The 54,583-nt window shown below is 40.5% G+C and overlaps 1 long non-coding RNA gene across 1 annotated transcript; it reads left to right on the top strand.

The window, feature by feature from the left end:
- Positions 1 to 14,008: 14,008 nt before the first annotated feature.
- LOC131254838 (uncharacterized) lies at positions 14,009 to 33,267 on the top strand. The gene is made up of 3 exons (XR_009175947.1): positions 14,009 to 14,247; positions 15,957 to 16,108; positions 33,092 to 33,267. It is a non-coding gene; the product is annotated as an uncharacterized LOC131254838 (long non-coding RNA).
- Positions 33,268 to 54,583: the final 21,316 nt, after the last annotated feature.

Here is a 54,583-nt window from a genome sequence, read left to right as displayed (position 1 = left end):
CACTATTAATATTAGCAATGTAATCAATATTAGGTACCTGAAAATAATAATCATTATGATGACAATATTATTTTAATCTACCATTAATGGTAATATTTAAGAGTGATAAGTAGAACACTACTATATGATAATTGAAATTTTGTTTATGCTAACTAGCTCTAGCATGAATAACTTACTAATGGCTAATCACTATTAATACTAATAACCCTAACAATAACAATGACAATAATACATAAAAATGGGTCTAGTGTGGGTTTGAAGGGTCCCATGAATGAGGTTATTTAGGCCTGCACAAGAGTGGTCAGGCCCACCAAATCCTATCCAACAAAAAGGCCCCCAATTTGGGCCCAAAATTATTCCTAGCCACGGGCTGAACTGGGCCTTACTTTGGCCTAGTTGTTGGGTCCAATTCGAGCCCAAAAATGGGGCTAGGTTAGTCTATCCTTGGCCCAACAAGTGGACGGCCCAACTAAGCCCATGGGCCAGCTCATATTGAAGGCATGTTTTCCAGCCTGATTCAAAGCCTAGTTGGGGGCATTTTTAGCCCCATCCATGGCCTAATGTATAGCAAGTTTCGGCCCATTCCATGGCCCAGAACGTGGCAGTCCAGACCACAGCCCAAGTTATGGGCTACAAACGACCCACCAACTATTCAAAAATGGTGCGCCCCACTGAGTTTGTGATGCGGCCCGCTAGGTTCCATCATCGGCGCGGTTAGACGGTTACCTGGAAATGGTTCGGATTTCCGTCTAGTTCCTAGACCCCGAAGGAAGAACGTCTGTCAGGAGGCCCATGTTCATCATCAAGACTCAGCAAGACCCACCTCGGTCGTGACCCAACTAAGTCAGGATGGTGTAGCAGCACCACCCCTCTCACGCCATCACTCTTCTTTCTACTTCTGGTAAGTCCAGAGGTGACTGGACTTGTCACAGGCGCGGCCCCAAATCCATAGCTCGACTCGACTCAAGGCTCAGCCTGTCTTAACCCGGGTCGAGTTGGGTCGACATGGTGGTTGCACCACATGACCACCCTCCATCCTTCATATCCCTCCTTTTTTTCTCCTACTTCACCTCCATTCCATTTATCTCAGCTATACCCAAAAATAGCCAGCAAAATCTCACAGCCGAGTCCGGTTTTACCAAGGAAGATGAAGTGGGTGGCAATGGTAGATTCCCATCCATTGCATCTTCTTCTAATCCGATCATTGTGGATGGTATAGGTAGGCCCAGGGAAGCTCGGAGGATTGGAGAAAGGAAGCTTGGGCTGGTTTAGGTGGTGGGTTCGGACAAGGAAGAAAACGGATTGGTTTTCTCAAGCAGCTGCAAAGAGTGTAGTCGTGCCCCAATGTTTAAGTTATTCCTTCCTTATAGTAAGCCCTAGATCTCCAAGAGCCGTCGGATGAAGGATAGATGACCTGGATGTTTTCTAGGGCCTCCTCTCTTCTCTCTTAGAAAATATCTTATCGTCAGGTTGAGTAGCTGGCAACAGCTCCTTCTGTTCTCCAACGGCCAGGATTAACTCCTCGATGATGGTTAAGATAGGCGGATACGGCCTCACGCGGATCGTGCCAGCTGGCTTGCTAGAATGCTTTCCAGTTTAAAAAAGAATGGTTTTATAGGGCCTGTTGTCAGCAAGGATTGTGCAGCCGTACGTGCATGTCAACGGGTGGAACCACCCAGGGTTTGTTCGAATCTTGTTTCCTGACATGGCTAAGATCATCCATCTGGGCAGTGGAGATGGGCCCCATCTCGCTCAAACGAAAACAGTCCGTTTTAAACAGCTGCGGGCGGGAAGTCGGAAAGGGAAGGAAGGATTTTCCTTCTTTGGAATTTTCGAGTGAAGCCAATTTCACCGGGCAGGCAAGTTTGGTGCACGTACTCCACGTGTACAGCCAGTATAGTGTTGGGCCCTCTTGATTGTTTTCATGAAATTCACTCCATTCATTCCATTCTGGAGATCCCTGTCGTAGCCTTTTACCGAAGACGGGGCAGATCCAAGGTCCAGGTGGGGCCCGCAATTTGATTTACATCTTTTACATGTCGACTACATTGATTCGACGATCGGATCAATTTCAGTTCGAGCACCAACGGTCCAAAGCTCCTAATGGATCATTTTTAAGACTCTCATAACATATTACTAACCACATATTAACATTAATATTAATTTCATTATTACCAGTACCATTGTTCACTTTACTTTATTATTACTTTCTCACATGTGTGCATTCCATCATGTTGTGGGTCCCAGTCTGTAGGTTATTAGGACTATCCATCTTATGCTTTTATGTTATTAAATATTTAATCATTATTACATATACATTATTATTTATTTATTTATTATTATATCTATGTGTAGGATGTGAGACTACTCGTTATGCGTTATTTTGCTACATACCCTAACATTAGGGTTGCTTTGTATTTAATGTGAACTACACCACGTGAATCTCTAATTACCAAACCATGATTTACTGAGCATTCAAATAATCCAACGATTGGATTGACTAATATTTAATTATCAAAATCCCCTAGGATCCTAAGAATGTTTTAGGTGTGATCTGGGAGTTGGATATGAAATTAGATAATCCGATCCATATTTTCAAGTGATGGATCACCCTTAGGGGTTCAGTGTCAGTTTGTTTTCGTTGGTGTAGGGTTTGAGTGTTTTTGAAGTCTCTATACCTTGATGTAGCGTCTTCTCAAGTGGATACGCCCTACTTATATTTTGGTGAAAGCGTTCAATGTGCGTTCGAATGTGCTGCAGTACAAGTCAGAGTGGATCAGTGTTATTTTAAGGGTTTGGTGTGGCTCAGTGTGTGTCGATGTGGGGTTAGAGTGTTTTTGGAGTATTTGTACCTTGATACAATGTCTTCTCAAGTGGATATGCACCCACTCGTAGTTCGGTGAAAGCATTCGATGTGCATTCGAAGGGGTTGTAGTGCAAGTCGGAGTGGATCGATGCTATTTTAGGGGTTCGGTGTAGGTGAGTATTCATCGTTATAGGGTTTGATTATTTTTGGAGTCTCTATACCTTGATGTAGCATATTCTCAAGTGGATATGCACCCACTCATATTTTGGTGAAAAGCGTTCGACATGTGTTCGAAGAAGTTGCAATGCAAGTCAAAGTGGGTCAATGTCATTTTATGTGTTCAATGTGGGTCGATGTGCACCAGTGTTGATTACTTTTGGAGTCTTCATAACCTAATACATCGTCTTCTTAGGTGGATACACACCCATTCATGGTTTGGTGAAAATGTTCGGCGTGGGTTCGAAGGGGTTGCAGTGCAAGTCAGAGTGGATCAGTGTTATTTTAGAGGTTTGATGTGGATCGGTGTTCGTCGGTGTGACGTTCGATTATTTCAGAAGTCTCCATACTCTAATGCAGCGTCTTCTCAAGTGGATACACACTCACTTGTAGTTTGGTGAAAGCATTCGACATGCGTTCGAAGGAGCTGCAGTATAAGTAGAAGTGGGTTTGTGTTATTTTAGGGTTCGGTGTGGGTCGATGTTCATTGGTGTGTTCTTAGAGTGTTCTTGAAGTGTTCGTATCCTGGTGCAATATCTTCTAAAGTGGATATACGCCCACTCATAGTTTGTTGAAAGCGTTTGACATGCGTTCTAAGGGTTTGCAGTGCAAGTCGAAGTGGACCGGTGCTATATTCGAGGTTCGTCGTTAGTCAATGTGCATCGATGTTGGCTTCGATTATTTTTGGAGTCTCCATACCTTGATGCAATGTCTTCTCAGGTGGATACACACCCACTCATAATTCAGTAAAAGCGTTCGTCGTGCGTTTAAAGGGGTTGTAGTGTAAGTCAAAGTGAATCAGTGATAGTTTTGAGGTTCAATGTGGGTCTTTTCTTGTCGGTATGGTGTTAGATTATTTCTGGACTTTCTGTACCCAAATTCATCTTCTCAAGTGGTTATGCACTCATTCGTAATTTGGTGAAGGTGTTCGATGTGCGCTCGAAGGGGTTGTAGTGCAAGTCAGAGTGCAACGATGTTATTTTAGGGGCTTAGTGTGGGTCATTGTTCGTCAGTGTGAGCTTCGAGTGTTTTCAAAGTCTTCGTATCCTGATACAACATCTTCTCAAGTGGATACACATATACTTGTAGTTTGGTGAAATCGTTTGACGTGTGTTCGAAGGGGTTGCGGTTCAAGTCAGAGTGGATCGACATTATTTTAGGGGTTCTGTGTGAGTCAATGTGCATCGGTGTGATGTTCAATGGTTTCTGGTGTCTCCATACCTAATGTAGTGTCTTCTTAGGAGGATACGCACCGATTCATAGTTCGGTGAAAGTGTTTAACTTGCGTTCGAAGGAGTTACAGTGCTAGTCAAAATGTATTAGTGCTAGTTTAGGAGTTCGGTGTGGGTTGGTATTCGTCAGTGTGGGGTTTAATTGTTTCTGGAGTCTCTATACCCTAATTCAACGCCTTCTCAAGTGGATATGCACTCACTTGTACTTCGGTGAAAGCGTTCGACATACGTTCGAGGGCTGCAGTGTAACTCAGAATGGATCAATGCTATTTTAGGGATTCTGTGTAGGTCAGTGGGCGTCGGTGTGGGGTTCGATTGTTTCCAGAGTCTCCATACCACTAATGCAATGTCTTCTCAGGTGGATATGCACTCATTCATAATTCAGTGAAAGCATTCAACGTATGTTCAAAGGGGCTGCAATGCAAGGCGGATTGATGTGTGTATGACGGGGCACGCCTTGATGAACATGTTGCATAGTTGTACTGCCTATCTATTTTCATTAGGACATTCGAGTATGACCTATCAGCTTGTACGGTTATCAAAATTGCCGGTGGACCACACCAATGAAAAAAATGGTGAAAGTCTATTAAGACCATTTTGTAAGAAACAAGCTAATTTTATGATGTGGTCCACTTATGATTTGGATCTATGTCCTAAATTGTTATGAAAGAAAAGATGAATGAGCATGATCTCAAAATTGAATCACAACCAAAGCTTGAATGGACCACACTACAGGAAATAGTCTAAAAATGATGCATACTATTGAAACCTCCGTGGGGATAACATTGTTGTTTATTTATTATATAATATATTCATAAGTACACACAAACATGGAAGAAGGGAAAACACAAATATAATATTATATATGTTTTATCCATGCCGTCCATCCATTTTTTCCTATCATTTTAGGATATGAACAAAAATGAGGTAGATAAAACTCTCATGTGGACCACACCATAGGAAATAGTGGTAATTCAACACTCACCATTAAAAACTTCAACTTCTTGAGGGCCACCAAAGTTTTCAATGAAGCTGGTCTTTGTGTTTTCCCTTTAATCATGTTTTTTTTTTTTTAATTTTATTTTTACCTAATCAATAAGTTGAATAGAAAATAAACATTACAAGGGACTATAGGAAAATTTTAATAATGGGCAATCAATCACCACTATTTTCTTGTGGTGTGGTCCACTTGAGATATGGACATATCTCATTTTTTGGTCTAGATCCTAGAATGACTTGATAAAATAGAAGGATGGTATGGATTAAACAAATACATTAAGTGGGCACACGAAGCACTGTCTAATAGCCACCTCACTACTAGCAGAGTCAATAGGCAAATCGGGAAATGGATTTCCTGTTAAAGGCTTTCAGCTTAGGATGCTTAGGTAGGGCCTCCCTGATGTTGATGAGAAATCCATCCTGTACATCCGTTTAGTGAGCTCATTTTAGTGTATGTGACCATAATTGAGAATGAACTAAAACTCAAATGGGCAGACCACAGGAAAACGTGGGGATTCAATAACCACTTTGAAACATTTGTATGGCCGCAAAAGTTTTTCAACAAGACAAGTTTTTATTGTTTTCACTTCATCCTAGTGGTAATGACCTTTTAAACAGTTTGGATGGCATATAAACATTAAGCTGACAACCAGGAAGGTTTTAACGGTGGGCATTTCTTTTACCAAAATTTTCCCTTGTGTTGTCCACTTCAGTTTTGGATCGGCCTCATTTTTTGTTTTATGTCCTAAAATGATATCTTAGGGTGAATTTCTCATCAACATCACAGTGAGCCCCCACCTAGCATTTCAATGCAGTAACTTTGATGTTTGTGAGAAATACAAGAGGTCCATCTATTTTTTAAAATCATTTTAGGATATGGGATCCAAAATTACACAAATCTAAAAATTATTTTAGGACATGGGATCCAAAATTATGCAAATCTAAAACTCTAAGTGGGCCGCATGACTAGAAACAGTGGGTAGGGAAATGACTACCATTAAAACCTCCCTGGTCCACCATGTTGTCCATACTATTTATAAGGTCATTAAGAAGAACTGAAAACACAGGTATATTAGCTTGATCTAAATATTTTATAAACCTACAAATGTTTTAACGGTGGATGTCCAGACTCTTCGCGCGCAGTACTGGGTCTGCCTTATTTTTTGTCCCATGTCTTATAATGACAGGGAAAATTGATGAACAGGTACATTTTACAGAACCATCAGGATGGGCTCCACATTGCTTCCCTCGCGTAGCTTCCCGCCAAAACGATTTTTGGGCGGGAAATCTTTATGTGTACGACAGTGTGCGTGTAAGAGTTGGCAAAACAAATTTTCTAAGAGTACCTTCAATTTTTATAAAATGATGAAACTGCCGATTCAAGGAGTAAAGAAGGATCAGGAATTTGTCCCCGGTTGGTGACCCACCTGAGATTTGGATTGGAATGAAATTTGGCCATTAAGTAAAAACATCGTTAGACGTACACGATGGACGGATTGGATTTTATACAAGCCTAGCATTGGACCTATAGAATGTACATTTAGTTTAACCTGCAAATGCTTGAGTAGATCCTGCCCCAGTCAGAGTAGATAGCGCTCTACTGCAAATCAGGAGACCTTAAAGTACTCTCATAAGCATAAGATGGGTAAAGTGGGCTCCACCATGGTGTTTATGTGAAATCTACCCCGACTATCAGGTGCTTCTTCCCATGTTAGGGTGAAGGCCCAAATATGGGCCCTCTCACTTATTCAAGTGAGCCACACTAAGGAAAAGAGTTTGGAAGGTGACTATTGCCTGTACACTGTTTTCAATCTCATGATCCACCTGAATCATATATGAATATGGTTTTTCATCCTCGTGTGTGATATTGGGTCATTTACTAACTGATTGGAGTAGATTTTTAAAATACACAATGATGGATCCCACCAAAATTACACAAAAGATTTTTATGGACCGGACTTATGGTGCGGTGAGAGCTCACCATACAATGGTGTGAACTCTACGGGGCTCACTGTGATGTATATATTTTATCTATGCCCTTTGATTATGTATGTATGACCTAATTAATAAGTTGGATGGTAAATAAACATTACAATATGTCTTAGTAACTTTTTAATGGCTGTCATTCAATCACCACAGTTTCCTTTGTTGTGGCCCATCGGAGTTTTCAATGTCTCATTTTTGGACACATGCCTTAAAATAATCTAAAAAAAGGATAGACGGTGTGGATAAGACATATACATCCGCCCATGGTACCATCATTGGTGCTGTATGCTACACTATGCAAGGGAAGTCCTCCCAAAATCTCTTACCTCCTCCATCGGATGAGAATGAGGGGCTTAAATTTTTTTGGACAAGAATTTGACATGCGGCAGTGCTCGTACTACAAGGGCGTGTTTGGCTGGTCGCTAAATATGGTATTAGATGGGATTAGGAGGATTTTCCTGCACCATCTCATCCCATTCCCCGTTTGGGATGGTGTGATGTACTTCGCCTAAACACTACCCGTAGCTAACATGGATTCTGCCAATCTTAATATGTGAATTTTCACCTCTATGTGAGGTCCACCAAGATATCAATGAGATATCCACTTCGTCCATTATTTTCACCAGCCTACAGTTAGCCATAAACTTGTTTTAAGGCAAATATAAAATAGTAAGTAGGCACACTACAAGAAGTAGTGTAGATGCAAATCCATCCATTTGGGATGGTCCAAACAGGCCGCTGTATATCCCATGGGCTATCCCAAACCCATGGGATCAAGGGACAAACACTGACACTACCATCATTACCTTAAATTCCATTCCATCTCACCTAATCCCATAGAATTCGTCGGGCCAAACAGCCCCTAAACGTATGTGGATATGTATGTGGGCGTGCAAGCATGTATGTGCGTGTACTATATGTACATGCATGTGTATGTGCGCATCCCATTATCGTGTACTATATATACACGTATGTGTACGTGCGCATGCCGCGCATGCCCATCTAATGGGAAGCCCCTTTGCTTTGCTCACGGATGCCAGAATTCTATTTGGCACTTTGGTCATGGCTTTGGTGGATCGTGAACATGGGGCTGCCTTGATTTATGTGTCTTACATCTATCTCGTTCATCTATTTCTCTAGGTTATTTTACAATTTGAGCCCAAAATTTATAAGATCCAAATCGCATGTAGAACACACCACATGAAACAATGTTGATTTACAATTAAAATCTTCTTAGGGTTACAATGTAATAAATTTTAGGAAACATTAGAATCAATGAATAAAGACTCATCCAAATATTTGACCATTTAATCACCACAGTTTCTTGTGATGTGGTCCACTTGATTTTGGATCTACTAAACTTTTGAGCTCTTACCCTAAAATGTTAGGGTGAAATAGATGGATGGCGTGATTATAAGATACATATTATGATGGGTCCTGCAGCCAACCTAAGCTGATCCACTGGCTCACCCAGAAATGTGCGGCCCTAATCATGGGGCAACCTTGATGTATTTACTGTATATCCCCACCATCAATTCATTTTTCTAGATTTTTTTACATCATAATCGCAAAAATAAAAGCAGATCTAGATCTCAGGTGGACCCCACCATAGGAACAATAGTGATTGACCATTAAAAATTTATTATGAGCTACAAAAGTTTTGAATCAAGTGACATTCATCCATGATCTTATGACCTTATCAACTAGTTGAAGGAAAATAAATATTAAGGTAAGCTCTTGGAAAGTTTTCAACGGTGGTGCTCGTTCAATTCTAACTGTTTACTCATGGTATGAGATGAGAAAATGGATGAATAGCATGTATGTACAACACCGATATCGTGGTGGCCAATGGTCAGGGCCGAAGTTAATCCACATTGCGGGGAAGGCACTAGAATTGCGTGTGCCCCCACACACAAGTTCCTGTGGTTTATGGGAAGCAGGAGGGGCGCGGATTTCTTGCCAAAGCCTTCCAAGCAAGAAATTCCTGTGCAAGGATGTTAGGTGGGGCCCACTAAAATGTACGTCAGAAATCCATTCCATCCATCGGTTTTGAGAGCTCAATTTAGGACATGCAAAAAAAAAAAATGAAGGGGACCACTTGAGAGGGAAAATTGGGGAAAAAAATTTCTACCCTCGAAACCTTCCAGTGTTCCACCTAGATGTTTATATGCTATCCAAACCGTTAATAAGGTCATTCCTAATGGGATGAAGTGGAAACACCGAAGAGATAGCCTGATACAAACCTTTTATGGCATTTAGAATACTTCAACTGTGCTCATTGAATGCCCACTGTTTCCTCTCGTGTGGTCCACTTGAGTTTTGGATACACCTCATTTTTTGTCGCACGTCCTAAAATGAGCTAGAAAAATGTATGGATGGGATGAATTTCTAACAAACATTTCGATGGGCCCACCCAGCATCCTTACGTAAGAACTTCCTTTATTAGGAATCCGCCCCTTTCCATGAAAACTCTCCTCCCATAAGTCTATAAACATCAAATAAAGGAGTATAAATATTAAATTATTATCTTATTGTGATATTTAGAAACTGATAGATGAAATAGATTTATCATAGTAATCTCTATGCCCCATGTAGCTTCGGCCACTAGAAATCCCTGAATGCAGTTGGTCCTTGTAATCCTACTGCCTATGGAAGCGGATTGCATAGTGAGTAGAGCTGGGCAATCCTAACCCAATCCAGTGGATCCGACCTGATCTGACTAGATCCGACCCGATCCAATGGCCTGAATCAGTGCAGATCGAGTACGTTAGACTAGATCCAAAAGCTTTTCAGGTCGAGTTCGAATCCATGCCTACCCGGACCGATCCAATCCGACCCGATCCGATCTGGATGTATGTATTTCGTTCATTCTGTTCATCCATTTTTAAAGTTTATGTTATAGCTTGGTACCAAAAATGAGAGGAATATAAATCTCAGGTGAACCATACCACATGAAAACAATAGCGGTTGGATATCCACCATTAAAATCCTCCTAAGGCCTACTATACTGTTTATTTGACATCCAATCTGTTGATTAGGTCATACTGTCCCAAATGAAGAGAAAAAACAAAGATCAGCTTGATCCAAAACTTTTATGGCCTCAAAATGTTTTTAATGGTTGACTCTTATTCAACACTGTTTCCTGTAATGTGGTCCACTTGAGATATGGATATACCTCATTTTTAGACTCATACTGTAAAATGATCTGTAAAAATATATGGATGACATGGATGAAACACATACGTCATGGTGGGGCCCGCATAGCATCGACCATGTCAGGGGGAGTAGTCAATCCGTTTCCCTCTTTGTGCGCCACCATGATGTCTATCTGACATCCACTCCAGTCTCCAGCTGCTATAGGTATTTGTCGTGCGAAGACGAACACTGCGCTCCTCGAGCTTCGAGTTGTACGAACAGTTCAAAGGATATCAAAGTTACATGGCCCACAGTGATGTATTTATTATATCTACACCGTTCATATACTTTTAGATATCATTATAGAGCATTATGCAAAAAATCAATAATATTCAAAGATCATCTGGACCACACCACAAATAGTAGCAGAGAATGATTTTCATCGTTAAATAATTCGTGTGGTCCCCACGATAGTTAGATCTGTCTTATTTTTCATCTCAAGCCTTAAGACGAGCTCGCCAAATGGATCGACAGTTTGGATATAACACATAACCCATTATCAGACCCACAGAACTTATATACAACAAGTCATATTCTTGCGTGAAAAGGACGACACTGCACTTTTGTATAGTGCACGTCAACACTGTAATACATCTGGTGAAAGCACGGATACAGTTTTTTCAAAGTCATATGGGGCCCACCTTGCTGTATATGTTTTATCTAAGCGGTTCATCCATTTTGACATATCATTTTAGGCCTTGAGCACAAAAAATGCGGTATATTGAAGGTTGAAGTGGACCACACCACATGAAACGGTTTAATTAAATTTAAACGATCTGAATTGTTCCTAACCCGATCTGACTCGATTTCCCTGACCGAGTCGAACTCGGTTCAGGTCAGGCCAACCATGCATAGGATTGGTCCGAGTCAGGTGACCCGGACTCAGTCCCAAATCGGATCGAGTTCGGATCAGACCATAGAGATTTCGGATCGGATCGAGTTATACCCAATCTGATTCAATCCGGACCGATGCCCAACTCTAATAGTGAGTAACTCAGTACGGTTAGGGCTAGTTTAGGATGTTGTATTAGACTGGATTAAACGCAATGAAATTACACACAAGCCCATCATAACCCCTGTCAGTGGTTGTCGTGGATTTTTAGTGGATTTGAGAAGGCAAAGATGTTAAGAAATCTTGTTTGGATGGTTTATGGGATTCAGCCATGTCCATTTGAAAATTTGTGGAATTGTTTGGGAATGCTAGGATATATTGAGATACAGCGTGTTGTACCGTGGGTCATGTTGACGGGCATTCACAAAAAGAGCTCTAAATGCGAAATCCTGATGAGGTCAGTGAGGGCGGCGTAGCTGAGATTTCCATGGACAACGACATCAAAGAAGATGTTGTTCTCGTACTTGGTGAGACAGGGGCGGTCAAGGAAGACCTCGAGAGTGCCTGATTCATTGAGGGTGAAGGATTTCACGGCTTTTGGGAGGAGCCTGCAGGCATGCCGCCGCGTCGGAGGATGCCGTGGATTGTAGAAAGAGAGCTCAAGAGAGAGGTTTAACGAGAGTTGAGTGAGAGAAAATAAAGAAATATCAGAACTTGGGAGATGGTTTTTCTATTCTCGCTAAAAACAGAGAAAGAGAGAGCTTTAACGAGGGTTTTGGGGAGAGAAAGGGGGGTTTGGGGACGTGGATTTCTTTTGCCGGAAGTTCCTGAGCAGGAAACCTAGGTGGGGCCCACCGTGAAGACTATGAGAAATCCACCTCGTTCATCTGTTTTGTGAGCTCATTTTAGGATTTGAGACCAAAATTGAACAGTATCAAAGACACAAATGGGCCTCACTAATGGAAAATTTAGGTAGGGAAATTCCTACCGTTGAAACCTCCTCGGGGTCAACAGTAATGTTTAAATGCAATCCATACCATTCAAAACATCATTCCTATGGCGATTAACCGAAAAAAAAATATTACCCTGATTCAGAACTTCTGTGGCGCCACGAATATTTCAACTGCGGAAGTTCAATCCTCACTTTTTTGGCCCACTTAAGTATTGGATCCGGCTAATTTTTGATCAGTTGTACTAAAATGAGCTCACAAAATGGATGGATGGGGTGGATTTCTCACATACTTCATGGTGGGCCCTACCTAGGTTTCCAGCATAGGAAGCAGGAAATCCGCGGCAAGATTTTGGACGGGCGAGGGATGAGCGAAGCCAAGCGGAATTAGCAAGGTGGGATTCGCAAATCCCTTCTATCAGAGGTGCAATTGACGAGGCATTACTTATCTATCCATCCAAACATGCAGTAGATGGATATCGGGATCCAATCCCACTTAACTTAAAACGGTCTACTTCCATCCATTGCCATGAGCCAAACACGCCCTTAAGGTACAGTGGGGTTCACCGTGATTTATATATTTTATCCACTCCTTCCATCCATTTTATCATATAATTTTAGGGCCTGAGCCCAAAAATTAAGCACATCCAAAGCTCAAATGGACCACACCATGGGAAACAGTGAATTGAATGTATACAGTTGAAATATTCTCGAGGGCTAGGGAAGTTTTTGATCAAGCTTATATTTATATTTTCCCTTCATTCATGTTTATGTGATGTTATGAATAGGTTAGATGACAAATAAACATCACTGATGGCTCAGAAAGGTTTCAACAGTGGAAATCATTATTCCCACAATAAACACCACTGTGGGGCCTAAAAAGGTTTCAACGGTGGAAATCATTATTCCCACATTTTCCTTTGGTATGGTTGACTTCAGATTTGGATATGCTTAAATTTTTGGTTTCAGCCCCTCAAATGATCTAGGAAAGCGGACGGACGGCGTGGATAAACCACATCCCTTCAAGGTAGGCCCACCAGAGTTTACTGGTACGATATTACGATAATAGCATTTTGAGTAACTCAGTACCCAATCCGATTTCATTACCTATTGCCAAGCGAAACGCCGTGGTTTGGCTGGTGAGCTTCCACCAGCCAGGTGGCTAGTAGTCGGTACTATGTAGACCCTACTATGATGTATGTGTTTTATCAACACCGGGCATCCACTTTGAAAGATAATTTTAGGGCTTTATACAAAAAATGAGGTAGATATAAATCTCATTTGGACCCCACCCTGGGAAAACAGTAGTGATTTAATGTCCACCATTAAAAACTTCCTAGTGTCCAATCTAATGGTTATTTGACATCTAACCTGTTGATTAGGTAATAGAGACTTGGATGAAGGGAAAAAATATATATCAGCTTGATCCAAAACTTTTGTGGCCCCAAGAAGTTTTTAATGGTGGGAGTTCAATCAACACTGTGCGGTCCATTTGAGATTTGGATCAATTTGATTTTTGGGTTCATATCATAATATGATCTGGAAGAATGTTTGGACGGCGTGGATGAAATACATACATCACAGCGGGGCCCACAGAGAACCGACTAGTAGGCATTGGCTAGAGGTGGGGTGAGTATATAATCCGTTTCCCAAGCGAAATGCCCCCAACGGCTCTATTTTCGAAAAACTTAGTACCTAAAAGTAAAAAATCAGATGTCTAGCGTTCCTGTCTCTCTGTCTCTCTCTCTCTCTCTCTCTCTCTCTCTCTCTGCGCCCACGGCTTCTCGGAGAGAGAGAGGACAATTTACTCGGAAACCCTGCCTCTGCATTCTCTCGCCTCTGCCTCGCCTTCTCTCTCCCAAGAAAAACCCAACCCCCCTCCTCCCTTCCTCTCTCACCGGTCTCCTCTCGCCCCATGAAACCCTTGATCTCTCTCCTATCTATAATGGCGATGATGGTGAGAATATGATGATGTGATCTAGTCTGTTAGTCTGCATTTTCATGGCATCCAAACCCCGACAACAACCACCAGGTCATCTCTCTCTCTCTCTGGTCGAATGTCCTTTAATTTCCTGTTCTTTGATGTGCGATTCAGGGATTTCTAGGGCAGATAGATGTATTTTGTCTCTATTCTTATGATTTGATCTATTGATTGGCCTCTGGGAAATCGATTCTCCATCTGTATTCTGCTACGATTATGGTCTCTTAATAGGTTTTATAATACAATCAATGGTATCGTGAAATATTTTCCAGAAAATGGTAGTTTGGTCCTTTTTTGAGGACATTGAGTGTTGTATTCCGAATTCGTTAGTGTGTTGGATTTGGTGATCCAGGGTTTGGATAGTTTTAGTTTAATGTTATTCTTTCTCAAAAGCATTTTGGTTTTTTCTTTATCATCTGTAGAGGTTGTTCATGAGGACATTGTGGATTCGAATTGGTTCTAATAAGGATTTTAATATGTTCATCTAGGGCAGTCTTTCTGATTTTTTTCCTTATTACATAGAGGATATCCGCAAATGTATTGAGTTTTAGATCAGGGATTCTTTAGGTTTTTAGATTGGTTTTAGTCAAGAATCCTCCATGGGTTCAGATGGATTCATTGATCAAAATTCTTTAGAATATGGTATTTTGGTCCCTTTATGTTCCCCTTGTAGAGACTGGTTGTGAGGTTATTGTGTTCCAACTTGGGAAATCATTAACCCTTTTAGTTTTGGATTGTTGAAGGCTTTGATAGCTTTTATAACTTAAAGAAATTCTTTCAAAAAATAGGGAATGGGTCTCCATCTTCACCACCCCGGCAAGGAAGTTTGAGTTTATTATTTGAAATTCGTTATGAATGATTCAATCATTTCTTTCCTTTCTTTGTGGAGCCTTCCTTGCCCGTCTTAAAACCCATGCCTCATAGGAAGGCTGCTACATTTCAGTCCACCTATTTCTACGTCAGTCCACCTGTTTCTTTTCAATGTTGGAAGTTGGCATGGGCCATGGAAGTATGCCCATGGTTCGGAGTATTGTACAATATGACTTGGTATTGTCAGATTCATATTGGTTTTGGTGGGAATTGGTTCGAGTCGGACCACCTGTACAACTATGTTTCTTTATTTTGGAATTTGAATTGTGCTAATAGAGGTAATATCCCATATGGTCCAAGTCCTTATAAGCCTCCGTCTGCTGGTGGAGCACTAGGAACATATCATACATTTAAGGAAATTATCAGTCCTGAGTGCTCCAATCCCTCTGATTTTTTCTTATTTTCACCTGAATCTATTATTCAAACAATTCAGTTCCTTTTTCTTAATAGGGGAATTGGATTTTTTTCTGCTTTTGTCTGTGTTATTGACCAATTTTCATCTTGAAATTTTCTTTTAAGTTAATTCCTCCAAATAATTCAATGGTTTTCAAGCGGTCTTTGCTCGGAATTATTTAAAGATGCCGTCAATTTGCCAAATTCCAATGGATTAAAAAAGACTCCTCTTTGATGCAGTTTTTAACTTATTTATTTGAACAAAAGAATGTGCTTTTTTTTTTTCCCTTGCTGGTACAGATCTTTTTCCCCTCATTTCATATTTTCCTTTTTATCTTAGCTTTTTATTTCCCCATCCAAGAAAAATGCTTTTCCTTTCTATAGAATTATAGAATCCCCATTCTTGATTTCTTTCTTACTTTTCCTTTTTTCCTAATTACTGATTTTTCCATTGTTGTTCTGATTATTATCTTCTTTCTGGATTTACAACTTGTTAGATGCCTTTGATCTCATTCTAGCTGATGCTTGGAACTTTGTTGTTTCATTTGAGAGCTAACAACATCTACTACAACAATGCTAAAGAGAAGCTCTTCAAAAATCAATTTGTTTTTGGCACCTCCAACGCCAACGGTTATGAAGTGAAGCACATGTATGGACATGATGATCTTTCCACCCAAAATTACTTTAGAAGGCTTTTCTTTCGATTGATAGATCACGGAAAAATGGTATTTCTATGTTGGAATCTAAAATGATTTTTTTTTTTTTTTGTTTGTTTTTGTTTTTGTTTTTTGTTTAGTTCTTTTGATAGGTTAAGTATGATTATAGATTAGCGTTCTTCAATGTTCAACATGAATTGTTGGTGTTGTTTTCATCTGGGGCCAGTATTTCGCACACGTGGGCCCATCAATCAGTTATTTTGATTTTTGGATGGGATTCATGTAAAACACTTGTTGAGTGTGGGGCTTCCTTATTTTGCGTGTGACATCTATTCCATCCACTTGATTGTTGGATAGTAGGGCTAGTTTTGGATATATACGGTGAGAGAATGAGAATTAGCACTTGATGAATGGAGTGGATGTTACACTCACAACATGGTGGGCCACAGGGTTTGGTTTTTCTCTTTTGCGTATAACAGTTATTGTAGTTGATTTTGGTCCCTAGTAGTTTGTCTATTGGGTTTCACTTTGTATGGGTGTTGTTGAGGAACTCTGTTTCATCGAATAATACGTCCTAGCCATTTAATTGGTGAAATTTTCTCCGATATGACCATGGGCTTAGTACTATGGAGAGGACACCATGCAAATTTGCCTTAGATAAGAAAAACTGATTAATAAATTGATTAGGAAAGATGTTGAACCTCTAATGTAGATGAAGACATATATTACTTGCATTGTTTGAATATTGGAACGATGATTTAAATAGATTATAAGACACCTTGCCATCCCCTTTCTTTTTGCATTTTTCGTTCAGTCTAATAAAATTATCGTTACCGTTTAAGAAAAAAATTATTAAAGAAACCCAAAGGGTGAAAATATACATTAGTTTAGGAAGACAATGCATAAGAGTCCCCAATATAGAGAGAAGATGTACAAAGTCTTCCCTTAGCTAGTGAATTGATCATTTTATTGCCCTCTAATATAATTTATATTATATATATATAATATTTAAAAATAATAAAATCCTACCTTACTCGTCTGATGCAGGACATGAAATTCAAGTATGATGTGCAGGATTTTTAGGGTTTAGATCACACTAGTTCAGAAACAGTTACACAACATTCCACATCTTGCACAAAAGTTCAAACACTTAATCAAGGGGAGTCTTATGCGGATCCAGGCATACACATGCTAGGGTTGGATCAATCAAAATTATAGACCAAACAAGAATTAAAGGAGGGTAAATTCATCCACACATGCACAGAAATAATTCCCCCAACTCAAGGGATTCAGAACTTTCAATTCGGGGAACTCTAAGGTTGAAGAAAGGTCATAAAATTAGGGATTTGAATAATTTAGGGTTAGGGTTAGAGATTTTGGGTGAAAGAGGAGTGAAAGAGATGAGAGAGACGAACCAGAGAAGTACCGCATGTGTGGACAGCAACAATGGCCCAGACGCATGTGCGTGTGATCCCGCCTGCATGTGTGTGCGACCCACTATTCAGAAAAAGGCTAGCTTGGCCCTGCTCGGCCAGGGGTGGACTCTAAAACCCTCAAATTTCAGCTCGATCCGATGCACGCTTTGTGCGTGGTGCTCCGCCCGCCGAAGTTTCAGCCCTCCTGCAGGGCCAGATTCTGAAAATCTGCTGTAGAGAGAAAAACGGTTGCAATAGAGGATGGATTTGAAGCGTAGATGATTGTAGGAGAAGAGAAATATGGATGGAAGAAGGTGGGGGCGAATCGAGATAGGTGGGGCTTCGCACCACGGTAGTAGCCCTTCGAAGAAGGGAGGGTTTCGCACCCAATTAGGATTTCACAACTCAGAGAAGAGCAGGAAAATGTAGAAATTTTATTTAATCTTCACTGAAAAATAAAAGACTACAAGGGGTGCCTATTTGTAATAAAACCCTATACCCCAAAACAAGCGCCATGTGCGCAACCTATTACTTGGAGACGAAGTAATAAAAAATAACAACTAATCAAAGTAATCTAAACCATCCATGATATTCCTAATAACAATAATAAGCAAAATCCAAAGTACTAGATTAATTAGAATAGTGGGCCACGATCATGAGAACCCATGGTGGGATTCACATGACTATCGGGTCCACTCCAACGAACCAAAATGCAGTCCTCTAACTAAAAGGCCCTCCCTGGACGTCGTTATCGATCCCGAAACACGCGCCATGTGCGCAACCTATTACTTGGAGATGAAGTAATAAAAAATAACAACTAATCAAAGCAATCTAAGTCATCCATGATATTCCTAATAACAATAATAAGCAAAATCCAAAGTACTAGATTAATTAGAATAGTGGGCCACGATCATGAGAACCTATGATGGGATTCACATGACTATCGGGTCCACTTCAACGAACCAAAATGCAGTCCTCTAACTAGGAGGCCCTCCTTGGACGTCGTCATCGATCCGGATCGATGGTGGGGCCCTCTTCCTTGCGTACGTGCCTAGGAGGGCGTGCGTGTGCGCGTGATGTCCACATCAACTCTACCCGGCTGCAAAGATTTCGCTATTGGCGAAATAAAATTCCTGAACCGCTCTAAGATGTCAGAATCAAGTCTTTAAAGCTCCTCCTCAGTGAGCCACGTACTGTCTGAAGCTGGGCGTAACTTCCACTTAACCAGGTACTTCTGAAACCCGCCGTCCGACGTTGATACTATCTGATGGTCTAGAATATGTTCTATTTCCTCTCTTGGTGTGGGAAGGGTAGGTATGGGAGGTAGAGGTTGGGAAGAGGCCATGGATTAAGGGACAGGTCTGGGGAATCAGGATGGGTGGGGGAAGGGCTGGACAAAGTATCAGTGGTCCCCTGAAAAGTAACTAGATCCTCCACATTGAATGTGGAACTAATTCCTATGGAAGGTAGAAGATCTACCACATACGCATTGAGACCGTTTCATTTTATAATGTGGAACTAATTCCCATGGAAGGTGAAAGATCTACCACATACGCATTGAGCCATTTCATTTTATAATTTTGACTAGATCCTCCACACTGAATGTGGAACTAATTCCCATGGAAGGTGGAAAATCTACCACATACGCATTGAGACCGTTTCATTTTATAATTTTGAAAGATCCAGCGCTTCGCGCGTGTAATTTACGAATGGCCCCCTGAGGATACCGCTCGGGCCTAATGCGGACCATCATAGAGTCCCATACATTGAATTCCTTGAAATGTTTATGCTGGTCTGCAGAAAATTTGTAATGTTCATTATTAGTAGTGATCTTTCGCCTGATTTCTTGATGTAATGAATGAATGTGTTGCGCAAAGGACTCTGCAGACTCTGATGGCCTATGGGACGGTGACATAGGGACAAAATCAATAGGCTTCCTAGGCTTATAACCAGTAACGACTTCAAAAGGACTTAGACCTGTGGACCTATTGACAGAACTATTGAATGCAAACTTGGCTATAGGTAGTATGGTGTCCCAATGAAACCTATCCTCCACTTGGGCAATGGTCTTGTCTCGACCGAAATGACCCGCGACCCCTCCTGAATGTAACTCCTAGACAAGAAAATCGCGAAGGGCGGTGCGAGATATGTACAAGCGATCACTCCTAAACAAATATCCGTCTAACATCAAGTACTCACTGCTAGCTCCTGACGGATTCTCTAACAACGATGCTTACACAACTCCAAAATCTGGACACTCAGAATAATCTTCTTTGATGCGCTCGAGGCCCGTGACTTCGACACTCATGGAATTGAGTAACACGACTCGACGACTCAATGCGTTGGCAGGCTTATTCTCTACACCGGCCTTGTGCTTAAGCACAAAAGTTTACTCCTGAAGGAATTGAACCCACTTGGCGTGCCTAGGGTTTAATTTCTTCTGAGAGTTCAGATATCTCAAGGTCTCGTGATCTGAGAATAAGACGAATTCTTACGGCAATAGGTAATGACGCCAATGGTGAAGGAATGCACTACTGCATAGAACTCTTTGTCATAGGTGGAATATTTTTATTTCGCTTCATTCAGTTTCTCACTAAAAATGGCGACAGGGTGCCCTTTCTGACTAAGTACTCCTCCTATGCCGACTCCAGGTGCGTCACATTCGACTTCAAAAGCTTTTGAAAAGTCTGAAAGTCGCGTGACTGGAGCTTCGGTCATCCTGACCTTTATCTCCTTGAAGGCCTTCGAGGCTACCTTTGTCCATTGAAACTCTCCATTTTTTATCTTATAAAGTAGATCATCAGCAAGGTAAATGTTAATGATCTACTTCAGGATATGTATTCTTACTCGGAGGAGGAGCTATCTCATGGTCAAGTAAGAAACAGACATTCACAGCTCTTTCATCTATGGAGGCTGAGTACATTGCATTTTGTGCTCCGGTTCAGGAGTGTGTATGGGTTCGCAGATCTTTACTAGGTCTGGGTGTTGTACCGAACGTTTGTCAGCCCATATCGTTGAAGATAGACAATACTTCTGCCATTGACTTGGCGAAAGACCCTAAACACCACTAGAAGTCTAAGCACATTGAGATCAAGTATCATTATGTCCGCGATCAAGTGAGAGATAAGAAGGTCGCCCTCAGCTACATTCCTACTAAAGAGATGATGGCTGATCCCATGATGAAACTTATAGCTAGAGATCTATTTCAGGTTCACATCAAGTAGATGAGATTGAGGAAAACTTGAACGATAAACTTGTTTTTAGTACCTTTGATCTTTCATTAATGAATAACACATTCCGTTTATTCAGTATTGAACACTAATATAACTAGGTAAGTAGATCATCAGTATTTACCTTGAGATCATGTAGGATTTCTATTTTTTTCAGCAGGCCGGTCACCCACTCGCACGGGTTGACCAACCTTGAATGTACAAGAAAGGTACATTTGGAGCGATGTTCATACATTGAGGTATGAACTTCTCTTTATTGTGAATAATAACGGATGGGGATATGAGTGAGTCGTATTCGCCTACAATCTTAAAAGATTAAAGATGAGACTGATAAAGTCGAATAACATAATTGCACCATTCCTTTTCATGCGATTAATGTTATGGCCTGAATTGATAGCCAGGTTCTGAGGTTATGAGATGAGTCGTACCCGACATACACCTATTATTATCTACTTTACAACATGGATAATAGCCATGTGCTGAGACCTTTTACCTACAGATTGCTTTGATTCGATCTAATCATTGCAATCTGTAGGTAAAAGGTCCCAGCACGTGGCTACTATTCACGTCGTAAAGTAGATAGTAATAAGTGTATATCGGGTCTATAATACGTACTTGGATTGTAGCCACATGTGGGGACCTTTTACCTACAGATTGCTTTGATTCGATCTAATCATTGCAACATGCGAGTAGTCAGTCCCATAGGTGACTCTTTGTGTCCTCAGTTACCCTCCTCTTGTGTATAGTAGGATGAGATTGGGTGTCGCTACTTTAGTGTACTATGACGAAAGGTCCTTGATTGGCCAGACTCGGTTACGCTAGGAAAGCGGCTTGATTGATTCCAAATTACACATCTGCGTGGGGAAGATCCTGTGACAGCTACACCAAGTTTCTAGAACTATAAATACGCACTTGAAGACTTATTCGCCGGCAGTATCGAGTTGTTTTTAATAGACTTTTACAAACAATATTTTTTCTTAAAAGCATATTTGCTTTAAAATTGATTTTAGTCGAAGTTTGTGAAAAATCGAGTCTTCAGAATAACTTGATAAGTTGGGTAAGTGCGTATGTTGGCCGAGTACTCCAGATCGGAAGTTAACTCCATCCGGTGTGGTCATGCGGACTAGGACAGGCATTGCATAGCTTGGGTTATTGAATACTAGTTAGGTGGTCACTTAGTACTTTAACACTTGTGAGAAGATTACGGTGATCTAGCTGGTCCCACGCCTCTGATTCTTTTGATCGCGATATTTGGTTTTGATTGTTATTAGGCGAGTTAGATGGACAAATTTTTGTGCCTATCCCACAATGTGATTGAGTGGGAGATGTTGGTCATAAGCCCGTGGGGCCCACTAGTGGGCAATTACTAGTGGGTGGGTCCCATGAGTTTAGGCCTCTTCTGGCTTCTTCCGTTAGAAGATATTTTCAAATATAAATTTGAATAAGGATGGGAGATAGGGATAAGACCGGATAATCCGGTGTCATCCAAACTCCCACCCTTTCCTATAAAAAGGGATGAGTTTCTCTCGTGAAAAGCATTATGAGAAATACCGAGAGTACAAAGAGGCATGGTGGTTGGTATATAGGATCGTGATTCGGGGCCATCTATACCATTGAATCAGAGGGGTGAATAGACCTATCTGCTCTAGTAGTAAATAGGCGGGCCGCTGGATCTAGAGCATTAATCTTCGGCTTCGTGCAGGTTCCATATCATGTAGACCGTGCCTTTGTCCATTGAAACTCACCCTTTTTTATGCAATCCATGATTGAAGCCATAATGGAATTGAAGACTCGAATGAACCGCCTATAGAAGGTGGCTTGGCCGTGAAAGCTGCGGACCTCATGAATATTGCGGGGTTTAGGCCAATTGACGATGGCCTTGACCTTCTCGGGATCCGCCTATACGCCCTCAGCTGACACAACAAAACCTAAGAAGATAACACTACTAGATAAAAATGCACACTTCTTTAGGATGGCATACAAATTTTCGGCTCTAAGGATCCCACAAACCTGCCTCAAATGGTTGAGGTGTTGTTCCTTGGTCATGCTATAAATTAAGATATCATCAAAGTATACGACCAGAAACTTCCCCATGAAGGGCCTCAATACTTGGGTCATCACATGCATGAAAGTACTTGGGGCGTTAGTCAGCCCAAAAGGCATAACTAGCCACTCGTATAGCCCCATCCTTCACCTTAAAGGTCGTCTTCCACTCATCACTAGGGTGTAGGTGTACACGGATTTGGTGATAACCACTTTTGAGGTCAATTTTCAAGAAGATAGTAGCATTGGTCATCATATCCAACATGTCATCAAGACGCGGTATAGGAAACCGATACTTGACTGTGATTTTGTTGATAGCCCTACTATCAACACACATCCTCCATGTGCCATCCTTCTTAGGTGTAAGAAGAGCGAGTACGATACACGGGCTCATGCTCTCTCAAGTGAAACCCTTTTCTAGGAGCTCATCAATCTGTCTCTTCAACTCTGCGTGCTCTTTTGGGTTCATTCTGTAATGAGGGAGGTTTGGTAGAGTCGCCTCAGAGACTAAATCAATGGCATGCTGTATATCCCTCATAGGAGGAAGCTCAATCGGTAGATCATCAGGAAAGACATCATGAAACTCATGCACTACCTGAATGGCCTCAGTGGGTAACTCTACACTAGCATCTGGTACACTTTCCCTAGCCACAAGGGCGTATACCATTGAGTCCGCCTCCATTTCTCGCTTAAAGTTTTTGACATTTAGAATATGGAGAGATTTGGACTTGGACTTCGACTCCTTCAAATCTTTTGAGCCGCTCACACCACTCTGTATGGTGGCCTCTTTTCCAGTCGTGTTCTTGGGTGGAAGTGGATTTAGCTTGACCTTCTTACCCTAAAACAAGAATGTACACACACATTCGAACGGCCAAATATGGTGACATCCCTATCATAGAGCCAAGGTCTACCTACAATGATATGGCCCACATCCATGGGAACAACATCATACCAAAGTGTGTCTTTATAAGATCCAAACTGAATAGGAACAAGACAACAGTGCAAGATTGGAACAGAAGTTTCAGTAACCCAGGACACTCTATAGGGTTGAGGATGGGCTTCAAGCTTCAAGCCCAAATGCTTCACAGTGCTAGTTGATGCCACGTTGGCACAACTACCATTGTCCACGATCATCTTACAACTCTTTTCCCCACATTTTGCATAAGTATAGAAGATCATGTTGCGGCGCCAATTGTCAGTGTTCTTGGCTTGAGCAAGGGCGCAACGCACAACTGCGAGGGTCGTAAACTCTTGCACTCCCTCTTCCTCATCACTAGGGGTTTCTACTGGCTTATATTCTTCCTCTTTGCCATCACTCTCTGGGGGCACTACTTCTATTTGCCCATCAGTAAGGAGCACCTTGGTGCCCTCTCTCGTGCCGCACTGGTGGGCAAAGTGACCAAACCCTTAACACTTAAAACACCTAGTTGCTCCACTCTTACGTGAGCTAGACCCGATAACTTATTTACCCTTATCATCCTTAGGCCTGGACTGAGAATCAATGTACACACATTCGAACGACCAAATATGGTGACATCCTTGTCATAGAGCCATGGTCTACCTAGAATAATATGGCCCACATCCATGGGAACAACATCATACTAAAGTGTGTCTTTATAAGATCTAAACTGAATAGGAACAAGACAACGGTGCGAGATTGGAACGAAAGTTTCATTAACCCAGGACACTCTATAGGGTTGAGGATGAGCTTCAAGCTTTAAGCCCAAATGCTTCACAGTGCTAGTTGATGCCACGTTGGCACAACTACCATTATCCACGATTATCTTACAACTCTTTTCCCCACATTTTGCATAAGTATAGAAGATCGTGTTGCAGCGCCAATTGTCAGTGTTCTTGGCTTGAGCAAGGGCGTAACGCACAACTGCGAGGGTTGTAAACTCTTGCGCTCCCTCTTCCTCATCACTAGGGGTTTCTACTGGCTCATATTCTTCCTATTCACCGTCACTCTCTGGGGGCACTACTTCTATTTGCCCATCAGTAAGGAGCACCTTGGTGCCCTCTCTTGTGCCACACTGGTGGGCAAAGTGACCAAACCCTTAACACCTAAAACACCTAGTTGCTCTACTCTTACGTGAGCTAGACCCGATAACTTCTTTACCCTTATCATCCTTAGGCCTGGACTGAGAATTATTGGAAGGTTTGTTTTGGTATCTAGTGTTAAGCTTAGCCCCAGAAGGGTTGGCCTTAGTGCCAGAATCACGAAACTCAAACCGCCTTCCCATAGATGCTTTGAGGTATTGCTTAACCACCAACACTACTTGATGCAACTGTTCAATAGTGTTTATGCCTTTGGCGAGCAATTCTTTCCCAATGTCGGAATGGAGGCCCGTTTTAAATCGAGCAAGGGTGAGTATGAGATCCTCATCAATTTCACACCTGGTCAAGTACTCTTCGAACTTCTCAATGAATTTCGCCACACTCATGAAACCTTGTCGAAGAGACTGCCGTTCTTCAATCAACCGTAAGCAATAAGAGAAAGGGAGGTACTTCTCCTTAAGCGTTTCTTTTATTTCTCCCCAGTGGACTATTGGGAGCTCCCTTGCTCTTTCTTTCTTTCGCTCTACAGTAGCCCAAAACCTCTTTGCTTGGCCCACAAACTTCATCTTTGCGAATCGGACTCAACGAGCATCCGACATGTCATACCACTCAAAATAGTGGTCCATATCCGCCAGCTAGTCTAAAAAGGCTTTAGGGTCCAAGTGGCCATCAAATGTAGGGGCATCTACCATAACTCCCTTGAGGAGTTGCGCATCTGGGTCATATTGATCACGATGTCCCTCGCGGGGTTGGTGCACGGGTGCGCGCCCATGACCAATTCCTTGGCCACTTCCATTCCTTGGTCTATCCTCTTGACCACATGCCTGAGATTAGCATCTTCCCCAATGGTGGGGTTTGCCCCGACGGAGGTCTTTAGTTGGGTAATGTGCACATTAAACTACTCAAAGTGTTGGTCCATACGTTGTTCCAAGTGCGTACCCAAAGACTCAAACTGTTAGGTCAGCTTGGTCATTGACTCTTGCAATTGCTCTATGTTTAGTGTAGGGTATAAGCCAAAACCACGACCCATACGTGTGGGCATACAACTACTAACTCAACTTAAGGACCTTTTAATATGACTATATGCGCTTAGATGGGACTAAATGCTCCTATAAGACTTTATATGTGGGAAACGACACAACACTACTCAATTTCCAACACCCTATCTGCCCAAACAATCTATCAACAGAAAATCCAGCAAAGAGATATGAGGATTTTTTGATAGCAGAAAATTCAGTAGCTTATATCAGAAATTATGGACCTCTAAACAGCTATATACGATGATACTTAATGCATGATAGACACAAGTAAACTAAACTCTAAACATGCAATGCATTCCCCTATAAAAAAACCTTGTGCTCTGATGCCAAATTTGATGCAGGATATGAAATTCAAGTATGATGTGAAAGATTTTCAGGCTTTAGATCACACTAGTTCAGAAACAGTTACACAAAATTCCACATCCCACACAAAAGTTCAAACACTCAATCAAGGGGAATCTTATGTGGATCCAGGCCTACACATGCTAGGGCCGGATCAATCAAAGTTATATACCAAACAAGAATTAAAGGAGGGTAAATTTATCTACACATGCACAGAAAAAATTCCCCCAACCCAAGGGATTCAAAAATTTCAATTCGGGGAGCCCTAAGGTTGAAGAAAGGGCATAAAATTGGGAATTTAAATAATTTAGGGTTAGGTTTAAGGATTTTGAGTGAAAAAGGAGTGAAAGAGAGGAGAGAGACGAACCAGAAAAGTACCGTACGTGTGGACAGTAGCAATGGCCCAGACGCACGTGCGTGTAATCCCGGCCGTACGTGTGTGGGGCCCACTATTCAGAAAAAGACCACCTTGGCCCTGGTCGCCAAAACTCTCAAATTTCAGCTCGATTCGATGCACGGTTTGTGCGTGGTGCTTCGCCGAAGTTTCAGCCCTTCTGCAGGGCCAGATTTTGGAAATCTGCTGTGGAGAGAAAAATAGCTGCAATAGAGGATGGATTTGAAGCGTAGATGATTGTAGGAGGAGAAATATGGATGGAAGAAGGTGGGGGCGAATCGGGATAGGTGTGGCTTCGCACCACGGTAGTAGCCCTTCGAAGAAGGGAGGGTTTCGCACCCAATTAGGCTTTCACAACTCAAAGAACAGGAAAATGCAGAAATTTTATTTAATCTTCACTGAAAAATAAAAGACTACTAAGGGTGCCTATTTATAATAAAACCTTATACCCTAAAACTCACGCCATGTGTGCAACCTATTACTTGGAGACGAAGTAATAAAAAATAACAACTAATCAAAGCAATATAAACCGTTCATGATATTCCTAATAACAATAATAAGCAAAACCCAAAGTACTAGATTAATTAGAATAGTGGGCCACGATCATGAGAACCCATGGTGGGATTCACATGACTATCAGGTCCACTCCAACAAACCAAAACGCACTCCTCTAATTAGGAGGCCTTCCCTGGACATCGTCATCGATCCAGATCAATGGTGGGGCCTTCCTCCTTGCGTACGTGCGTAGGAGGCATGCGTGTGCGCGTGATGTCCCGATCATCGTCTATCCATTTCTTACAATTTCCTTTCCTCACCCAACCTGTTGTGCATGAGCTCCTCTCTCTCTCTCTCTCTCTATAGCATGTTGAGAGCCAATTGACGGATGCATGGTTGGACATCCAATGCATGCCGGGTGGCTCATGATCAATGGCAGATGTAGCCTACATTATGCATATGAAGACCATTAAAATCATAGACTTATTGGACAATCAAGAGTTTGTTATCATTGTTTCAAGCTAGAGGAGAGTTATTTGATACTCTAGTCACCTAAAAACATGGTAGAATGAAGGATCCTTGCTACATTAATCTTCAACCTTTTTTCAGTTGAATGCGTACTATTTCAGCATTTCTATTTTGGTATTGCCATTGATCAAGGCACACATGGCAGCCATAGTGATCCGGCTGCTGATTTGATACCTCAGCCAAGTTGATGGGCTATAGGCCAAAAATTGCATTGATTGGACAAATTTCCCTGTCCACGATCGTCCCATTGAGTTTTTCCAAATGATGGTTTTTATTTGGGTGGTAGATCTGGTGCCTCACTATGTGGATGGGCTATTGATATAAAAAAACAACTTGATAACTCTCGTTGTCTTGTCTTATCTTGAAGGATTAAACTTGAATGTAGACTTGTTCTTCTAACAATTCCTTTTAGAAGCCCAGTGATATGATGTTTGCCACAAGCCAATCCTTTTTCTAATGGGATATGGCCTATCCACTTTGTGATCCACTAGGTACACAGTCAAAATCAGTAAATGTTTGTGATCTCTTAGGTTCAATTCATTATTCAAATATTTTTATGTTTTTTCCCACCGGAAGCCCACAATATGTAGTAGTTTAGTCAAGAAAAAGTAAATTACATGTGGGTTTTTTTTTTTTTTTTTCCTTTTAAATAACAAGAAATAGTTAACCACCCAATCCACTACTTGTGATAATCTGGATAACGTGAGATGAAAAATAAACCAAAATTTATGCTCCACTACACCTTCCTCCATTGCCGCCCCTTTTTTGGACCATCAAAATTGATAGCCACCATAATTGGTGGCAATCAATTTTAATTTATATATCCAGCCTAAACTTGACCCAAGTTGTCAATGGGTCAGGTTAATACCGAAACCTAGGCTAGCCAGGTCTAGGTCTGGATCTTAGATAGCCGGACCTGGATCTATTTACAGTTGAGACACTGATTGAGTACCTATTGGGTTTTTGGATCTAAGTTTGAGTTGGGTTGGGGACGATTAGGAGCATTTGGTTGGCCCTACACTATGGATGGATTAGATCACACACGTGTCACTTTGACACATGCATGTTGTGTAGACAGGTTCTCTTATATGTGCATGGAATAGGTTTCTTTACTAGAATAATTGTAGCGTATCAAATGTATATAATTTTATAAACACGAGCTAGACCAAACTAGACCGAAGATAACAATTGAGTACCTATGGGGTTTTGGATCTAAGTTTGAGTTGGGTTGTGGACAATTAGGAGCATTTGGTTGGCCCTACACTATGGTTGGATTAGATCACACACACATGTGTCCCTTTGACACATGCATGTTATGTAGATAGGGTCTTTTGCATGTGTATGGAATATGTTTCTTTACTAGAATAGTTGCAGCATATCAAATGTATATAATTTTATAGACATGAGCTACATCAAACTAGACCCAAATTTAACTAAGTCAATTAAATGGACCTTACCTGTACTTAACTAGGCTAGATTTTTAACCAAGTCCAAAAGATAAGACTCGATCCCGAGACCCGATCTCTTATCGGGTTCAATTTATTAGACCTGATTGTAAACTGTATTATGCATAATTGCAAAGGACTGTGCTATACATCAAGTAGGAGATCAAATAACCTGAATAAATGACGTACCTAATTGGGATGTCATCTCTGTAACCTTGATGTCGCGGTCTTCTGCACCTTATACTCTTTAGAGAAGCACCAAGATGGGAATAGAAGCTTCAATGTGCGTAGGCTTGGGACCCAACCTTGCTCAAGTATTTTAGAGGATTAAGGAGTTGGAAACCCATCAAAACTCCTCTCCCTTTAGGGTTCACACGAATTTGTCAATCCTAGTCCAACTAGAAAACTGTGCGTGTGTCACAGTTGTAGCGCACAACCCGTTACATGATTTTTGATGAATCACTACTGAGTGGGTTCCACTGTTTCTCCCGATCACACAATCCAACCCTTAGGGCGATCTAGAGCGTTGATCAATTAGGCTTACCTTATAAAATTCTTATACCGAACTCATTAACATCATGCAGTGTTCATCGGGAACCCATCGATAGCCCTACCGATCCTATCGTGACCCGTGTGGTGGGCCCAACTTGTATGCGACTCCATTGACTCTGATCACTCATTCAAAGATGGTTTTTGTGCATACCCGTATATGATAGGACCATTAGATCAATCATCAATCGCACTTACAGAGTTGGTGGGGATTTGGTCCTAGCCCAATACAAGTCTAGTATAGCTTGTAATACAAGGCCTATCAATCTTCTATCAACTTGATTTTGAGGTTTGCTTGACTATGGGGAATATGCAAGAGAACCATCCTATCCATTATGTGTGCTACCTAATGTTGGTAGGGCTCTTGGGTCTCCCTTACCTGGGATGCAAAAATCAAGTCGATCCAAAACACAAGTTGGCCATACCTTAGGGAACAGTTGTGAAAGGGATGCCCATCCTTTGCTTTGTCGGGCTCATCATGGTGGTTATCCGCCATCTAATCCATTCATTTAATGCACCTCATTCACTATGGCATAGGAACACCCCTTCGAATCATGTTGTTCCAAAACTTAGGAGAGCCACACAACGTGAATATAGTGGTTTTAAGGATGACTTTACACTGTTCTCATATTGTGGCTTAGCCCCTTTTTTTTTTAAGGTCAAGGCTAAAAATGTGGTGGATGGGGTGGATCTTCTGCGCATGAAGCTGTTATTGGTGTTCTTTGAATTTTGGGCCCAATTAAAATTGGGCCGTTGCTTCGACCTAGTCTATCTTAACCCATTGACTCAACTTGTTGCATCCCACATTTACAAGGATCATGCACCAAATAACCTTTCGTTAAGGTTGTTCGACATCTGAAAATTCGGAATATATGTCATCCACAGTGTCCAATTCGATCAATAGTCTTGATTTTTAGACAATAGTTAGTGAAATGCATATTGTGGAAGGGAACAACATATAACTTTTAATGCAGCAAAATGCATATTAGTAGGCTGTCAACTCATCAGGGATGAAATAGTGTTCAATTGGATAAGTAGTGTTGATTGTTAGACAATAATTAGTGAAATGCATGCCGAAAACTTTTAATGCAGCAAAATGCATATTAGTAGGGCTGTTAACTCATCAGATTTCGGTTGGCTCCTATAGTACCCGTAAGGGGCCAACCTAGTTATGGTCTTCCTAGGCTGAGTTCCCTTCAAGCCTAGGTCTACTTCTTAAAGGCCCAAGCTTAGATCCAATTGAGTTTGGGTTTAGAGTTGAATTTGGGACAAATAAGAGCATTTGGGTGGTTGATCCCATAAGATGCATGGATTAGATCACACATGTCCTACTCAACAGATGGGGCTCTCTTACACATCAGTGGCTTAGGAAACCTCATTTAGGTGGTTGATCCCATATGATGCATGGATTAGATCACACGTCCTACTTAAACACATGGGGCTCTCTTACACATCAGTGGCTTAGGAAACCTCATTTAGGTGGTTGATCCCATATGATGCATGGATTAGATCACATGTCCTACTTAAACACATGGGGCTCTCTTACACATGAGTGGCTTAGGAAACCTCATTTCTTTAAAGAATAGAGTAGTGGTCTAACGTGAACCAGACCCAAGGAGAGCCCAAAGTGCTTTCTTAAACAAACGATGGTTTAAGTGGTCACCACCATGATTTTTATTTGAAATCTACCCCGATTGCCAGGAGCTTCTTCCCATATTAGGCTCAAGGCCCAAATATCAACCCAATAACTGATTCAATTGGGCCACACCAAGGAAAAGAGTTTGGAGGGTGAGTGTCGCCTATACATTATTTCCAATCGTGTGGTACACTTGAATCATGAATGGATCTGGTTTTTCACCCTTATGGCTAAAATTGGGTTACTTAACCTGCTGGTTGGAGAGGATTTTGAACGTACGTAATGTTGGATCCCACCCTTACTACACAATTACCCTAAATTTTCTTAAAAGATTTTTATTGACCGGACTCAGATAGTGCACTGAGAGCTCAGCACCCTTTACCATGGTGTGAACTCCATGGGGCCCACTATGATGTATATTATTTATCTACACCCTTTGGTTAGGTCTATATGACCTAATTAACATGTTGGATGGTAAATAAACATTACAGTGGGCCTTATTTATTTAATTGCTGGCATTCAATCACCACAGTTTCCTTTGGTGTGGTTCACCAGCGATTTGGATCTGTCTCATTTTTGGGAACATGTTCTAAAATGATCCAAAAAATGGATGGACGGTGTGGAAATTAGGGAATGGGTCTCTTCTCTTATTTATTTTTTCTTTTTTTCGTTCTTTTTTATTTCCTTCCTTTAGAGATCTGCAGTGAGGAAATTTGATTTTCTAATTTGAAATTTGTTATGAATGATTCAATCAGTTCTTTCCTTTGTGGAGCCTTCATTGCCAGTCTTTCGACTCATACCTCATAGGAAGCTTGCTACATTTCGGTCCAGTTATTTCTACATACTTGTTTATTTTCAATGTTGGAAGTTGGCATGGGCCATGGAAGCATGCCCATGGTTCAAAGTATCATCCAGTACGACTCATACCTCATAGGAAGCTTGCTACATTTCAGTCCACTTATTTCTACATGTTTCTTTTCAAAGTTGGAAGTTGGCATGGGCCATGGAAGCATGCCCATGGTTCAAAGTATCGTCCAATATAACTTGGTATTGTTAGATTCATATTGGTTTAGGTTAGAACCGGTCTGAGTCAGACCACCTATACAACTGTCTCTTTATTTTAGAATTTGAGTTGTGTTGCTACAAGTAATTTCCCATCTGGTCCTAATCCTTAAAAATCTCCGTCTTTTGGTAGCACAAGTAACATCTCGTGCATTTAAGGAAATTATTAGTCTTGAGTGCTCCGATCCCCCTGATTTTTCATTTTTCACTTTTGTCTGTGCTATTGACCGATTTTTCCATAATATTTTTTTCCTTTTTCAATCCACCTGCATGTTTCCATCTTGAAATTTTCTTTTAAATTAATTTCCCCAAAGAATTCAACGGTTTTCAAGCGGTCTTTAAACAAAATTGTTCAAAGATGTTGTCAATTTGCCAAATTCCAATGGATTAAAGAAGACTCCTCTTTGATCCAATTTTCAACTTCTTTATTTGAATTTTGAACAGAAGAATTTTTTTTTTTTTTTTCCCTGCTGGTACAGATCCTCTTCCCCTCATTTCATCTTCTCCTGTCTATCTTTAGCTTTTGATTTTCCCATCCTCACACAAAGAAAAAAATGCTTTTCCCTTGCTACGGAATTATAGAATCCCCATTCTTGATTTCTTTATTGCCTTTTCTTTTCTCTCAATTGCTAATTTTTTCATTGTTCTTTTGATTATTATGTATCTTCTTTATAGATTTACAGCTTGTTAAATGCCTTCAATCTCATTCTAAATGATGCTTGGAACCTCATTTGTTCAGTTTGAGAACTGCAACAACATCTACAACAACAATGCTAAAGAGAAGCTCTTGAAAAATCAAATTGTTTTTGGCACCTCCAACTCCAATGGTTGCGAAGTGAAGCACAGGTATGGGCATGACGATCTTTCCACTCAAAATTACTTTGGAAGGCTTTTCTTTCGATTGATAGATAACATAAAAATGGTATTTGTTTGCTGGAATTGTTTGAATCATGAATGCTTTTTTCCGTTTGGTTCTTTTGATGGGTTAAATATGATTATAGATTTGCATTGTGCAATGATTAGCATGAATTGTTGGTGTTGATTTCTTCTGGGGCCAATATTTCACACACGTGGGCCCATCTAACAGTTATTTTGATTGTTGGATGGGATTCCTATGAAACACTTGTGTGTGACGCCACCTTATTCTGCGTGTGACATCCAATCCATCCACATGATTGTTGGATAGTTGGGCTAGTTTGGATATGTATGGTGAGAATGAGACAGCACTTCATCGATGGAGTGGATGTTACACTCACAACATGGTGGGCCAAAGGGTTTGCTTTTTTACTTATTGCGTACAACAATTGTTGTAGTAAATTCCAGTCCTTAGTTATTTGTCTATTGGGTTTCACTCTGTATGTGTGATGGAGAGGAACTCTGTTCCATCGAACAATACACCCTAGCCATTTGATTGTTTTTTTACTTATTCCGTACAATAGTTATTATAGTAGATTCCAGTCCCAAGTTGTTTGGCTATTGGGTTTTACTCTGTATGGGTGATGGAGAGGAACTCTGTTCCATCGAACAATACGCCCTAGCCATTTGATTGGTGAAATTTTGTATGTTGGATATATGACCATGGGCTTTAGTACTATGGAGAGGACACCATGCAAATTTGCATTAGATAAGATAAACTGAGTGATAAATTGATTAGAAAAGATATTGAACCTCCAATGGAGATGGAAGACATAAACTTGCATTGTCTAAATATTGGAATGCCAATTTGAATAGATTTTAAGGCACCTTGCCATCCGCTTTCCTTTTTGCATTTTTTCCTTCAGTCTAATAAAATTATCATTACTGTTCAAGCTAAAAATTATTAAAGAAGCCCTAAGGTTGAAAATATATAAGAGTCTAGGAAGGCAATGGATAAGAGTCCCTAATACAGAGAGAAGACCTATAAAGTCTTCCCTTAGCTAGTGAATTGACCATATTAGTCAAAGGACTTGTGAAAAAAGTAATATCCAAATAGATAGTGCCTAGTTTAATACTATTAAGGATAAAAACTAGATCCAACTTATCATATTGCTAGAGTCAACCTCCACCTAGGACTTGTATCTACCCATCCTAGAATAAAATATCTTTGTCCTTATTTGATGCCAACAACTTTCCTCTATTTGAGGAGCTAACACACATCAACCCAAAAAAAAGTAAATTTAATCATGCGTTGATCAACTCCGACTCTGGATGGCCTTGGATTACTAAACAAGCTACTATCCATATAAGTTTCCACCAACCTTATGGAGGATTCTAGACAACGACACAAGAAGGTGGTTGCAAGAAGACATCGATCACTCTCTCCAGTCATGGATGAGGTTTTATTTGGGTGTTCCTTTGAACTCTTCGTTGACCCATTCCAATTAACCCAGGATATCTTAGTTTTCTCCGCTATTTGAACAACCCCCACTCAAGCTAAAAAATGCCGAGAAAGAGGAGCACCAAGTAGAGGAAGTTGACTTGTAATAAAGGTAGAGATGGTCAATAGATTCTATCTTTCAACTTTAGAAGCATTATTGGAAAAGCTTGTTACTACACTTTTTCCCTCTCATTTTGTTAATTATTTAGTCTAATATTGCGAAGGATGATGGATTCTTACTTGGTGAATGTTAAAAGCTAAATTCACAGAAGTTTTAAAATAATTCTAAGAGATTGATGAAATCTGCTTCCTTGTATAGATCCCTTTGTTTAAGTATGAGGTTTTGAGTAACTGTTTTTCTATAAGTATCAGCCAATCCCAAAAATGATAAGATATGTGGCGTATTGAACATACAAAACCTATATTGGTAAAAAACTTTTCGCAGAAAAAATCTTCAAAAAATATTGGGAAAATAAGGGAAAATTTTAAAAACTGTTGAAATTAAGCGGACCCAACTAAAAAAATGTTAAAATTAGAACCAACCCAAAACCGTTTTTAGTAATCTAATTGGTTGACGTGATACATCCCAAGGTAGATGTTGAATTGTAATTTTCCACGTGTAAGAGACTAGTACATGAATCATCCACGGTGGACCATTTTCAATTATCCAATTTGTTAATACTTCCTAGCCCATTTGGAATGCTACAAATTGATCATATGATTGGGTCTATTTTAATTGTCCAAATTATTTATATGATTGGACTCATTTTAATTATCTGAGCCTTTCTTAATGATTGGGATTACATCTTGTTATCCAAATCATTAATATTGTAGGGTGCCTACTATCATTATAAAAGAAGGTAGAGCCTATTTTCAGTGATCCAATTAATATGGTAGGGCTTGTTGTCAATGATCCAATAATTAATATTGATTAGGAACATTTTCACCCATATGAGTATTTGATATGGTTGGGCCATTCCAAGTGATTCAAATCGTTCATTTGATTGGGCCTGTTATTGAGCAAGATTTCAAGTATGTGAAAACTAAATAATGCCCCAAATTTTTTGTTGGAATGACCTTTTGTCAATCAATAAAACTCCATATACAGATTAACTTTCTGGTCTCTAATAAATACATTATTTGAAATTACCACTTATGAATGATTGTTTTGTTCGAGGCTAACCAATCTTCATGCTAAGGGTCTTTCCTGTTTTAGGATACTCTTGATCTTAGTAGGGTTTGATAGTTTACCCATATAGCTAATTACATCCTCAACACACAATACAAAACTTCACTAAATGTTGAATATCAATCACCTCCAATAAAAGGATAGTCAAATCCATACTCAACGATGAGCCTATCCCAAACATTTTTTTTTCTCCTTTTACTTGGATCTTTGAAAGATGTAAGGTTTCACTTCCTAAAACCCGTCATGATTTTGAGAGAACAACTTGCTCCCCACAGACTTGAATTCGATTCCCCTCCCTGTGGATTACTTGTCATGAGTTTGTCCGAATGGCTTTGGTCATGGGTTTGCTCCCCATAGAGACAAGTAAGATTCTCCTCCCCATGGATTAGACATCACGAGTTTGGGTGAATGGCTTTGGTCGTGGGTTTGCTCCTCATAGACATAAGTTTGATTCCCTCCCCGTGAATTACCCGATGCACTTGATTGGCGGGTGATTGTATGTATCCACAGGGAATGGTCACACCTTAAAGGGTGGCGACACCTATCGTTATAAAAAAACTTCCCAAAACCGGTCACGAGTTTAGGCGAATGGCTTTGGTCGTGGGTTTGCTTCCCACAGACACGACTTCGATTTCCCTCTCTGTCGATTACCAGTCATGAGTTTAGTTGAATGGCTTTGGTTGTGGGTTTGCTCCCCACGGACACGAGTTCGATTCCCGTTCTGTGGATTTCCCATTATGAGTTTAGGTGAATACCTTTGGTCGTGGGTTTGCTCCCCACAGACACGAGTTCGACTCCCTTCCTCGTGGATTACTCGATGTATGTGGTTTATCAAGGATTATTTTTAATCTTCACATCTTAAGCTTGTGCCCATCCATTCCTTTCAAGCTTGATCTTGCCCCTATATGCGTAAGCTCGTGACACTTAACAACTGAGGTTGATTCCCTCCATGTGGATTACCCAATGCATGTGGTTGGCAAGTGGTTACTGTTCACAACCCCAAGTGTAGGGTTGCGATGTAGTAATAACTCGGTAAGACCAAGGTCGAATCCACAGGGACTAAATTTGTACGTATTCTGAAAATAATTAGAATTAGAACTAGAAAAAGATCTAAATTGAAATCTGTATAATTGAGAGTAATGGTGAAAAATGTTGATTAAAACTTATGAATTTAAAGGTGAGAACTAGGGTGCCAAGGATCCACTTGTAGCTATCAAGATGTTATCTTACTTGATTCAAGGAACACAATTGAAATTAGAGTCATATCCTATCCAATTGGAAGATGAAGCGATTTAAATCAAATCTGAACTTTTCATTGACCTAATTTTCAATGGAGGAGAATTGTAATGATTGGAAGGGATTCCATCACATACCATGCCCAGGAGACAATGGTGAACAACAAGATTTACTAATCTCATAATCTCAAAACAGGAAAAGAAGATATCCAAAGCTATCACAGCATCTATTGTAATTTAAGTTACAATAAATCATAGAAAACTGAATATATTCTTTTAATATCAAACTAAAAATCAATGAGGTTCAATAAGAACAAGAATCAAAGCAAGATAATCATTCAAACATACTAAAAGCTTCACCTCTTAGCCCTATCTAAGAGGTTTAGTGTTGAGGGTCAAATATTACATATCAGACCATAGTTATTGCCTGGATTTACGAATATGGTACTGTTTAATGACCCAATTTAATTGTGTTTATGCTGCAAGGTGTGTTTAGGAGCTTGAACTGAAACAGGGTGCTAAAAGCATGAAATTAACACTCAAAAGTCACCAAGGCAAGGGGCGGACTCCAGAGGAACAAGATCGACGGATTTGCACGCCAGAGATCTAAGGAAATTGAGAAACTAAAGCTTAAGTGGCCTGAAAGTCAACCAGAATGCAAGATCACAAGGTTTCCACCATCCGTTCGACTTGAAAATTCATACATGGACTGAGGACCATAAATTAACCGTACACATCGAAATTCAGCCGTTGGATCCTTGTGGAAGTTTCCCAACGGGCAAATCAGCCCACAAAACACCAATCTGGGGCCCACTTGATATCTAGACATGCTTCAATTTTGGTCTCAACCGTTTAAATTAGATGGCATAACAGATGGTCAGAGCGGATGTCTGATATACCTCAAGGTGGGACCCACCTTACATGGTGCGTGTGCACAACACACGTGCATTGGATGAGCATCAAATCAGAGGAATCGGCAACAGAGCTTTGACCGATTCTTTCTAAAAGGATTTGAATCCTTCTCTCCCGCCTCTGTGAACACTCGAAACAGAGCTTGCGGCCCTTTCTTGTGGGCCACCACCATGATTCGACGGACCAATCCGGACTGTCCATAAGACTTGCACTGCCCGTCTCACTCAAGCCTAGGTGGCGGAGTTTCAAAAGACAGTAGAGATCGGATCTCAACCATCCAAACGTAGGACGAACAGTAGAAACACAAGTCCTGTGGGCCATACCGAATCTGAGCCAAAACAGACCATACCTGACTGGTTTTTTGAGAGGAATCTGGTGGACGGCGTGGATTTCTCAAATGTCAGCTGAAGTGGGCCCCACCGAGCATCAGCGCAGCTCCTTGCGTTAAGAATACACGTGTCCGAGAGAAGACCGGACTTCCGTCCGTTGCACGATCATGGCGGTGATCGGACCGTCCATCTGGACCGTCCAAAAGCTTCCCAGGGGCCGACCGTCCATCACCAAGGAGTCTGAATGGCTTAGATTCCGAAAGCAGCCATTCCTCCGGCCCAAAAAGGGATCAAACGCAAGGTTTCTTTTGCGTTTTTCGCTGGCTGCGAACCAGAGTCGGTTGTGTAAACTGACTTGCTACGTACGTCCGCACCGACTCCACCTATCCAACCACCGACTGGAGTTTCCTATAAAGGAGGACGAGGACGCACAAGAGAGAGAGAGAGGGATCATCCAAGTTTTGGGACGTGAAGCACAGGAGAGGGAGATTAGAGTTTTTTGTTTTTTTTCTAGTTTTTTTTCTGTTTAGTTTTTTTTTTTTTTCCTTCTTCTTTTCTTTTAAGAATTAGTTAATCATGCCTGTGGTTAGCTAACCTCTTAGCTAGGGCTAAGAGGTGAAGCCTGTAGCGTGATTAGGATGGTAGCTTTGCTTTGATTCATGGTTATTGAACTCTTATGGATTCTAGCTGGATTTTTGAGGAATACAATTAGTTTTTAATGGTTTATTGTGACTCAAATTACAGTAGATCTGCAAATAGCTTTGAGTATGTTCTTTTCATTATGAGATTGTGAACTTAGGAGGCCCTGTTGTTCACCATTGTCTCCTGGGCATGGTTGGGTGACGGAACCCTTCCTAACTTTCGCAATTCTCTCATGATTGACTGTGAGATTGGTAAATTGTTGTTGTTTGCCATAGTCTCCTGGGTGACGGAATCACTTCCAAATCTGCACCAATCGTATCTGTTGATGATTAGATTCATGAGACGTTCAGAGATCTGACAAATCTCTTCTTACCAACTGGATAGGATAGGACTCTGATTCCAGTTGTGTCCTTGAATCATTGTTAGGTAACTTCCCAATTGCTACAAGTGGATCCTTGGCTCCCTAGTTTCCTACCTTTGAATTTCTCATATTTTAGTAAATATTTCATCATTATTCCCTCAATTACATTTGATTTAGATTTCATCTTAGTCTAGTTCTAGTTCTATTTAGTTTCAGATTACGTACAGGTTCCAGTCCCTTGGGATTCGACCTCGGTCTCACCGAGTTTATTACTACATCACAACTCTATACTTGGGGAGTGAACAAGTTTTGGCGTCGTTGCCGGGGACTGACGGATATGATTTTCTGAAATTAATTGGTTTTAGAATTAGTTTAAGATTTTTACTAACTTTAGTTTTAGGTTTTTCGTTTTATTTGATTTTTAGAAACTAACCTGCTTTCCTGCTTTGTAGGATTTTGATAGATCTTCTAAAGTGGTAACTTCGTCCTAATTTCTTTACTTTCTCTATTCTTTAGATTTGGTCCTATTTTCTAGAAACTAACTTCTTTTGTTTTCTTGTGTAGGAGCTTAACATAGGAACTTCTTATTTGTTAACACCTTTCTAACTTCTCCTCTTACTTTCTTTATTGCTGTAGGAATTTTTTTTTATATATTTTCTTTTAGGATTAGACTCAGAATTAGGGTTCACCATGGAAGCTTGGGTACGTGTCTATGCTGAGATGGATAAGCAGTTTTGGGGAATGACTGAGGGTTTTGGAATTCAACGTATACCTCAAGATTTTTCTCCATCGAGAACTGACATTGAGAACTGACTAGAACGTTATGTTCCATCAGTTAATAGGTCTGTATACGATCATAATTATGGGAATGAGGATTATTATCAACTATCATATTCTCCCACATATGATCCGTATGACTATAACCAGTGGAAACATCAAAATTGGGAAGATGAACCAACAACATGTTATAATGATTATTCTCTTAGATACCCTACTAGTGAGATCCAACCAGAAACGATCCAAGAGGATGCATTTCAGCATAACATGGCCTGTTTTGCGAAAACTATAAAAACTTTGGAAGCACTTACTTCAAGCGATAATTCTCTTAGGTCCTCTACCTTTAAAATCCAACCAGAAACGATTCAAGAGAATTCAATTCAAAATTCCTTCCAAACTCTAGAGCTCAGCCAACAAAATACACTTCAAAGACTACAAGAACTTATAAAAGATATTCAACAGGGGAGTTCACATGATGTGATTGTGGAGAACTCTGGAATTTGGTATGAGTAGTTGGATTCCATTAATGAGCATACGGTTAAATTTCCCGATGAGTCGATCTCGATGACTGTTCAAAAGAATGGTGAAGAGACATGGGTGTCTTTCAAATATAATGATGATGACACACTCGAGTTCAATGATAAGGAAGAGGTTAGTTTATGTGAACCTCAACCCAATTTGGGAATAGAATGTGAGGAAAGCGATCCCATCCCAAGTGTGCACTTCACTGAACTAGAATATGATGAGTATTGGGATGGTGATCATGAATGTGCAACCCCAGTTCCCCTGGAATTAATCTCAATTTGGTCCAGGTCAATGATCAAGAAGTACACGAAGTGAGTGGTTGTAACGAGCTGCTCCACTCATCTAACCTGTCTAATTGAAACGTGGATGAGTTCCTTACAACCGACCCTTCTATCTCTTGTGCGACATGTTTGGATGATTCCCCTAAATTGCGTGATGATATGATTCAGGAGATAGACGAGTTGCTCGATACGACTCTGGAATTTGAAACCACCCAGTTGAGGCTACCATCTGAACTGTCGAGTTTTGACGATTCAATGCCTCTTCTGAGTAGTATCAATGAATAGAGTTCGCACATCAATACTTCGTCTATTGACCCTCAATTTGTCTGCGCAGGGTTGGAGCAAGAGAGCATATCTCCATCTACTTTTAAAGACGGTGCAATCCTTGGGCAGATCATCACACACTTTAATGTGGAAAATGAGTCACTCTCAGCTAAATGTCCCAACTCTTTGGACAATTGCTTGGCACAATTTGCAGATTCAAATGAACCTATGATAAAAGAAATAGTGGATGCCTCGCAAAACAACATCTCGGTAGTTGTCATGGATCGAGAGAACCCTTATTCTGAAGCTTCTTCCTCCCCAGATCCTCACTATCTACCATTAAAGGAGGAGGAGCTGACAATGGAACTGAAGTCTGACACTTCAGAATGTTTTGAGACTACATCATCTCAATAGATGGCACCAATGTAGTAAAGTACAAGGGACCAGTGAAAAACCAGGTCTAGTCACAGTACGCGGACCCATCTCGTACAGAACTGGTACCGGTGGAAGCCAACTTCTGGATTGATTTCTGAATAGTTACCTTGTTCCATACATGTGAACGAATATTTAATTTACCCTATGAAAAACCAAGAGATGAATCTTCCTTAGCACAAGCACTAAGCGATAATAATTCCTTGCTAAAAAACTGATCCTTGTTTACGAACCACACATTGTCTAACCAATTCCAATTCTCTGATTCACCATGGGATACTAATGTTGAAACTTCTTCTGTCACAGGTGAATTGTACTCTGGATACCTCAAGCAATTCAATGAAAAATTTCTTAGTTTCTCCTCGAAATGCTCCGGGCGTCAAGTTTATTACAAAAGGGCTCTCCTTTGGCCCAAGACCTATTACATTGTTTTAGGAACTTCTTTGTGATGGAAACTTATCATGTCCTAGATATTGGTGGAAGAACTTTAACCTTGATTTTGATCCTGTTTAGGAACTTACTGAGAAACTTATCAAGATATTGGCCGGAAGAGGAACCTTGCGGCATGCTCGAATAGTTTTTCCCTGCTTTCATAGGACTAGGGTAGTTTTCTTTATACTGTTCTAAGATAGACGGTTTTATGCCAAATTCGATCATCAATGTATCATAGAAATTGACAATTGGATCTCTTAATGATGGTAAGCCATGATTACACTATACACCCATGGAAATGTTTAGAATTTTTCTGATTGATGGATTAATACTTTGAACCTGACTATGAAGTTTAACATGCGCTTGAGGCCAAGAGAAAATAATGCCCAACATTTATGAATCTTAGAATTCTAGGATCTAGATTGTTTTGCACAAATCACTCGAGTTTAGAGAAATCGTTCTGTACTCTCAACGTATTTTTCGCATACTTTGCTCGGGACTAACAAAATGCTGGTTGGGGGTTGTGTTGAGGGTCAAATATTGCATATCAGACCCCAGTTATTGCCTGGATTTACGAACATGGTACTGTTTAACGACCCAATTTAATTGTGTTTATGCTGCAAGGTGTGTTTAGGAGCTTGAACTGAAACAGGGTGCTAAAAGCATGAAATTAACGCTCAGAAGTCACCAAGGCAAGGGACGGACTCCAGAGGACCAAGATCGACGGATTTGCACGCCAGAGATCCAAGGAAATTGAGAAACTGAAGCTCAAGTGGCCTGAAAGTCAGCCAGAATGCAAGATCACAAGGTTTCCACCATCCGTTCGGCTCGAAAATTCATACATGGACTGAGGACCATAAATTAACCGTACACATCGAAATTCACCCGTTGGATCCTTGTGGAAGTGTCCCAACGGTCAAATCAGCCCACAAAACACCGATCTGGGGCCCACCTGATATCTGGACATGCTTCAATTTTGGTCTCAACCGTTTAAATTAGATGGCATAACAGATGGTCGGAGCGGATATCTCATATACCTCAAGGTGGGACCCACCTTACATGGTGCGTGTGCACAGCACACGTGCATTGGATGAGCATCAAATCAGAGGAATCGGTCAACAGAGCTTTGACCGATTCTTTCTAAAAGGATTTGAATCCTTCTCTCCCGCCTCTGTGAACGCTCGTAACAGAGCTTGCGGCCCTTTCTTGTGGGCCACCACCATGATTCGACGGATCAATCCGGACCGTCCATAGGACTTGCATGGCCCTTCTCACTCAAGCCTAGGTGGCGGAGTTTCAAAAGACAGCAAAGATCGGATCTCAACCATCTAAACGTAGGACGAACGGTAGAAGCACAAGTCCTGTGGGCCACACCGAATCTAAGCCAAAACAGACCATACCTAACTGGTTTTTCGAGAGGAATCTGGTGGACGGTGTGGATTTCTCAAACGTCAGCTGAAGTGGGCCCCACCGAGCATTAGCGCAGCTCCTTGCGTTAAGAATACGCATGTCCGAGAGAAGACCGGACTTCCGTCTGTTGCACGATCATGGCGGTGATCGGACCGTCCAAAACTTCTTAGGGCCGACCGTCCGTCACCAAGGAGTCTGAGCGGCTCAGATTCCGAAAGCAGCCATTCCTCCGGCCCGAAAAGGGATCAAACGCAAGGTTTCTTTTGCGTTTTTCGCTAGCTGCGAACCAGAGTCGGTTGTGTAAACTAACTTGCTTGCTACGTACGTCCGCACCGACTCCACCTATCCAGCCACCGACTGGAGTTTCCTATAAAGGAGGACGAGGACGCACAAGAGAGAGAGAGAGAGAGAGAGAGAGAGAGAGAGAGAGAGAGAGAGGGATCATCCAAGTTTTGGGACGTGAAGCATAGGAGAGGGAGATTAGAGTTTTTTTTCTGTTTAGTTTTTTCTTCTTCTTTTCTTTTAAGAATTAGTTAATCATGCTTGTGGTTAGCTAACCTCTTAGCTAGGGCTAAGAGGTGAAGCTTGTAGCGTGATTAGGATGGTAGCTTTGCTTTGATTCATGGTTATTGAACTCTTATGGATTCTAGCTTGATTATTAAGGAATACTTTTAGTTTTTAATGGTTTATTGTGACTCAAATTACAGTAGATCTGCAAATAGCTTTGAGTATGTTCTTTTCATTATGAGATTGTGAACTTAGGTGGCCTTGTTGTTCACCATTGTCTCCTTGGCATGATTGGGTTACGGAACCCCTTCCTAACTTTCACAATTCTCTTGTGATTGGCTGTGGTATTGGTAAATTGTTGTTGTTTGCCATAGTCTCCTGGGCATGGTTAGGTGATTGAATCACTTCCAAATCTGCACCAATCGTATCTGTTGATGATTAGATTCATGAGACGTTCAGAGATCTGACAAATCTCTTCTTACCAACTGGATAGGATAGGACTCTGATTCCAGTTGTGTCCTTGAATCATTGCTAGGTAACTTCCCAATTGCTACAAGTGGATCCTTGGCTCCCTAGTTTCCTACCTTTGAATTTCTCATATTTTAGTAAATATTTCATCATTATTCCTTTAATTACATTCGATTTAGATTTCATCTTTGTCTAGTTCTAGTTCTGTTTAGTTTCAGATTATGTACAGGTTCCAGTTCTTTGGGATTCGACCTCGGTCTCACCGAGGTTATTACTAAATCACAACCTTATACTTGGGGAGTGAACATTTAGCCAACCATAGACATGATTGAAACCTCTTAAACAAAGCATGAAAAATAAACTAGGGAAGAAGAAAAACTCTTTGGCAGCTGCTCAACCCTTGTGGAACTCTAACTTTCGTACTGAGTTGGAAAAATCTAGAAACCGCCTCAAATTTACGCACTCTGCGCGGTTTCCCCAAATAGACTTCCAAAACATTCATTTTTTAGACTCAGAGTTTCAGAATATGTTTTTTTCAGGACAATTTTCAAGAATATATTTTTTTAAGGACAATTTTCAGGATTTCTTTTCTTTTTCTTCACTTCAAATCTTCGATTCTCTTCATTCCTCACTTGGTTTCCTTGGATCTTTGGCATGCGAATTCTTCATTAATGACTTCTAAATCTCTAAATCTTCATTTGATAATCTTTTGAGCATAAATTTTCTTTTTGGCATCGATTTCACCTTAAGCTCTCGAAAGCACCTCGCACATGAAAGCATGTATAATTAGATCGATTAAGCACTATCATGTTTATAACACCAAGGTATAAATAGGGGGGAATATGCAATGTTTCACACTCAATAGTTACGTGCATCCACAGGGAATGGTCTGTCTTTAAAGGGTTGGGGATACCCTGTTGTTATTACAAAAACTTCCCTAAACCCGTCACGAGTTTGGGTGAGAATGACTTTGGTCGTGGGTTTGCTCCCCTCAGACATGAGTAAGATTCCCCTCTCCATAGATTACCCAGTCACGAGTTCGGGAGCTTTGGTTGTGGATTTTGTCCCCATAGACAGGAGTTCAATTCCCTTCCTCGTTGATTACCCATCACGAGTTTGGGTGAACAACTTTGGTCTTAGGTTTGCTCCCCATAGATATGAGTTCTATTTCCCTCCTCGTGGATTACCTGTCACGAGATTGGGCAAACGCCTTTGGTCGTGGGTTTGTTCCCTACAGACACGAGTTCGATTCCCCTTGTGGATTACCTGTCACAAGTTTGGGTATGGCTTTGGTTGTGGGTTTGCTCCCCATAGACACAAGTTCGATTCCCCTCCCCGTGGATAACGGTCACAAGTTTGGGCAAATAACTTTTGTCATGGGTTTGCTCCCCACGGACATGAGTTCGATTCCCCTCGCTGTTGATTACCTGATGCACGTGCTTGGCGGGTGATGCGTGCATCCGCAAGGAAATAGACTCACCTTATAGGGATAGGGACACCCTGTTGTTACATATAAAAAAAATCCCAAAACCTGTCACAAGTTTGGGCAAACGGCTTTGGTCGTGTGTTTGCTCCCTACGAACATGAGTTCGATTCCCCTCATGGATTACGTGTCACGAGATTGGGCAAACTCCTTTGGTCATGGTTTTGCAACCTACAGACGAGTTCGATTCCCCTCCCTATGGATTACTCGTCATGAGCTTGGGTGTACTGCTTTGATCGTGGGCATGCTTCCAGCAGACCCGAGTTTGATTCCCCTCTCCATGGATTACCCAATGCACGTGGTTGGCGGGTGATTCCGTGCATTCGTAGGGAATAGTCTCGCTGTAAAGGGGCAGGGACACCATGCCATTATTTAAAAAAATTCCCAAATTTACAAGTATGGTGTTTCTCATCATTGCTATATCAAAATTATAAGGGCAAGAAAGAGAACAAAAGAGAGAAAAGAAAAGACTTGAAGGAGCTAAGAAAATGAAGGGAGCTTAACGGGGTATTTTTAGACGTTGGACTTTTCATAGAGCTTAACCTTGAAGAGAGCTAAGAAATTGTCTTACTTTTGAAACTATGGAATCCAATGGTTTGTTGCCATAATGATTATTTTTTTGGCCAATTAACTTGAAGGACATCTGGTTCTAATAGTAAGGGTGCTTTTCCGAACTCCTTTGAAAGTTATTCTTTTTTATAAGACCTTATGTTTCATTTTAGTGAAAGAGCTTAAGAGTGTTGCAGAAAGTTCTTTATCTCAGCTGAAGACTCTCGAAATCTTAACATCCTTTTCGTCATCACTCCTCACTAATGGTGCGCTAAAATCATCCTACAACTTTTATCACTTAGTAATTGCTTCTATTCACTAGGAGTACTTTTTTGAACTCTGGTTCTAATACTTATTTTTTTGGCCAATTAACTTGAAGGACATCTGGTTCTAATAATAAGGGTGCTTTTCTGAAGTCCTTTGAAAGTTATTCTTTTTTATAAGACCTTAGGTTTCATTTGTAGTGAAAGAGCTTAAGAGTGTTGCAGAAAGTTCTTTATCTCAGCTGAAGACTCTTGAAATCTTAACATCCTTTTCGTCATCACTCCTCACTAATGGTGCGCTAAAATCATCCTACAACTTTTATCACTTAGTAATTGCTTCTATTTACTAAGAGTACTTTTTTGAACTCCTCACTAATGGTGCGTTAAAATCTCATCAATAAATATTTTCGATTCCAAGTTCGAATCAAGACCGCAACCAATCTAACTTCGATGGTGTCACTTTGCCGCGTAAACTATTTGTGCACATGGGGGCAATCATGCTCTTGACAAGCAATTGTTCATTTTTTGAATGAAGGTTATTTTCTCTTCCGTTTAAAATGTTTTTTTTTTTTCATGCACTCATGCTTTTGATGTTTTTGCGTGTTTGACCAAATATTGAGAAGAACCAACACTGTTTAGAGCCTTTGATTCTTATGGGGTGTTTTCAAATGTTGGACTTTACATATAGCTTAACTTTCAAGAGAGCTTAGAAAATATTTTACTTTTGAAACTATGGGATCCAATTGTTTGTTGGTTTTTTCACATCGCAATGGTGTTTTTTTCCCCAGCCAATGAGGGACATCTAGTTCAAATAATGAGGGTACTTCTCTAAACTCTTTTGAAGGTTATTCTTTTTGTAAATTCGAGCATTCGAAAGTAAGCCCATGACCAATCTAAATTCGATAGTGTCACCTTACTGCATCACGACTATGATCACCCATTCATGATCATATGTTATCTTCAACAATTGCTCATACTGCAACTTCATGAAGCAATTGATCTATATGGTCTTTGCTTGTCTGACACAAACCGAAGAAGAAACAGCATTGTCAGAGCTTTTGACACTTCTGGTGTGTTTTCAAATGCTATAGTTTACATAGATCTTATCTCTCAAGATAGCTTAGCGAGTATCTTACTTTTGAAACTATGGAACTCGAATGGAGCTTTGGTTATTTCACATCGTAATGTTGTTATTTTTATTATCCAATTAACCATAAATATGTCTAGTTCTAAATTGGTACTTTTTCTAAACTCCTTTGGAAGTTTCTCTATGAGAAGACCTTAGCAAAAGACATTGCATTCATTTTTGTTCTTGAATCTTTATCCTAACAAGCGTCGAGGAGTGGTAATCCACAAAAGAGTTGGTGTATATGAAAACACCACTAATAAACGCTCCGTTTGTGGGAAATGGTTAAGTGGGCATGAAAATATTAAAATGCGTACCTTGGAATAGAGACCACTTGTGTTGGATGTGCACACCACAAAAAAAAAAGGGACTACAAGATATTTATCGAATTGATCCCTTTCGCCTTAATTACTGTAAGGCACTGCTGGAAAACTTCTCTTATTGACAACACTAAGATTTTTCATTGAGAATAATTGTGAAAATGTAGCGAGTAACTTCATCTAAGAATTCGTCTTCAGACAACACTGTCAAAATGTCATCTTAATGTCTAGTTGAAAACCTTTTTTTTTTTTTTTTTTTTTCCATTTTATACGTATTATTGATACATCTAACATATTTCTGTTCGTCACAATAGTTTTTCCACACCTTATTAATATGAAGAAGTGGTACTATTGATGTCTCTAACATATTTCTGTTCATCACAATAGATTTTCTATACATTATTAATGTGAAGAAGTGGTTTAAAGGCTGGCCGAACCTACTTAAAGTTACCCAGCTAGCAGTTATTCCTAATCAAATACGCATTTCCGCTGTATTGGTGCTCCTTTCTACTAGTTAAAACGTAGAAAAGTAACAAGTTAAAAGGCTTAAAAAAAAAAACTTATTTAGGTAAGTATCTTTTGGCACATAAGTTAATTTTACAATGATGCTTACCAAACTAACTGAAGTGAAAAAAGAAACTAAATGACTTAAGTGAAAATGTAACCTATTTGGTGGTATCCAACGAGACCCTAAATATGTCCTTTTGATGCTCGACTTCTTTTCCATAGACAGCTGGTTGTTATAGCTGCAGCATGCCTTTTTTCTCTTATTCAAAATTGTCATGCATTGAATCTTTTTCTCTCTTTCTTCTTGTTCTTGTTCTCTCTCTCTCTCTCTCTCTCTCTCTCTCTCTCTCTCTCTTATAGAATAAGGAAAAAAAAAGAAGAAGCCGAACTGCTCTTATCAAAGAGCACTGCATTCTCCAATCTCATTTTTTAAAACTGGTAATGGTGGTAGTCTATTAGTTTTCGAGTGAGGATTTACACTATCAAGCAAAAGGAACAATTGTTTTCTGCAGTTTTTTTTTTTTCCACAAATTGATTAGAGCAAGAGACCTTTGTTATTCTAAGCATCCAATAATGAAGTTTGCTTTGATAATGGCAGAGGACATTGATATAGTAAGTACTGCTTGATTTTTAGATCATTGACGTATAGAATGGATTGTTTTCATTAAGTTGTAGTTGTTTCTTTGTAGATCTCTTGAGATTTTTCATGTTGGAAAAAAGAAAATTGTCAAATGTCAGTGACCTTTGTTATTCTAAGCATCCAATAATGAAGTTTGCTTTGATAATGGCAGAGGACATGGATGTAGCAAGTACTGCTTGATTTTTAGATCATTGACGTATAGAATGGATTGTTTTCATTAAGTTGTAGTTGTTTCTTTGTAGATCTCTTGAGATTTTTCATGTTGGAAAAAAGAAAATTGTCAAATGTCACACACTCCAATTATTTTCAAGCAGAAGATCCATGTTTAAAAATTAAATAATTTTCAGAGCATGTTTATGAAAACACTACATTTGCTACCAATGAATGGTGTCTTCTCGAGTAAGAAGTCTTGCATTGTTATCCAATATTATAATTTTACGGAATCTTGTATTCAAGTGGTCAAGTATGTGTTTAGATGCCTTGAATGGTGCTGAGTAGTTCTATCAAGGAAATACTGTTGAGATCATTTACAGCAGAGTTGAATGGGTATGCTTTAATAGTCTAGTTGAGTTGCTAACCTTGAAAGACCCATGCCTATACTTGCTAACTCATTTATAATTTCCTTTTTGTTTGTAGATGTTGCATAGGAAGAATGATGATATGAATCTGAACTCCTCTTGGAAAAGGACTTCAAAAAAGGAATTAGCTGAGGAGTAAAAAAAAAGAATTAGCTGAGAAAAAAGGAATTAGTTGCTCTCTCATACATAAACAAGGGATCATGTATATATGGATGTGAGTGTGTGCACACTCGTGTGGGTGTGTACACACACATGCATATATACATGATCCCCTGTTTATTAGTTGGTGAACTTCCACAACAGTGAAGCATTTTCTATTACTTGCATGCTTATGTGAAAGCATGAATCTAGAGCATTTGGCATACATTGAGTTCCAATAATTTGTTTCCAATTGGGTATTGAACTTTTTAGAAGTTGAATTACGTCATCTTTGGAAGATCAATAGCAAGTAATATTGCTTAGATGAAGCGGTCTGTTGTTACTGTCATTTAGTCTAAGCACCAAACAGTATGGGATTTTGGTTTTGTTTGCAGCTACTGAAGATAACCTTGTGCTTTTGCCATTTAAAGTGCAGAAAAAGGAGTAATGATTACTTCTTTTGTTGAAGAAGATATTTGTAAAATTCAAATGGATGATGTGGGACCAAACACTTTCCTGTCAATATCAACGAGACTAGAACAAGATTCAAAGTCTAATCTTGTCAATATTGACAGGAGGGTTTCTGCATTTTGAGCTCCATCAACAGTCCTGACATTTGATTGGTACGGTTTGAGGTTTCGCAGATTCAGATGTTAGGACCCAACCGCACATCTGGGGTTAAGCAAATTTGGGTTGGCTTGGGATTAATCACATGTATTTTAGTTAAGGTTTCATTAGCTTGAAAATCTTTAACATGTTCTCCAGTTTCTTTGTAAGGCAATGCTTTCATAATGACTGTTCTTGCTAAAACTTCAGTTTATTTATTTATTTTATTTATTTAATGTTTTCGATATCTTAGATAGAAGTCCAAGCAATAGAAATGGTTGGCATATGACATGCTTCCTCGGCACTTGCTATTATGGCCTTTATGTGGCCTTCCAATCTCACATGCTATTTGAACATAGCTCTTCTAGTGAAGGAAGCCCATAAAGTCTCCTCCACAGCCCCAAAATCTTTACTTCACGTAGACTGGCAAAAGTTTTAAGATCGACTGTCCACCAGACATCAACCTTCCTCTTTCACCCTGATTTAAGAGGCTTGTCATGGCAGAGGTTTGCATTGAAAACACTCGCATGACAACATTATCCCATTCCCAGCTAAAGCTAATATTTTCTCAAATTAACAGAGAAAGGGGGAGAGGCTAAAAATGAGTTGTGATATTTTCTTTCTTTAAGGATTAGATGGCTGATACAAGTTTGTCTTTTTAAAAATATGCAATAAATAGTTTGCCTTTCCAAAATAATCAAAAGATAGACACAATTAAATTTTTTAATAGTCGAATGGATTGTGATGATCTAATATGCTGATTCTGTTTGATGTAAACTGAGTCTATAACATAAACTGACACAATAATGGTTAACTAATGTATATTCTATTTTGGGTAAGCTGATTTTATTTTCAGTTTTATGGTCAGTATGCTCATTTGTAGATCAATCAATACAGGCTTTTCTGGTTATGAAACTTTTATTGGTCCTGCAGATATTCATACTTCAATTGAAACTTTTAAGATTAACCTGCGTAGCTGATCTTCATACTTCAACACAGAATCTCTCTCTCTCTCTCTCTCTCTCTCTCTCTCTCTCTCTCTCTCTCTGTTTCAATCCCTGCCTGAGCTCTTTATCTGAAATATAGGAGCCCACAAAGTGGGCCATGACATGATGTGAGACAGCATGCACCCCACTTGTGGGGTCCACCGTGATATTTTTATGTCATCTGTCTGACCTATTCATCAGGTAACTCAGATCTGGAAGAAGAGATTTCATATGTCAGCATGATCAAGAACTTCTGCAGGCCCAAGCCGTGGGGGCCTACCATAATTTTATTTGTTAATGGTCTCACATACTTGGATGAACGGAAAACACAGATATTAACTTGATTCTCAAATTCTGTGGGCCCCAAATTTTATTAGAAAACTGTGGGATCTCTGCATCCCCTGTTAACCTAGGGGTCTGGTTCAAATTTATGCCACACATCAGGTTTTGAGGCGGGACCAATACTCTCCAACGTGGATAGTGGTGACACCCCACCTTATTATTAGTGTATGTCTGTGGTGGGCCCCATAGTCGCGAGGGCCCACCACTGACGTGATCTCTCTCTCTCTCTCTCTCTCTCTCTCTCTCTCTCTCTCTCTCTCCCTTTGTTTCTATCCTTGCCTCTCTCTCTTTGAAATACAATGTGAGACAGTGTGTACCCCACCTTGTGGGCCCACCCTGATATTTTATGTCATTTGAACTGTTCATTAGGTCACTCAGATCTGGAAGAAGGGAAAGTTCATATGTCAGCATGATCCAGACCATCTTTAGGCTCACGCCGTGTTGGCCCACCGTAATGTTATTTGTTATTATGTGGTTCTACGCTGTGAGGGCCCATTGTAATGTTATTTGTTAAGGAACTTGTTGATGAGGTTTCACATGCCTGGATGAACGGAATACACTAATACCAACTTGATTCTCAAATTTTGTGGGCCCCTATTTTTGTTAGAAAACTATGGGATCTAGATATCCCCTGTCAACCTGGGCGTCGGTTCAAATTCATGCCATTGGGGACACCCCACCTTATTGTTAGTGTATGTATGCGGTGGCCCCTAGTGGTGAGGGCCTGCCACTGATGTGATCTCTCTCTCTCTCTCTCTCTCTCTCTCTCTCTCTCTCCCCTCTATTTCTATCCCTGCCTCTCTCTTCTTTGAAATTAGGGGCCCACAAAGTGGGCCAAGATGTGAGACAGCGTGCACTCCAACTTGTGGGGTCCACCGTGATCTTTTTATGTCATTTGTTCATTAGTCACTCAGATTTGGAAGAAGGGAAATTATGTTAGCACGATCCATAACTTTTGTGGGCCCACACCCTGGGCCCCCACCATAATGTTATTTGTTATCCAACTTGTTGAAGAGGTCTCACATACGTGGATGAATGGAAAACACATTAGCTTGATGCGTGCTGTGGGCCTCATATTGGCGAGGCCCCACCACTGACGCTCTCTCTCTCTCTCTCTCTCTCTCTCTCTCTCTCTCCCCGTGTTTCAATCACCGCCCTTCTTTCTCTGAAATATAGGGGCCCACAAAATGGGCCACGATGTGAGACAACATGCACCCCACCTTGTGGGGTCCACCATGATATTTTTATGTCATCTGACCTATTCATTAGGTTAGCATGATCAAGAACTTCCGTTGGCCCACATCGTGGGGACCCATTGTAATTTTATTTGTTATCGGTCCTCACATACCTGGATGAATGGAAAACATAGATATTAACTTGATTCTCAAATTCTATGGGCCCCAAATTTTGTTAGAAAACTGTGGGATCTGGACATCCCTGTCACCCTGGGGTCTGTTTCAAATCCAGGCCATACATCAGGTTTTGGGGCGGGACTATACTGTCCAATGTGGACAGTGGGGACACCTCACCTTATTGTTAGTGCATTTATGTTGTGGGCCCCATAGTGGGGAGGGGGAGGGCCCACCACTGACTCGATCTCTCTCTCTCCCTCTTTTTCTATCCCTGCCTCTCTCTCTCTCTCTCTCTCTCTCTCTCCCTCTTTTTCTATCCTTGCCTCTCTCTCTCTGAAATATAGGGCGCCACAAAGTGGGCCACGATGTGATACAGCGTGTGCGCCACCCTAATATTTTTATGCCATCTGACCTATTCATTAGGTTGCTCAGATCTGGAAGAAGGAAAAGTACATATGTCAGGGAAAGTACATATGTCAGCATGATCCAGATCTTTTGTAGGCTCACACCGTGTGGGCCTACCGTATGTTATTTGTTATTATGTGGGTCCACGCTGTGAGGGCCCATCGTAATGTTATTTGTTAACGAACTTGTTGATGAGGTCTTACATACCTGGATGAACAAAATATACTGATATCAACTTGATCCTCAAATTCTATGGGCCCCTATTTTTGTTAGAAAACTGTGGGATTTGGACATCCCCTATCAACCTGGGGGTTAGGTTCAAATCCATGCCATCGGGGACACCCCACCTTTTCATTAGTGTATGTATGCGGTGGGCCCCACAGTGGCAAGGGCCCACCACTGACACGATCTCCCTCTCTCTCTCTCTCTCTCTCTCTCTCTCTGAAATATAACGGCCCACAAAGTGGGCCACAGTGTGAGACAGTGTGCGCCTCACCATGCGGGCCCACCCTGTTATTTTTATGTCATCTGAACTGTTCATTAGGTCACTCAGATCTGGAAGAAGGAAAGTACTTATGTCAGCATGATCCAGACCTTTTGTAGGCTCACGCCGTGTAGGCCCACGAAATGTTATTTGTTATTATGTGGTTCCATGCCGTGAGGGCCCATCGTAATGTTATTTGTTAACGAACTTGTTGATGAGGTCTCACATACTTGGATGAACGGAATACACTGATATCAACTTAATTCTCAAATTCTGTGGTCCCCTATTTTTGTCAGAAAACTGTGGGATTTGGACATCCACTGTCAACCTGG

This window comes from Magnolia sinica, chromosome 9 (assembly GCF_029962835.1).
Source record: "Magnolia sinica isolate HGM2019 chromosome 9, MsV1, whole genome shotgun sequence".
Lineage (NCBI taxonomy): Eukaryota > Viridiplantae > Streptophyta > Magnoliopsida > Magnoliales > Magnoliaceae > Magnolia > Magnolia sinica.
Note: the sequence above shows the minus strand (reverse complement) of the source record. Positions and strands in the feature narration are given on the sequence as shown.